General features: G+C 46.7%; 1 protein-coding gene across 1 annotated transcript; it reads left to right on the forward strand.

Annotated features, from left to right (window-relative positions):
* The first annotated feature begins 30921 nt into the window (after nt 1-30921).
* Nucleotides 30922-57110, forward strand: EXOC3L4 (exocyst complex component 3 like 4). The gene is made up of 12 exons (XM_013941002.2): nt 30922-30929; nt 33006-33405; nt 37545-38196; nt 40319-40436; nt 41959-42084; nt 43406-43506; nt 45486-45581; nt 49690-49804; nt 52539-52661; nt 53386-53538; nt 54881-55002; nt 56948-57110. Exons 2-12 carry the CDS (start codon nt 33051-33053, stop codon nt 57108-57110), a joined length of 2124 nt encoding a protein of 707 aa, XP_013796456.2. The 5' UTR covers nt 30922-30929; nt 33006-33050.
* Nucleotides 57111-71617: the final 14507 nt, after the last annotated feature.

A 71617-nucleotide genomic window follows, 5' to 3' on the forward strand; every position in this document is an offset into this window, starting at 1 on the left:
TCTAACATCCTGCCCAGTGTTTCCCTGTTATGGCCGCTCAGAGAGCAGGGGTGAGCTATCCACAGCAATGTGCTGTTCCATTTTCTCCCTGGGTTGTCACAGTTAATAAAGTATAAGCATCTTAAATTAATCTTCCAAAGAGCCATTAGCTAGCCTCTGTCAACACTGAATTTCATCCTAGTCCTATTTGGTCTCTAGCTAACCTAAGCATAGAGCTTTGCCAGCTCTGTCCTTACCCTCCTTTGCAGGTCACAAATAAATGCGATGAATATGAGTCTGTGTGACACTCGCTCTCACTCTCCTGCGATCCTGAGCATCACCCACTCGTTCTCACTGTGTGCGCAGGTCAGCCATGTTCTCAGCCCTGATCTTCTGAGGGCAATTTCTGCTCACCCTCCCCCCCACCCCCACTAGCCTCTTGTACAGCAACATTTTAGTTAGTTCACTGAATAAGTTTTTTGGCCCACTCTATACGTTTGACATATTATGCTGTTCCAAACCAAAACATGCTGAGGTCAGTCAATAGTTCCAGCTAGAAAAAAAAGCCCACTTTTTAAAAAGATTCCAAAGCTTTACATCAGCATTTCTAAAGAAAAAGCTTCAGAATAGCATTTTTGGTTTGAAAGTGACTTTTTTTTTTGGGGGGGGGGGAAGAGAAGAGAGGGAGAAAGTCAAAAGGTTAATAACCAAATTGTCAGACAGAAATTTTCGTTCCACAGTCTTTCTCCATATCATGCAGCCTACGCAGTACATCACCGTATAGGAGGGAGAGTGAAGAATCTGAGCTTCCCATAAAAAAACAAAAAAAATTTAATCAAAAATTGACAAGGCACTTACATGCTCCTGAAGCACCACCTTCCCAGTAGAGGCTTCATTACTAGTTGTGGCTATTAAAGCTTTTCTGGGAATATATCTGTCAGCCCAGGACATGGTTTGCCATCAAAACCAGAACAGCAAAGAACTCTGCAAGAAACCCAAATACAAGTCGCTGTCCCAGCTTGGGTAGAGGAAGGATTTGTACCACAGCCTCCCATACAGAAAATCCCCACCATAACCAGTCTGCTGTCTGGGGGCAGGCTCTTCTGAGGCCCACTCCCAGTGCAGATAGGCATGCCGTGCGATGTCCCCTTCCCTTGACTGCTCTGGGGTGCCCAGACCAGAAGCAGAATTGCCCTACACTGCCTCGACAGCCAACAGAGAAAAACTGAGTCACCCCTCAAGGGACCTCTCTCTTCATTGATTATACAAGGCAACTCCTCTACCTCTGAGATCTCAGCCTGGTGCCTGACTCCCGCTTTTTTTCTTCTAGATGAAAGACTCTATATTTGGCTGCACTGGTGTAAACAAATTACTTCTTCAACCTAGTGTACCAAGAGGTTCCACTCAGTGCCGGGTCCTCTTCATTATTTACCACTCCCCCCAGCATCTGTAAACTGTCAAGGTTTTCTTAGCAAGCTATAGAGAATGTTAAATGGGACAGGGCAAAGCTCCAGCCCTACACAACTTTACTCATAATGTAGTTATCAACATGATTTTTCAGAGAATTTTCAACTCAAAGGCAGCAGCAGCCACTATTTGCGATCTCTGACCAGGGAACTGGAGCTTCAGAGAAAGCATCTCTGGAGAAAGTCTCTTCAGACTGCCCTCATGGTGAGGAAGAAGGGTCCCACCCATTGTCTAAACTGTCATTGGGACAGTTTGGGGATTTTTTGCTTATGCTTCCCAAAGTAATGGAATATCTGGAAGGATCCAAGTGTTCAGCCTCCAATCTAAGCATGAAATCTAAGTTGTCCTGGGACTGGTTTGGGAAACGTGGCATATTTGGCAGGCTATACTCATGGAAAAGGTTGCAGGAAAAGTCTAGCTCAAAGCAGGTTTCACATGGTGGGAACTTGAAGTCCCAGGGGGATATTTGGGGAAGATGGGAAAGAGGAGGAGATGCTGACATTTCATTTTCTAACAGTAGAAGCACTGAGAATTAGAGATGTTTTCAATTCTGGGATGCTCCAGGATTCTGCATTCCCTTGCTTACCTCATGCATTTCACTTTGCTTTGCAGCATCTGAAGAGGGCCTCTCATGGGAGTCTGATGGCTTTCTGCTGCCCCCCCCCCTTTTTTTTTTTTGAGTTAGATGGAAGCAGTAGTCTTCCTCACTCATCAGCCAAAAAACTATAGGCAGTTAGCCCTATGAGGGGACAGTAACATGACAAGGAGATTGGAAGGCCAGCTTCTAAGCATGTACCACAGGCTTCTCATTCAAGGAAGCCTCCTATGGCATTCCACAGGACCTCTAGAAACTGAAGAGGAAGAGGAAGAGGTGAGCTCACATCTCAAAGAAGCTCTGGGTTATCTGAGACTGTCCTTGCAGCTTTGGCTGAGCAGGGAGCAGCTGCACAGCCAGTTACCAAACTCCTTGCTCACCTGGGGCTATTAAAAGCTTGAAAGAGGTAGGAACCTTCCTGGAAGCTGTGGTCTTGCAAGTAAAACAACTTGAGGAGGAAAGTTTTTGGGGCTCCTTTCTGGTATCTTGGCATTTACATTGCCTACATGTCAATATGAGAAGGATTTAATTTCTCCTGCTTGGTATGGAGGAAGAAAGCCTGGCTGCTGTTTGTGGTTAGGAGACTCCAGCGAAGTTTCCCAACTGATCAGCAGGCTTTGGGAAAAGGGTTTCTAGACAGGATAGAGAAGCAAAATAGGCTCTTAAGAGAGGGAGCATTCTTGGTTCCCTGTCACTGGCTCCAGCCTGGTGTGTGTGGAGGAAGTTCCCCTGCAGACTGTTTGGTGGCCCTGGCATGGGCATCACCCACACACTGGCTGGGAGCTAATTGCACAGGGCTCATTCAATTGTCTCAGCCTGGACCTCGCCCACAGGCTGGCCGGGAGCCTGGTCCCCAGAGCCTGCTCTGTTTCCTTTGTGAGGACCTTGCCCACAGTCAAGCGAGGAACCCAGTTCCCAAGGCCTGGGTGCAGCTGATTTCGTCTCAGCACAGGCCTCTCCCACATGCTGTCAGGCAACTGTAGGGCAGGCACACTCTGCCTGCCACCTCCCAGAGGCAGCACTACAGCTGTCTGTCCTTCCAGCCACCCTCAGAAAGCCTAACCGCACTCTGCTTCCGAGAAAAGCCTCCACACCCACGAATAACATGATAAACAGTTAACGGACGCAGAAACATTGACTACAAAGGACACCAGAAGTCTTTACTGTGGGCTGGTGGCAATGCTAGAGAGTTTGCCCTGAGCTGTCAAAGACGGGATCTTGTTTGCTGCCACGTGCTCAGGAACTTGGGAACATCCCCGCTCCAATGGCTGCTTAAAAAAAAAGCCGCTTCGGAGACAGCCTTGACATCACTCCTCCTCGAGAGCCGTAGCAAAGCTGGTAGGTAGAGCATGCAGCAGAGTGCCTTGATTGCCTCTGTGAGAGTACATGTTGAAGAAATATGCAAAGGGAAAAAAGTTGGACTCATGCCCTGTTCTGATTCTTTGTGTGTGAGGCTGGGACTGTTTTGTTTTCTACTTTTTCTTATATAAAAAAAAATTAAAAAAAAAATCAAACATCAAGTTGTGTTTTGGCAGAGGTCTCCTCAGAAGAACTAGAGAAGTGGAGTGGGAGGTTTTGCAGCTTCTAGTGAACAGGGGAGAGGAGGAGGTGTTGAACTGCAAAGATTTTCTCTTCCAACTGTTGGTTAGGAATGGGAGTTAGATAAATGTTAGCTAAATACAGACTGCTTAAAACATTTTGTAGGAAAAGCAGTTCTACTCGAAATTCGTCAGTTTTTACTTGCACTGTCATAATACTATTAGTTCTCCAGTGAAGGAAAAACAAACAGGGTAGGCAAGACCTGAATTGCTAATATAAAAACAAGAAACAAAACAATTTTCATATCATCCTCACACAACCAAGATGACGACCAAGTGCCCATTTCTCCTTTGCCTTGCATGTTCTTTACTACTTCTTCCTCCTACCATAAGTGTAAGAGAAAGAAGCACATGGGACTTCCACTTTAAGCACAGTGCATGAACCCTCACTCTCCTCGCACTCCCAGTACACAGGACCCAGGGGGATTTCCAGCCTTGCTAGTGGCAATGGTCTGGGAGATAAAAGCACATAGGTGAGGCAAAATTGTTTTTTCAGCTCTAGACCCTAGATAGAGGACAAGGTTTCCAACTCAACCTGTCAGAAAATATTACCAAGGCAGAGGAAACAGCTTGCCATCATTTATTTCCAATCTTTGGTTGTCCTCTACTGACCCGTCTTAATCAAACTTTGTCTTGGCCAGAAGTCAGGATCTTGAAGAGCAAGCCTGGAGCATTAGACTCATTACAGATAGGTTTCCAGACCGTATCTACGGAGACACCAGCTGGAAAATCAGCTCGAGTCATAGGAGAGATGGAAAGAGTACTGATATGCTCAGCATGAGAGTGCAGATGGCCAGGAGCAGATTGCATCAAACTGGAGAACAAGGAAGCGATGATCATCCCAGGAAGCCCAGCTGGAGCAGGAGGAAGAACTGCCCTGACTCAGAGCCACACTCTGCAAAAAGCCGCAACATGTGCAAGACTCCTGACATGGATTATACTGTTGAAAATCATCCAGCACTATCCCTGAATGACAAAGCACGATGAAGATGATAGAGACAAGTGTTATCATGTCCTCAGAGACTTTGTTATAGCAAGGTTTACAACAGAACACCCTTCAGGGGCAAGGTGGCTGTGCAAGTAAGGCTAGACAAGGATGAAATAAGCAGTATTACTGGGCTGTAAGGAATTGGTCCATGCATTAGAACTAGAGACCACAACTTTGCCAACAAAATCAAGTTATGTTTAAAATAATTCTTACTACTTCCCAAGAAAAGTTTAAAAATACAACATGTACATTCCCAGGTCAACTTTTTTCAACTGTATAGTGTTTGTGTGGGCATAAGGCAGGTCTGGGCAGCATTGCCAGAAAGCCAAATGTTTCCCCTCCCCCCAGTATTTTTTAATTAAAAAAAATAGAACAAACAAACAAGAGAACTTGAACTTCAACCAAACCTCTTATTCACATTGAATCCAGTTCTTGATAATATATGCCAAGCTCACACATATGAATACTGCAAAGTGTATTACGATTTCCTGAGAACAGAAGGGAAAAACAGGGAAAAAGTGTCAGCGTACCATAAGAGAAGTCCTCACGAAAATAAACGGGCTGCTCTGAATGTCCTCACTACCAACAGATAAGAGAAGAAAAATCCTAACAAAAAGTGCATACCAAAGGAACCTGCAAAAGACTGGCTAACGATAAAGACTTATAGGTTGTAACTAACAACAACTTATAGTTGCAACTACAGCGACTCAGTCAAGACTGACATGGAAATATTCTTTCTAGCTATGAAAGACAAAGAATATTAAGCAGACTTTTTATTATGTTAAACAGATATCACTTGAAACAAAACATGCCTTTAATCAGCAGAAAGATTGAATTTGATATTAATCATGAGCAAATATCACCTTAGATGATTTCAAAACAGTTATCGACAAACTAAAGACTCACAGAGCAACAGACCAGGATAAAATTACTACCATTTTTCAAGCAGTTCTGTTAAGAAAGCTTCAAAACACTGCTACATCTCCTCAGATGAGCCTGTGAAAGGAGTCTACCCCTAAGAATTGTGTGTGGGGGGGGGGGGGAGAAAGAAGTTCAAAATTTCCTAAACAATGAGATTTAAACTACTGTAACAACTGGGATGGAAACATGGTGTTGCCTGTTCCAAGGCAATTCTTTTCGCTTAATAGCACTAAACAGAACCTGCAGTGCTGTCAAGAACAGGCTTCCAATACAGCTTGGGTTTTATTCTATTATTCTTGCACTGACCATATTTTCACATCATTCAAAGGAATGAAAGAATAGCAGCTATGATGTGTCCGTATTATATTAGCTTTCAGAAGATCTTTGACAAGGCAGACAGATATTCTCAGACATCATAGCAGTCACACTGGTCCTGTAGTCACTGAAGGTCCATTTAGCTCTATATCCTGGCTTCAATAGCAGACCACAGCAGACATTTAGAGTAAGAACGCAGGAACGGAGCATGTGTACGGTGATTTTTTTCCCCCCAGTATACTTTCCTCACATTCCCCACCCAAAAATTTTGTGGCTCAAGGGTTTATTGAGCCAGGAGATCATCTTTGTGTTTAGTTGCCTTCAATGGATTTTTCATTTTCCATGTCTATCTACTCATTTTGTGAGCCCAGGTAAGCTTTTGTCAGCTTTAACAGCCCCAGGAATGCAATTCACAGCCGAATTGTGTGTTGTGGAAAAAGCTACCCTTTCCGGCATTTTGAACCAGCCATGTGACAATTACACTTGATGATCCTTAGTTCTTGTACCATAAGAAAAAGTGAGTGATCAACTCATACTCAGCTCTTTCATTGTCTCTCATGACTTCCTACACCTCTCTTACATTCCTCTCATTTATCTCTTTCAGGATGAAGGTTTTGTTCTGCTAGAAATCTTTAGTTATCTAAATCTTCTAGAGCCCTCATACAAATATCAAATGCAATCTCCCTTCATGAATTAAGAAGCGTTCAGTGCTACCATTGGATATAAGAAATAAATGTTCCTCCTTCCCAGAGCTGGAATCAATATTCACTTCTTTAAGAGAACCAACCTTTGGCTTGGGAACTACAGTTCCAGGTATGGACAGCATGGCCAGAAATGTGGGCTTGTCTAACAATTATCTCCCAAGTACCCTGAGAAACAGAATGCAACAGCATACAGACAGCCTGCTTTGAAGAAGTTAGCAGTAAATGGATATTAAAATCAGAGGAAATAAAAGTCAGTATATCCTAAGATGATACCATCTCCTAGAAATATGATCCCTGAGAATTTCTGGTGGATTTACTTACCTAGGCAACAGCTTTCATAAGTTTGGTGGCTTCATCCACAATATAATGGATAACACCCTTTTAGAAGATCAGCAAGGAAATTCCAGCACCATCAGCATGAGGCTACAGCTCTTCAGCAATACTGCACTAAGCATAGGTCAGAGTCTTAGAAGAGAGGTAAGTTTAGCCAACAGCAGTTAAAAAGCTTTTATTATGAATGCCTGCACCAGATGTTTGGAATAAAATGGCCAGACATAATGAAAAATGCTGTAGTCTTACTGTGCAAAAGTCCACCCACAGCTGTACAAACAGCACAGGAGAGGAGAACTTACCCAGGGTACACTCTACAGAAGTTGGACTACAGGATCTCTGAACAAACTATGTTTTAGGCAAACCCCAAAGAAATTTAACCCAATGTAATCCCTTCAATATGGAAACAACTAAAGCAGTGATCTTCCAAGGGAGTAGTTCATGAAAATCCAAAGAATTGGTCCATTATGGGGCCAGCTGGCAGGGACAAACTTTGCCTCCTGCACCTAGCAAGTGAGACATGCGTCAGAATGACCTCAAGATGGACTGGAACTTACCAGGAGTATCAGGACCAAACTGATCTCAAATATCATGATCCCTGTGATACGAGCAAGGCCCTTAGACACTGCCTGTTTTTTCTGGCTTGCTATAACCTCCTTATTACAGCTTTCAGGCTTTGCCATACCTCAGGCCTGTATCCTGTCTCACAACACTACCATTAGTGATGCGGTAATAAAAAGTCTTAGCTGTTCAAGCTGCTACTTAAACCCATGTAGTCAAAAAGCCTCATTTTATATTAAAAAAGCAGTATATTAAATGTAATCTTAAAAAGCAACCTTTTTGCTTTTGAATAAGTGCATCAACATTACTTTGATTTGCGTCACATGGTATATAGCATTACTCTCAGGAAAGCAAAAGGATACAAGTTTTAAGACATTTTCTATTTGAGGCTTATATAATTTCATAGGTAACATTGCTAGACAACTTTATGCAATAATTTACAGACTTGTAAGTTTTTTTAATAGCAATCCAAAATTATTGTCTCTTAACATTCTTTGACTTTAGAGGAGCCTTGCCAGTTTACATCAGCCAGGAAATCTGTTTTGGGCTCATTCACAGAACATCTTAAGAATCTCTGGCAAAACACTGGCTTGAGCAAAAGAGGAAGAAGTTACTCAGAGTGAAATGAACTCAAAAGTAAACATATAGACAGCAATAAGAAAAATTCAAGGGTAATCCAGTTTTCATGGGGAGGGGCAGGCATCAAAGTGCCCACAACTTGACATTTCAGCCTCCTTGTGTCTGTTGACACACACAGACAAAATTGTCTGCAAATAGCCCTGGGACTGACAGTTTCTTCGTCAGTGCAACGGGTCCATTGTAGCAGCCTGAATGGGACATAAATCAAAATGGTTCCAGCACCAAAAACAGATTGTTATTTTTTTTTTTTCCTCTGAATGATGTGACCTTGCTCTAAAATAAGTAGATAGCGCACTTGGTCTGGCATTTCTTACTCATAGCAGCACAGTGGCAGAAACCTACTATGGCCACATCTCCACTGTTGGTTTTACAGATCTTCGGGAGAGAGGAAAATAATTGTACAGGGCTCTAGAGCACAACTTACCTGAAGGGAGACCTCAAAGCCCAGTTATAAAAACCTGAGGCTTTCTTACATGGTCTGACATGAAGGAAGCAAGCAGACCTGCGAGGGGAGCAGCAAAGCCACCCTCACAGCAGTCATTGCAGCACACTAGCAAGTCTACAGCAAGCTTCAAGTGAGGAACTACAGCTCAGACCCAGCCAGGTTTGAAGCACTTCTGTGCATCAAGTACAGTAGTTCCAGTATTGTCAGCCCCAGGAGTATAAAAATCATAAGTTCTCAGAGAATCGGCAGATTAAAGAAAAACATAGGCTCCTCCTAGTCTTGCCTAATAACTTCAGGCCCCCTCCAACTTCAGGTTACTGCAGGGAAGATGTCTTCCCTGCTGGAGAAGCTCCTGCCACACCTCTGCCCCAGCAAGGCTATCCACAGACCAGGAGGCCAAGGCACAGCTCAGCCTGGAGTCACTTTCTCAAGTGACTCTTTGCTCCAGCTGCCCTGTCACACATGAGAGCTTTAGCAGCTTCATACACTTGTGCACACCCACACTTAATCTCTGTCCACCTTCCCTCCAGCTTCCCCTGCTCCTCAAGAGGGTCTTTGCCTGACCTCCAAGGTGAGGACCTTTTGGTAAGGGCCTTCCTTTAACCCAGCACTGCCAGCCCATAAAGGGGAGAGTAGATAAACCCATTGCTTACAGCAGATGAGACCCAAGTACACCCACTCCATGCTCCTCCTGCCAGCAGGATGCATGCCTGCTGGGGCTGCAACAGCCCCAGGAGAGATGCAAGAAATCCTCTTCCCCAGGAGCCTGCATGGGTTTCACAGGGGCAGTCCTGGAGTATCCTAAGGGCCTTCCAGCTTCTCCCCCCCAGAAATCAGAGCAAATCATTCACCAGGGGGTGGGGTAGGGCTGGGCTCTCTCCCAAACCACACATTCAAGATGTCACAGGTGCCTCTTTGGCTAGTTTGCTTTAGCAATGCTGCACACAGCTGTGGAGAAAATAGCAGGCTCTGCACTGATCATAATTAATGAGTTTTGTTAGATTGCATGCTTCAGCTGGAAATCATCAGCTGATCAGCAACATTTATTTACCATTAATGTCAATTAAAAAATAACCCTAAGAAGCTCTCAGTGACACAGAGAAAATCCTGGAGGTATTTCACCCGTTCTGTATCACTCCTCACTCTCCAAAAATAATGTGGCTTTAATGAGCCCTCTTCAGCGGGGCCCTTGGTTGCCTGCTCTCAGTTTATATTGTGGCATTTTAAGGGTGTCCCTTGCAATGAGAACAACGATTTCTTGTTGGGAAGAAATGAGGTGTGAAGTCCCTCAGCAGGGTTGTTTCACAGGTTACCTGCACAGCAGAGACCTCTGTCAGCAAATCAAGGCCTTCTGCTCATCATAGCCAGCCTCCATCCCAGAGGCCAGAAACATCACTGCCTTGTGTGACAGCTTTGGACACGTCTGTGTTACACAGCCTGTTCCCTGCTTTGTGAGATGGAATAAATCACTAAACAGAGAGAGTCAAACTTCCTTTGTTTGCCTCCCACATCGCTGCTTTGAATCACCATCTGGATGGTGTGTCGTGCCTCTTAGTGCTGTAATGACACACCGAGCCGGGAACCTAAACCGGGATCACTGAGAAGCATTCACAAGTGGCGGGAGGAGGCACCATTACTCAAATGAGTCATAATTTAAGATTTTTTTTCCCTTGAATTACTATGTGATCCTCGCAAAGTAAATATAAAGAATTTTCTCTGTCTCTCTCTTTTTTTTTAAGCCCACGTTTTTCCCAGAGAGACCAAGCCCCCACAGTCGACCGTCTCCCAGGCACATACTGAGACTGCGCTGGAGGTACCGCAGGTTGCTCCTCTCTTCTGCTAGGCTCTTCCTGTAACGATGCAGCTGGACTGGAGGCTCTCCGCATGCAACCAAAGATAATCCACAAGTAACGCAGTGCCGCAAAGTGCACAGCAGTCGTGAGAGGCTGGAGCATCTCACAGGTGCTGCCGCTGCCGCTGGTAAGGAGTCAAACGCCTGAGGTTTTGAAATAGATGCGGGCTGCAAATGGAGACTGACAGCCTTGCATTTGCAAATCTCATTCAGAAACACTGAAGCAACTCTCACAAAACCCTTCTTGCCTCAGACTTTCATTGAAGACTGGAAAAAGAAACAGAGGTGGGAAGGAGAGTTCACACAGTCACTGCTATTGCCTTTTGCTAGCCTGTTTCTCCAAAACAGATAGAAAAGATAAAGGGAGCTCTATGGGGAAGAGATTTGCACTGAATAGTATTTCTGAGTCGCTGATCAGTGAAGAAAACAGAGGGCCTCAGAGCTTCTTGCTTACTTTAAAGAAAAAACTGCTTTTAGGCAAAGCAGTTACTTAAAGTACAATATCTTTTTATTATGCCATTGAGGACTTGATACTAATGCTTACAAACTTTTCTTTGATGAGATTATCACTCAGCTGTTTTAAACAGCTTTGTCTGATACAAGAATCCTTAAACCAGACACCCCTCTCATTTAAAAGATGACTGCAGGGAGGAGAGGGACCAAACTGTAGAAATGCACCACAAAGTCTCAGGGGTGAGACCCTCCTCCCCAACATGAGGGCTGGGATGAGTTGCCCCTTGGGAGATCCCCAGCCCTGTGACTGCAGGAGCTGGCACGTCTCTGGACTGGGGCCAAGCGCAGCCAAGGTGGGAGGTGAGCAGGGAGCCCCAGAGGTAACTGCCTCTCAAGGCATGTAGAAATGCAATAGTGCAAGGCTACCTGAGCCGGGTTTCATTAGCTGTTAGCTAGGCTATTTATAGGAACAGAGTTTACTAATTTAAAAGTAACTGGGAAATCTCTGCATTTGCTGTGCTCTCTTTGGGACTGCAACACAGATGCACTACTAGCAAGAGGTAGCTGTGTTAAGGTAATAACAGTCTCAGGCTGTGAGTGAGGTTGGGATGTAGGAAGATATCATTTCTTTTATTATACCAGCTGATATGTTGGAAAAACTGGACAAACTCTCACCCAGAAAGAGTCTGTGTATGCTACAGCTTGTCTTTTTCAGCTGTGTTAATTTATCTGACAGGGGATGGAGCGTCCAGAGGTTGTTGAACGCACTTGCCATTTGGTACTGCTTTAGCTGTGTTGAATTAAAACAGTGTCTCTAAAGCAGTATAACCCATTCATCAGGTAACTCTATGTATGATATAAAGGTGTCTTTTGATATAATTTTTTCCTGAACATTGAAGGACACGTTCCCTGTCTTGTACAGTAGAGGAACTGGGGGCACCAAGTGAAACTTGTAGCAGGAAGCTTCAAAAGAAAGCAAAAGTGGTTCTTCAGACATCGGGTGACCAACATGTGGAACATTTTGCTGCATGACGTTTTGGATGCTGAACATCCACACACATTCAAGTGGGACAAGTTAATGGAAAAGAAATCCCCTGAGGGTTTCTACACGCACACTACAAACCACATTTAGCTCAGGAAGCCCCTGAGTTGAAAAAGGTTGAAAGTTAGAGGAGTATCTCACATGTTTGCTTTCTTCTTACTCTCTTCTCTAGGCACCTGTTAATGACTACTCTCAGAGACAGGATGCTGGGCTGGTTGGATCTCTGGTCATATTCTGCATGGCCACATTTATACTCTTTTAAAATAAGCCACGCTGATCTAAACCATCTTTACACCTATATGACAGTGTGTGTTCATTGGGATCAAAATAAACTACGTGGGACCTGTGTAAAGGAAAGGCTGAAGAATACGGATATTAAAAACAAGAAGTGCAAAGACCCAGCTCCCAAGAACAGTCACACCATGGAGAGCAAAGCTTTCTCTGGATGATTCCCTCTGCTCCAATGCGGAGGGCGGCAGCTCTCCCCTCACCAGTCCCTGAATGAGACTCATATGTGGGAACATAAAAATATTAACTAGAAAAGGAACAATTCCCTTTTGGGCTGTGGGCCCGTCGTTCCCCACTCTGCACAGGCAGGCTTGTTTGTTTGCACAGTGAATTTTGTACTTGTTTCTCTTGGAGTACTGAATCCAGGGGAGAGAAGCAGAGGGGCGGACTGATGCACCGAGCCCAACCATACAGCTATTCCTCAGCCATAAACGCTGTCAAAATAAAGTATCAAGCTGCTTTTTTGCATATTTTGAAAATGGGTAACAACAAGCATTTTCCATGATCTGTCTCCTGTCTTGCTCCTGCTTACTAAATACAGCTACACTCTCCCTGTCTGGGCACTTACCCCATATGGAGCACTAGAAGGAGCATCACTCGGTCCATGCCCCCTCAAGGGGCCTATCCTGCCCAGGGATGACAGACCCTGCTTGGCCATCCCCCACCGGCAGGAAACAGGCCAGGAGTGGGGGTTACAGGGGGCTGCTGTGCCAGAGGCAGCCTCACTGGGATAACGGGCTGCCTGGAGCATCCCTACGGGGATCCCAGCATACCCCCAGCAGCCAGGGAGGGGAAAGAGGCATCCGAGCAAGCACTTCACTCCCCATCTGCCTGGGCATGGGAGACACGGAGCGGCCAGCCCAGGGGTGAACAGCATGTCCCTGGTTCCTGCCAAACCGCCCTGAGTCCGGACAAAAACAGCAGGAGGCAGTGGGGGAAGAAACCCCACGGGTAAGCTACGAGTGTGCTCAGGTCTCAGACCACTGATCCTCTTTAGAGACAGCTCATCAAAACTAAAGAATGATGGTATTTAAGTGCTAACCAGTGCCTGGGCAGGGGGACATGGTCAAGTAAGGCTGACCTGCAGGGTGTAGTGGAGGAAGCCAGAAAATGCATATTCTAGTGTCAGAGTTGCACAGGTTTGTCCCTGCATTGTGATGAGTCTCACCAAGACCACTAACTGTGAGTGAAGGCACACGGTGCTCAGCACGTCCTGGGATCAGGCTGCTTCACGCAAAGAGATGAAAACCACTCAGCAATAGGCAGTCAGTCACAAGAAAGCATCTTCCTGGGGGCTGTTGACATTATTATTCTAGATCAAGAAGCAAATCCTACGTGTTAGTTACTTAGTAGATGAAGTTACCATGCCAACTCATATGCTACCTTTTTTTTTATTATTATTATTATTGCAAGAGTAGGCAGCGCTCCCTTGAGATTTCACAAAAGGGGAGGAAAAATGTCAAAGTGCCAAGAATATAACGGAATTTCTAGTCTCAACCCTCTTCCCCATAGATCTGTTTTTCAGCGCACATCCCTCTCCTTCTCATGGCAACAGCGAGCCTAAGCCAAGAGATTCTCTGAATGGTAATTTAGTGGGCAACCCACAATATTGTGGTGCTACGCTTCAGTAATCCACAGCTCTCTGCCCCCGCTTTGCACACTTTTCAGGGAACTAATGCAAGGTACTGGTGCTAAATGTAGTCTTCTCCCAACCTCTCCTTGACTTCTCTGCACTTCTTTCTTTGCTCACTGTTTCTTTCCTGTCTTCCCATCTATCTTCTTTTCCTCTGCTGGAAAGCATTTTATTTTAGCTAGCTACCTTAATTTGTTTCTCCTTTGTCTTTGCTTTTTTTTCTTCTCAAGACATGCTATATTCCTGCCTTCTCCCTTATTTGATTCTGCCCCTTCTGATCTCCCTTACCTTCAAGTGCCCCCTGCTAACACAAGGACCCCACAGTGGAGCAGACATAAGTGCCTGTGGCACGATGCCGGGATGTGGTTGGTTGTCCATATCATTAACAATTTCAGATAAGCACAAGTTCAACATAAACACAAGAAAGCCTTTGTCTGCCAAAACAGGAGTGCTGCTGTGCCCAGCCTTGTTGGCTGCTGTAGGCAGAGCTGAAAGTCTGCCTAAATTTCGTGCACTTTGCTTTTTCCTTTGGGACTAAAAGCTACCCAGCTTCAAGAAGTGGGGGATGTTGCAGCCTCTTCTGGGGGAGATCAGGTCACGCTGGAAGTCTGAAAAGAGAAGGGTTGCTAGGAAGAGGTTCGAGGAACAGAGTCAGGCTCTACACCCTGCCAAAGGAGAGACCCAAAATTTCATGTCCGCTAGGGTGGGTATGGGGGTGTAAACCCCCAGTGGTCGTACCAGTGTGGTGGCATAACTCGACCTACCGCAGGGTTGGCTCACATCTGTGGCCCGACTCCCACATTGCTTATCAGCTGCTTGGTCCTTAGGTAGCCCCAAAATAACACTCACTTACTGCAAGACCAGGGAGCACTGGGGACTTACATGCACAGAAGGGCAGAGGATGGGGCAGGTGCAAGGCGGTTCCCTTAGAAGTGGATGCCTGACTATGTGCAGTTTGCCCCTCCTGAGTAAACACTCAAAACATCTTGGCTTTTTACAGGTTATTAATAGCCAGCTCTCTGCAGCTCAGCCACCCCTGGTCCGGCCTCTGCTCATCCTCCCTGCTCTGCACCCGGACCCTGCGGGGCCAGGAGGTGGCACAGCCCACAGATGTGATGCTCACTGGCCCCGGCAGCACAGATGCCCGCATGCTGCCGAGCCACCTTGCTCCCCCAGCCATTCCCTTCCCAAGATAAAGCAGATGGTGAGGGGCACTGTGCATCCCTTTCCAGGGCCCGTGGGAGCACTGGGCTCCCCAGGAAACACAGAGTGGGCTGCCGTGGTGGTGCAGTGCTGTGTCCGTTGCATGGTCCTGTGCTCCGACATCTGTGAGGGCTGGCCTGCCCTGGGGCAGAGGCTGCAGTGCTACATTAATGCATCGTCCGGGCTGTGGGGACGGAGCGTCCGCTTGTTATTCTCTGGGAACAGGGCAGGGTGTGACCTTCAGCTTCCCACACCTCTTCTGGGAAGCTGTGTACAAGCTTGTCAGTTGAGGATCACAGCTTTTAAGAGTCTATGGAAAAAAAGGTACATTCAGATAAATGCAGTCACTCCTGGCATTGCCTCCTGGCATCAGCCCTTGAGTTTTTGGCACAGCTCTCAGCTGGAACGGTGCAGGAGTGACTTGTGCCCATACACTTGACTGTTCGTTGTGTCAACATTGCCGTTTATTTGGAAGACACACAGCGACGAGAAGGAAAGGAAGCAGGCGCAGATGGTCTCCGGCTGCAGGTGAGTGATGGGGTGAGCTGGCAAGCTGCTAGCGCTTGCCATGGCAGGGGGGTCTGCGGGGGGTCTGCACACTCGCCATCACAGTAGGAGACATGGCCAGAGGGACGCCAGCCACTGCATTCAGTTCTTCATCCGGACTCACATCCCTTGTTGTATGAGGTCATTTGAATCCAGGATATACCTTCATTGCCTATGAGCTAGCGCTACCTCATAATAAGGAAAAGAACAGATACCTGCACACATTTTGAATCCCATTTTCCTGAAGTTCTCCATGTAAACCAAAAAACAGAGGCACAGACCTTTGTACCAAGTAAAGGTTCCTTTAGGACTTGCCTTGCAGCATTTTACGCTGCTTATCTACTCACAGTCCTGGTCAATTAAGTTCAAGGATGTGATGTGGGTCATGACTCAACAGCTGGCTGCAGGCAGCACCAAACAGGATACATTAATTTTTCCTGGTCAACTTCCAAGGCCAAGTCCCGGCTCTTATCATATTAACTATCTTGACTCTTGACCATTGTATTCGAACGTGATCAAGTTTAATGAAGACCAGCCATCCAAAGGCACTCCTCAGTTTTTCACAGATGGTGTAGCAGGTAAAGGTGAACAGTTAAACGCAGTTCTGATATTACTCTGTGTATGCTGATGCTTGGCTTTTGTGCTCAGGTTTCACAGATCTGTTTGACCTTTTCTGTTAAATTTGGACCCTACAACATCCACACATGAAAGCCTGATTTAATGATGCATAATGGGGCTTCCAAATAGTGCCCAGTGGTAGCCAGTTCTGCTCCCAGTGAGGTTGGTGGGCTTGAGATGAATCCTAACTCACTTCACACCATCTGCTCCCCCCAAAACGTAAGAGAAATTTTAGAAGTAGCAAGCTCAAGCAGGAGCAATCCTTAGACTTTGGAGAGGTTACTCACAGGAACAGGGACTATTCCTATGTTTTAATGCTGTTGAAGGGGTGGAGAGAGGGAAGCTGCAGTTCTAGAAATTACACAAGTGCAATTACTGATTTGCCTGTAATGCCCCAAATTGTGGTTTGTGGGGGGGTTTATTTTCATCTCTGCACAGTGTCTTAGCATGGTGGGTAGTACAATGCAAGGCAGTGTGTAGTAAATCTGAAACTGTACGGTACTTGCACTGAATAACTCAGAGCTCATAATCACAGCTTGGCAAGAGGATGAATTGCATTTCAAAATGTGATGTTGAAAAAAATAACAACAAAAAACGAGAGAAGTTTAATAGGGAAATTTGAAAAGGCTTGTTGGTTATATTCTTTCAGTCAATAATATAGTAGAAAGAAGTGTTTAATAGGTCAAAGAAGAGGAAAAAAATGATGTTCCTCTGTGATGTGGTACAAAGATAATCACCATGAGGCCAAACATTTTTCAGCATCAATTTAGCAGATGAAGCCAGAGAGAAAATTAAAATGCAGGAGATAAATGTGCAATAGCCTCAGAAGCAATACAAACCTGGCTTCTTTGTTTATCCTTTGATTTTTATCAGGCTGAGGAAGGCATTTGTATTTGGATTTTAAATGGGATGCACCAATTCAATTGCTATTTTGAAGAAATACAGAGGGAGGATTCATACTCCTTTCTCCCTTAGTGTCATGTTTTCCCATCCTTATTCTCCCTTTCCAATAAAAGAACTCTCAAATGGCTGATTAGAAAACAAAGAATTCAGGAAAATGAAAGGATGGTCTTGGAGTTTTGTTAGTTAAAACAAATTTGCATTTATTTACTGAAGCTATGTTCTGGAGATTTGCTACAAATGGCCTAAAACCAAGTTTTCTGCTTAAGAGAGAGCTGAAACCTGATTCAGGTCAGAATTGCATGGTTTCAGCACCTATGGATTCCTACAAAAACTAAACTGTGTGGAAAAGTAAAACAAGAAACTCTGAGAGGGAATGTAGTCTCTTTCCATGTACATGCCAGGGCTGTGGGGGGTATTCTCAGGAATAGTCAGCCTGCTGATGGAAGTGATCTAAGCCACCTGGAAGCCACTCCTAGGTTTGGGCTAGATTCTCCAAATAGCTTCAGCTGGGGGGAAAAACAGTATTATTTTAGGGCTGGGCTTGGTGAAGTTGCTAGAGGGGTAGTCTCTGTTTTTGGGTGGTGTTTGGGGGAAAGGGGCATTCAGTCTCCCTGTGGAGACATGATGCCCTGGTGGTGCTGAGCTTTCATCCACCAAGAGGTGCCAGGGAGACAGACCAGGGAGCAGCCTGCAGGAGAAAGGGTGACCTCACTCTCTCCTAGCACTGTTTTTTTGTGAATGAAGCCACTTTAGGCAGGCTGAGCAATGCTCCCCGAAGAGTGACCCATAGCAAAGCCAAACTCAGCCATGGCACAAGTGAAGGAGACGATGGCATTGGGAGCTTCATCCATAGCCCAGCTTTCCAACAGATCCTTAGCTCCCTGGGGGTGAATTTGGTTCAGTCATAGGAGAGATTTGAACCAGAGTTTTCTCCATACCAAGGCTATGTTGTGGCTTGTATGGAGTGCATCCTCAAAACTGTGTTGATGGTGTCAGGTCAAATTAAACCACATCTGGCAAAAAAAGAAGAAAGGCTGACAAGGTTTCCCCAGCTCTAGGAGGTGGTACAGACTGATGCAGGTTGCTCGACCTTGGCCACGCAGCAATGTGTTGAGGGCCATGCCATCCCCGCCAGCAGTGCATGGAGGAGCCTGTGCACTGCAGTAGGACATCCTGGCCATGCTGGCTCTGCAGAGGGGGGGCGAAGGGGTCCAGGGCAGGTTGTCAAGCTCTGCTCTGGGCAAGTGCTGGAGTCTGTTCTCAGCTGTCAGGATGTAAGGACCCTGGGTAGGTGGCCTCGTGAGGCTTCTGTGCTGCTCCCCCTACCTGAGTGCTGGATTTCCTCCCCTTCCAGGGGACAAAGAAGAAAGCTGGGCCATAAACCTGTTCCCATGACATTTTTTTTTTTAATTCCTGCAGAACTTTCTGGGAAGGGACAGGCTGAGTTCCAGACCCCGGGAAAAGTAGAAGATTTCTCACCAATGTAAATTAGAGAGGAAAATCAAAATGATTTTCACGCTTTGGTCCTTCTCGCCCTGCCAGCCCTAAAGCATTGCAGAAGGAAGAAAACAGACAGAAACGGGTAGGAGGGCAAAGCATTCACTGCAAGAGCTCATATGAAGGGATATTTGAGAGTCTGTGGTTGTTTGCTGTTCACACACATGCATGTATGTGAATTGCATACCCGTCTATGTGCATGTGCATGCACACATACACACGCACAGAGGTTAAAATCACAGCACACACTGGGATGACACAGTGGCACCTCAAGATATGTGGCACCCCAGCCCCAAATGACAAACAAGCCAGTGCGAGGCTGAGCCAGGCTCTTTTTCCATCCAATGGCTCCTCTGAAGGCCTTTTGCTCAAATACAAACATATGGGCTCTTACACATATGGTAGTGAAGACCGAGCTGGTAATCACTCAGCTCGCAGGGTAGGGAAGGTGAGATGCAGGCTTCCTCATGCTGACACTCCCTCCCCGCTCCCTCCTGGCAATGCCAGCATGGTCCAGGCGAGAGGAGAGGCTGCGTGTTTCTCATTCATCGTGTACCGTTTTAGTTTCGGTAACTAAGCTGTTCAGCAAGGGGTGAGGAGAGGCCAGGTGTGTGACAGAGACAAGTAAGCTCTCAGTAAAAGCTGAAGCCTCTGTTTTCAAAGTTGGAAGAAAGTTTTGTCTCTGTAGGTCCAAAGCTGCCAGAGTTTTGATACTGGATCAGATAAAAGCAATTAAGAAGATCATTTACTTTCTGGGTTTGGCTCCAACGTAGGGAGGCTTTTGCAGGAGCACCTTGGGAGACAGACGATGTTACCCACACACCCAACGGCAGCTCTGGCACCCCGGGGGCACAAACCCGCCGCTGAGGTGAATACAAAGCCAAACAATATCTCCTCCTTTCACCTCAGATAAGTCACAGATTCATGCTAATGCATGTAAAAATTCAGACCCAGAGTGAGCACCAGGCTCCGCCAGGCTGCCAGCCCCACTGCTGCAGCTGGTTGTCTGAGGGCTCTGCACCCTCCTGCAGGTGCAAGGTTGTGATGTTTCCCCAAGAGTTCGTCCAAGGCCACAAAAAGCTGGTTCCCAAGGAGGGGTCTGTATCTCCGGTCCTGGGCTTTATGTTTGCCCTGCGAGCTCGGCTCCTGCCACATCCAGCTAAGCCGCTCCTCAGACCAGGGCTGCTCCAGCAGCCCGCAGGATGGCAGGTGCTGTTAGCATCACTGGCAGCCACTATTTCTTTCTTACGCTTTTTTTATACCCATTTTTCTGCCAGAGACAGAGGGAGGAGGGGCAAAAATCCGCCAGCGCATGTGAATGATGCATTGTGTCCCCATCACCACTTTAAATCAAATTAAACTCTACAAAAAAAAGCTGCATTTTTACAACAGCACCTGTTATGCTACCGCAATTAGGGCTCCATTATAGCCCCACACATAAAGAGGTTTGAAAACATGGCTGTATAAATTCCCTCTGACTAAAAAAAAAAAAATTGGCAGTCAGCTGGTCTGTTTTGAAAGGGTTCATTATAAACACAACCGACAGATGCCTCTCAGGGCAGAGTACTTTGGGGGTGCTAAAATTATATACCTGAGCCACTCAAATATGAAGGTCAAATTCAGCCAGGGGTGAGCAAGAGCCGTTCCCGCTGGCTTCCTCGGGAGCTGCATGCACTTTGGTCACTCTCCGGAGGGATTCTGGCACCGTTTAATACTAGTCTGCACTTTTCCATAGGGATTATACGGAGCGTTGAAGAAAAGAAAGGACAAACTCCTTGGACTGGTCTACAACAGCATAATTAAACTGACTCCTGTCAACCGGAGGAGTTGTATGGCATTTTGCATCAGCAGAAAGGGTTTACAAATGCTCTAATAACCGCTTAGAACAGACAGCCTTCAGCAGTTTTAATAACCAGATAAAGCTTAACCAGTTCACTCCAAACAAAATAATGTCATGATTTCGGTATTATCCCGATGCAGACAAGCCAACAAGGTCCAACCAGCCTCCCTGTAATCGCCGCGCAGACTCTTTGCTGGCCAGGCAGAAATGATGCAGGACTCGCCACGAATTATGGGAAAGACGGAAACAGGTTGATGGATTGCAGCTGAAATACTTTAGGGCAATCCAACCGGAGAGAGCGGCCGGACTTTGACGGCTGCCCTGAACGTGGCTCAGTTGTAACCCCTGCCACTCTCTCGCCTTGGTGAGGCTCCTCTGCCATCGCAGGCCAGCAGCCCTTGCCGCCGCAGATTGCTAAGGGAATAATCTGCACCGACAAGCCCCTGCAGGCATTCATTGACACAACAGATTGTAACAGTTTCAAAAGATTTATGGATTTAGGGTTTATGGAGTCATTGATATGTGAATTAAGCACTGACTGACTGAGACTAACTCTTCAAAAGGAGTCATTATAATCTCTATAGAAATATAATGATTTCAGTGACAACATCTTCAGTGAAACTTCAAAAACACTTATTTAAAAAAAAATTAAGTACAAAAATATATATTTAAATAAAGTGCTAGTTCTCAGTTTTTTCCCAGCCTCCAAAGGTAAGGAAATATCAGCATTCAAGTGGTTCAGTCCTGGGGACAGACGTTCAGGCTTCACCTGCGCCCACCGGTGATGGGAGAAAACTGTGGACTTGTGCTGTTACATCGATAAGAGCCAGCCTGTACCTTTCTCCCTTCTCCATCAAACCAAGCCTGATATTAACTTGGAAAAAAAGTTTGGTCAGGAAAAAGAAGAGGCCTATGAGATTTCTTACAAGCTACTTTAAAGCTCTACTGTTTTTTTTTTTTTTCCCAAGGTCGTTATGCTTATGAGTACCCTGAAGCAACCTGGCAAGTTCCCGGGGGGAGCTCAGGGGACAGGGAGGGCTGGCGCCTATGAGACCTGGGACGGGGAGCCACCTACCCTCCCTTCGCCTCACTCTGAGGCAAGGACTCTGCTGCTCTGGTTTTTCAGATCTGCTTTCTGAAAGGTGCTGAATGCTGCCATTATAGGCATGAAGCAGCGAGGGCCTGAATTTATCCAATCCATTGTTTTCCCTTTTTTTAATAAAAACAAGACTACAGAGCCAGGCTGCAAATCCTGTATGACCCTATATCCTTGGGAATACAAGGAAATATTAATCTGGTATTGGTAGCCAATTTTCAAGCACAATAGGCTGGAAATTTTGGTGCAATAAAGCAAACCTTTACAATCAGAAAGGAAAAGCTCTTGCAGGCGATGACTTCCCCAGCTCTGCAGCAGGGGCAGCACAGAGCACTCCCAGCGCTCAAGCTTTGGCCCTTAATGACACGTTAGCAACACTAGCCATCTAGCTGTGGTGACATACGCAGCAGGCAGGTGCCTTTGCTCCCAACCCGGTTTGCTCTTAGCCACCCGATTTAAATAACAGAGTGGTCTGATTTTGCTGGAATTGCTAAGCACAGACTGCTGGCCTAGGGGGAGCAATGACTCTGCAGCCACCTCAGGGTAAAAAACCTCTAGTGCCGAGTGCAAGGCCCCATCTCTGGGCGATGGCACTGCTTATCTGCCCCAGCACTGGTGGATGTCAGGTTAAATCCCACCGAAGCCACTGAGGTTGCACCACAGTGGAAAGCCACAGCGTTAAGCCGGTATTTTTACAACCCATAGGCCAGCACAATAATTTAGGTAATCTGCAGACACTGTAATGCACAAAGTGCTTCTGCTCTTAGAGCTGTGTTGGCAGCTCCTGTGATGAAGGTGACGAAGGCACTTTGCTCAGTGGGATAGCAGAATCTTTTTGGAATCAATAAATGTACATGTAAATCTTGAGGATGCTCCACGGGCAGGGCCATGGACTCCAACCTCGGCCTTGCTGACCTGCGCTGAAGGTTAATGGCTAACAGCAGCAGAACAGGAATCGCTGGGTTTTGTGCCTCCATGACAAGCAATTACGGTCCTGTTACTCATCCTCTTGCCGCTACTTAAAAACAAACATAAGAAAATGCTCTGCAGACAGCACCACGATGTGTCTCTGATGGACCAGCTGCATGTCACTACGAGCAGAGCTGCTTTGTGGGGGACGTGAGGGGGCAGATGCACCTCTGTCCGAGCGCGGCATCCCATCCCATGTCCGGGCCGCATGGCACCTCTGCCTGGGGGAGGCGTGGGAAAAGCTGGGCAGTGCCTGTTCTCATTCACCTTCTCAGCAGTGTCAGCGCTTGCTGGCTTTTTGAAGAGGAGGAAATAGACTGTTTGTTCTTCATAAAACTAGGCTTGGCAAGTCCTTGCCATGCTGGTAAAACTTGCTTGCCAAGTTGTTTAATGGCCACAGACCCAGGTGAGGTTAAGAGGGGCCATCGGCTGGCAGCCATCCCCCTCTGCAGTTTTCCAGGAATTGAGTAGGGAGGGGAGGGTGGAACCGAGCTCTTTTTTTAATGCGATATATTTGGAAAATGTAGAAACACTCCTCCATTTGGCCACTGTTCGGTAACCGTACAAGAGTGGGAGATGCAATATTTACACTGCTTGGGAGGGTTCAGGCTTTTGCGCAGATAAGCAGTCTTCCACCTACGCAGACAAAAGCCAGAAACCTGTGTGGGCTCCCAACGTCCCGCGGGGACGGGGGGTCACCCCGCCAGCACATTGCTAGTGAGAAACCCCCATCCCAGCCTTGTGCTCCGTGATCCTGGCTGCTCCAGGCCAGGTGCTGGTCTTGGAGCGGTTGGTGGCTGCAGGGTTTGTAGGTGAAAAGGCCAGAACTGGGCAACTGCAGAAACCTCATGCATGTAACGGCAAAGCTAAAAGAAGAAGGTTAGGCTGGGTGATGATTGGGGCTCATCCCAGCCAGAAAGGGTTTTTGTGCTTTTTCTCATCCATTCCCTGGCGTTTCCAGAGACGTCAGCACTCAGCTTTCTCTCATGCTGTGCTCACAGAGGCCTATTTCAGATCATTCCTGGGAGAAGGGAAAGCAGATGTTGGTGTTGGTCCTTGAAAGGTGCCTAAGAAGGGTTACCACAGCACTAGGAGCTCTCATGAAAAATCCTCCTCGCCTACCTTTTTGGGACAAAACGAGTATACATTTGTTTTTTTCCTCAAAAGCAGTTGAGATGTAATGTTTATTAGCCATGGTGGCCTGCTTCCATGGCTGTAGAGAAACTGTACAAGCCCCCTGTCGCACCCCCCATGCCCCCGTGGTGGCTGTCAGCACCCTCCCCTCCCTGGCAGTGCTCTCATGCTTTGCAGAAATGCATCTTTCAAACACCTCTGCTCAAGCCTGGAGCCAGAATCCCCTTTTCAAAATCCAATCTCCAAATCACAAAATTGCCTCTTTCCTGCTAAAAGACTTTTCGGTTGAACAGTCTGCTCTCCCCCATCTCCCCCCCCCCCAAAAAAAAAAAAAAAAAACAGGAAGAAAAACATTGCAGGTGAACCAAAAAATCTCACTTGACTGCAAACCACCCCCTGCAGGAGGCAATATTTACATAGGCACACACAGCCTGAAGCATGCCGCTGTCTCATCCATCACCAGTGAAGCTGTTATGAATATCAGGCTGGCTTCTCCGCGGGAATAAATCACTGCAGCTCCAGGGTCTTCTCTACCCGCGCTGGCTGCAATTTCAGCCCCTGCACTTCATTCAGGGTAGACGAAATGTGCAGCAAGGGGGTGGGTGGCAGCACATCCAGCTAAGCCATGTCTGCAGGCGCTCTGAGCAGCTGGGAGAGCAGGCTGCCCTGAGTCCCAGCACGGGGCAGCGCTCCCCCGTGCCCTCAGCATCGGGTTTTTCTCCCAGCCCTTGGGCCTGAGGGAAGTGTCAGAGCAGTAGAGGGATGCAGGAGCTGTGCAGGGCACCAGGCCCAGCGCTGATCTCCCTGTGTCACCCTCCCTGTCCTTCATCCTCGGCCAATGATCGCTGCGCTTCCAGGGCCATTTCCAAGCGCTCAACGTACATCAACTGCAAGAAAAGAAGTAAGCAGAATACAACCAGATGGCAATAAACGAGTAATAAATGTGGAGAGCGGGAGAGGGAGTAAATAAGCCCCAGGCCAAATTTTCAGAAGGATGAGGACATAAAGAAGTAGTGTGAAAGGTTTACAGAGATTAGTGGACACAGGCCACCACTGGCAGGTATTGGCCAAAAACATCACCGCAATTTTGGACTGCAACTGCCCATCACACTGTGGCCGAGAGAATAAGAAACCCCTAGAAATATTCTCATAGATAGAGATCATCCAACACAGGTCATCCAGCACAGCTAGAGTCATCCACAGGCTGGGTCAGTTCATAAAGGAGGGTAAATTGAACTCCTCCGTTTCATGGATGGGGAACCTGAGGCATGGGGCACAGTAGGTCTGAGGAGTCTGCAAACGTGCTCCAACCAGAAGGTTTGCCCGGCGCGGGGCAGGTGTGGGCTGGCGAGCCGCATGCATGGGGCGCACGGGCTCCTCTAACACCGGCACTGGCCTCCTCTGCTTTCTCGAGCTTTCTGCAACCTTTTATCAGCACTGTTCTTTCCCCCTTTCTCCAGCGAGAGGAGAAGGTCTACAGCTTTGTTTCCAGGTCATCTATCCTGCTGCACAATGAAGTTCAAGAGCACTTGTTAGCACTTGTCAGGATTTTCTTTGTTATTAGCACAGGACTGGCTTAAATTATGTCCTCCATTTTCATTTGGGATTGGAGCTCTGCAATTTCACCTGTGCTTGGCTTTCTACAGGGAAGCATTTCCCCTGATGCCAGTGGGACTGCTGCAAGCCAGCCCTGGCAGTTGCAGCTGAGTCGTGCAATGGATTTTTTTTTTTTTTTTTTTTTTTAAGTTTCAGTTTTGGGAGTCAGCTAAACACATGAGACTATGAGCTTTCTTCCCTGAATAGCTTCACAGTTCCAGAAAGAAAGCTTGGTAATGTGACCTGTGAGAATCTGCAAGCTTTAAAAAACAGAGGAAAAGGAAATGTAGGAAGTGTTCCCCACAATGTTCAACCTCATTTCATAGTGAAAGAAAACTTTCATATGATTGTAAGCTGCACTTTCGTGAGCAAATGTGCCTGAACACTTGTTGCCCCACCCCGCACCCATAACTTTTGTGGCTTTTGGTCATTTTCAGTGTCCCCGAACCCTGGGGTTTGCTGGCGTTGAGCAGGGGCTGGACTGCCTCCAGCTGCTGCTTTGGCTTCCTCCATGGGGCCAAGGGAGCTGGTCCCAGGGACCTCCATGGGGTCACTGCCCCTACAGGCACAGCAGCCAGGAGCTGTCCATCCCAGCTGCTCCTCACAGATGCTTGTCCAAATCCACCTTAAAGTTCTGCAGTGACGCAGGTTCGACAGGCGGAAAACCACTGTCCTCTCCCCATCGCCAATGGAGGACAATTTATTCCCTGTCTTTTTTCAGCAGACCTCTACGGAGCTGAAACCTGTTGTGTGTCTTCTCTTCTGAAAACTTAAACCACCTCAGCTCTTTCAATTTCTCTTCCCAGGGCACATTTTCTAGATGCTTGTAAAGCTAATCTGACTACCTGCATGACCGCAAATTTTTCTGTGAAATAAAACGCTTGCCGTTCCTCTCCAGTCCCGTTTACAATATTTTTTATGAACTTGCAGTTTTGAAAAACTCTGCAAAAGCCATGTGGATAAGCACACTTGCACATGGGATCATTTCACTGTTGCAAGGCTCAAAAATCATCAAGGGTAAAAGGATTTACTTCTATCTTGCTTGCGCAGCACATTAAGGAACACCAACAAGTTAGAGATTCTTGAAGCTTCAGTTAGGCCTTCCTTTCAGCCGGGCAGACCTTTTGGACACATCAACACACTACCACCCAAAGAAACTCAAAATATTACAGACCAGGCAGGAACCTAGTATTTATCTCTGTGAGCAGCCCTGGGCCACGGAAGAGGGGATCCAAAAGGCATGTGAAAACGCACTCTGCGTTGCCAGCTGGCTCTAACAGCACCCCTGGAGGGACTGTGGTTGCAAGTAAGCCATCAGCAAGTGATAATTAGAGATTAGTAGCAACCATTTTTTAGATGACCAGACTTCTTAACCTTCTCTTCCAATAATCTCAATAAAAAAAACTTTGTTTTAAGGAGGATCAGTTACATTTTCATTGAAAACTCACCCCAGCTATACACTTGAGTCCAGATTTGCTGGAATAAGGGGTAATCCACCATGTGAGGAGGAGCTGGCTTTGCACTGCAGGGAGATTTCAGTGCTTTTGATCCCGTGAGCCCTGCCACGGCAGGACAGCTGATAAGGGCTCTGCTTGTGGCCAGCATGGGTTACCCAGCAGGGCTGGTGTGGGTACTGCCCTGCACAGCCCACAGCAAGCTCTTCCAGAGCGGTCCTGCATCGCCACGGCAGGACCAGCAGCAGGTGGATCTCTTGAGTGTTGGATCCCCTTAACACATTGAGCTACAAAGGGTGGCGGGGAAGCAGCTGTGAGCCATTGCTACTGCGGGATTGGAAACCGCTGAGTGAGATGCAGGAGAGACAGCTGGGGACATCTCCAGGTGCACCTCCTCTGCTCACGGATCTGGGACACAAGAGAGCACCCACTGGGACTGACCTCGTCCTGTGCTGGGCTCGCTCGCTGGCTTTGGGGAGAGGACAGCAAAGAGGAGGCGCGGGTGCACTGAGTGCCAGGGGTAGGAGAGCACAAGTCGTGGCCGTGGGAACCCTTTCCACGGCCGTGCTACGGGAAGCAGGAAGAAACGTGCTTGACTCAAGGATGGATTTGCTGCGAGAAGGAAAAAAGAAAACTCACTTTCCTTGTAAACTGAGCAAACTGGATCTGGAATCAGGCTGGGTTGTCATGGAAACCCCCAAGGCCCACTCGATTGTCACTTTTTGCAACAGCACCATACTTTGTAACAGGAAAGCCATAAGTGTTTGAAAGCCTGTGAAGTGGGAGCTCGGGTTGTGTTTACAAAGCCCTTCAGAAAGTGCACAAAGAACCTCTGCTCTGCCCCAGTCCTGGCCAGGCTCCCACCCTCTGCCAACATTTCCAGAAATATCCAGGTATTTAGGGACATGCAGCTTGCATTTCATTCTCTGTTTCCTGCCTAAAGCCTGGATCTCTCCCACCACAGCAGCATCCCCATCATCCTAGCATCTGGACATCAGCAATTCCTCACTGTTAGCAGCTATCAGTGATTGAGCTAATTGTGATAAGCTAGAGTGAAAATACTTTGATACCTCTGCATGATGAAGTAAGAGTCAGAATAAAGGAGCCAAGTTCATACAGCCAAGCAGCTGAGAACAAGTCTGGTTTTCCGTGAAAACCATGCTACATATTACTTATGGGATGTAGCTTGCAAGTACTGGCTGCTAGATTGTGGCAGCTGCTTCCCACAAGATCCCTGGCCTGGCTGCATTGGTGCTTTCACCGGATTTGCTAGCTCTGTCTGACTCATTAGTTCTCAGTTTACTTTTGCCTCCTTTTCTTTGAGCTATCTTGGTGGGAAGGGCCCCGTTAAGCCTGGTCACTCCAACCTGCTGCAAGAGGCTGCTTACCTTGGGCTGGGAGCATCAATATTTGAACCTCCAGACACACTGATGCTTAATCTGTTCTCATGACTGTGCCTGGAGGCCCAAAAGGAAATTAGGCTGGTGCTGCTGGGTGGAAGGTAATTTCACAGCGCTTCTTCCAGATGGCAAGATCTTTTGGGGAACATGTGTTCCTGTTGACTGCAGGGCCGAGCAACAGTATCAAGAGCTGTGTGTTGGCTGAGGTATGAAGGCTGGCACAGCCAGGATGTTGTGCTGCTCTTGCTATATCAATAGGTGGATTAGCAATTGCTGAAGAGGAGACAACCTGAAGCATCACCTGGGGAGAAGAGCTGATGGCCATCGAAGATTTGCTTTTCCTTTCAGTTCACTCATCTACTTCAAAATAAGAGCATAGCTGTGAGCTCAACAGCAGAGGACTGCACCTTTCTCATGACTGGGAGGTGAGGAAGAGTCTCACAGGTCTGCTAAACCTTGCAGGGGTAGCTTGAATGCGCCATGGCTCATTGGGGATGGGGTGGTATCCATGTGGTACCCATTGTACCCATGGCACTAAGGACTATGAGCTCTTCAGTGCAAAGTCCTCTGAACACTCACCAGCTCCGCTGTGGGACTGCTGATAGAAAATGTGTATAAAAAGAAAGGGCTGTTAATGAAGGCTTGTAAGGAAGCAAGACTTCTCAAGCAATTTTTTCTCTGGGTGCTATGGAGAGTAGGAAGGGATAAATATGTTACAGCATAACCAGGCTTCACCTTTTTGTTGACCCTTACAACAATCTGTTTTTTCCTTTGAAGTCCCAGCTCCTGGAGTTAGATTTCGGAGACCCTCAAATTTCACTTTTAAACAACATTAACCCTCACAGCTAGCTTGAGCGTTATGACCTTCTACCAAAGCTGATGGCAAATGGAAAATAACTCCATACCATAGTAAATTTTTAAACTCTTATGACTTTCTGGGGCCAAACTCATGGAGTCAGTATTGCTACAGCCCCTGAAGGTATTTCCAGGAGTGGGTGGTTTGAGAGCTGGTGGCAGGGGAGAGCAATGATGTAAGCCGTGGGGTGCAGAGCTCCCCCAGGGCTTGTTTTTTTTAGCAGGCCCACATGCCCTGCCACTGGTCATGTTTTAAGAGTAGTTGGCGGCTCCCAGGAAGTCTGGGTCAGCCGGCACCAGCACCCTGGCAAGGCAGACCTGCTGCAGCAGACGAGTGGGATGGCCACCGGGCTGGGGTGAGCCTGGCAGTGCACAGCAAAGCCCAGTAAATGGCTGGTGGGGGAGGAAATTAGAGACCTGGCTGGAAAGAGGATTGTTTGGATTTTGTGTCGCATGGGGCTTTCCACACCGTGGCATGCCCTCTGGTTATGCGCACACCAGCATGCCCCTTTGTAAAAGGCTACCTGCCCTCTGTGCACGTTGTCACCTTGCCAAGGTAGCTGAAGCATAACCAATAGCAATTTTCCTTAGCACAGCAGGGGTGTCTCCTATTTAAATATGGCTTTGAAAAGCTTGGTGCTGGGCCCTGCAGCCTGGGGCCATGCAGCTGAGGGAGACTGCTGGGCAGGAACTCCTCTGCACCTCAGTGTGAGCACCCCAGGAGATGCTCTGCCCAGTCCCTGATTCACCATCAGGGGGTCTTCCCACCTATCTACTCTTTGTTCCTCCTTGTTTCTCCTTATCATAATTATTCCCATCCCACATGATTTCTATCTCCTGGACATAAAGCTCTCCTAGCCTAAGGTAAGTTTTTAAGTCAATTGTTCTTCTCTGTGCAGCACAAAGTCCAAACTCCACAGGATTTTATCGAACTGTCGTATTAAACCTTTACTAGACCTTCCCCCCTCCCCTCTCACACAGATAGGTGAGGTGTTGGCAGGCTCATAGAGCAAACACGCTCATTGTCTTTGGCACTATGGTTACGTGGCACCTCCTGATTTACCCCTCTTGCTTTACGCTGGTGCCTCTGCTAACTGGAAGTGTGCCATCTCCCCAGCCTGGTGCTCAGGCACACAGGCACTGCAGGCTCCCAAGGGTTAGATCACTTAAACGGCCCAGTAACCAGCCAAGTGACTGTGTTTAACGCAGTTTAAACCTTCCAGGCACCTGCATATTTTTGTTCCTCTGCTTTGAATTCCCTCTGATGTGCCCAAATGCTCCTGGGATGGAAGAATCCATGGCCATCATCCCTGTAGAAATAAGTGCCACCAGACAAGTACAGAGAGGAGAGGTGAATATGTAACAGCAGGACGCACAGTGCTCCTGGTTCCTTACCCAAGTCTGTCAACCATTACATAGACCAAGCTGTCCGTGACCTCTGGAAATGGGGCAGAACGGTGTTGATGGGAGTTGAAATGTAGCAGTTTCCATGCAGCAGCTCTAAGCTGCTTTTGAACCCTCGTATTCAAACCCTGCTGGGCTTCACACCATGCGGGGCAAAACCAGGTGCCAAATTTCTTCTCCCTGAGGCTGAACTGGGACTGCTGAGCTGCAGCAATGGGGCTCAGTGTCCGACTGAGGAGGAGCGCAGCTTGTCGCTGTGCACTTCTGTCCGTCAAAGCCCCCCATTTCACCTTCAGTGCTGAGGTTACCTTGCCGTCTATATGGTAAATAATTAACCTGAATTCTTGGAACTTGCCTGCTATTTTTCCCCTGCCTCTTCCCTTCCTTTAAATGCCCAGGTCATAACGAAAGTGAAAGAGTGCCTGAGCCTCTGTGGGGAACAAAGAGGGAAAGCTGCTGGAGAAGAGGAGTGGATGGGCCCTTCTTCCATCTCCAACAAACCCTTTTTCAGAAGGCCAGGAAGGATGGAGGGAGGCTCCCTGCCCAGAGAGAGATCCTCTGAGGGTGCTGGCGTGCAGCCAGGGGCTCCTGCGAGCTGAGACAGGTGAGTTTGTGTCGGAGCCACTTGGCTGGGCTTCCCTGCAAACCGGGGCAGCCTTTCTGCCAGCAAGCATGCTCAGGAGGGACTTCTACTCAGCCGACCACCACCTGACGGCTCTCGTAGGACTTCAGAGGGCTCTGTGCCCGGCAGAGGTTTGGGAAACCTGAGCTGGACTATGCAGTGCCCCTGGATTTCTCGCACAATTTCAGTTTCTCAGTTTCTGTGGCTCATGTCTGGTTTATTCTGGCTTCCTGCGGAGAGGATCAGTTTGGTCATCACCTGGGTCTGTATCTCCTCTTCCCTTGTCCTGTGGGTTAATTCCTCCTTCTCTGACTTCCTCCCTCAAATAACTTACATGCTTAATTGCTGCTCTTGTTCCACTCAGGCCACACACCCACTATACAGAATTTGAACTAGTAAATCAGTCCCTTTCCTACTGAAATCCTTGGAAAATGGGGTGCCCTTCTCTCCATTCCCACACTGCTGTATGGGCTGTGGTGAGGTGGGCTCCTGAGGAAGGCAAGCCAAGAGATAAGAATAATTCAGTATTTCCTCTGAGAAGCTGCGACGCAGGATCTGAGCCCCATTGTGCAAGGAGCTCATCAAACTGATGGGAAACCACAGTCTTTGCAGTTTATAACCTAGGGAATAAATGTGCGCAAGAGGGTAAAAATCTGGCCAAACTCTGATCAGGGAAGGCTGAGATGTATTTCCAGAGTCCCAGCATGTCTGTTCACTATAATCATATTTCAATCCCCTGCTCCTGCAAGCTGGACAGACCTGAAACAGGCGGTTCCTGGGTGACCTCAAGGAATAGCTGTTTCTAATGATTCAAACTGATTGCTGAGCTGCCTTGAGCTCACTGTGGGGAAACGGCATTTACCATCGTTAGAGCTCTGCAATGCGCAATGTTCCCCAGACCGGGCTATGTTAGCTGGTGACCTGGTTTCAGCTCTGTGCAAGGGAGGGGAAGGGAGGCAAAACCTTTCCCACTGCCCCCTTCCCAGACACCCAGGCCAGAGTTCAGGGTGGGGAGGGAGCTAGTCTGTTTACAGCAGACAAGGAGCTGAACAAGTGTAGGGGAACCAACTCCCACCTAGGTGCTTACTGAGGCACAGTCATTTTTAGAAATCTGAATGCATGCACCTCTGCAGGGAAGCACTGGGCTCCTAGGTGCACAGGGCCCTGTGGCATCCCCCACTGCTCGTGCAGGGGCTTTCTTGGCCCTTGAGATAGCCATTCACAGCATTACATGATGGAGCAATCTGAAGAAAGGAGCGAGGCAACACTGGGGCCTGTTAACACAATGTTGGGAAGTTGTTTGCAATATCCTTGGTGTGGACAAGGGTCTGTGAAACTCTGCAACAAAGACTCAGGCTGTTGCCAGGGTCTCCTCTCTTTGCCCTTGAAGTGCTCTGAGGTAGGATGAGTGATATGAACCTTTGCTGCATCGTGCAGCCTCCCTCACTGTAACCATGACGATTCAGAGTGCAGAGATTGCTTTGATTTGGGGTGGAAGGGGCTAGAGGCGAACAGGGAGGCTTTGCTCAGCCCCCTGCATCAGTGCAGTGCAATGGCCATGGTGGACCGTCCACCCTGTGAGCCCCGTTCCAGCAGCTGCAGGTCAGGGCTGGCCTCGGGCAGAAGCAGCAGCACAGCCCAAAGTTGCCATGTCTGCATTAGAAAGTGGGAACACCCCAGTGGGTTACCTATCCCAAGTAGGGTTATCCTTATTACATGGCTTGAAATCCGTCTGGAAGGAAGATAGCAAAAACATGTGCTGTTACCAACAGAAATGGTATTGTTTTAATTGATTTCAGCATCCCTGACCTTCAGTGATTCCTTGATGCTGAAGAAACAGCTGGTCACTAGCCTGATTTAAGGAGGTGGACTAGAGCCTTCCAGAGCTAAAAGCAGGCCAGCACCTAGTTTCTGTGGGTAGAGATACCTATAACAGACTTGCTCTGTCCTTGGATTAAGCAGGATGGACAAAGACTTTCAGTCCAAGACCAACTTTGGAGACACAGTAATAGTCTATTAGGTTTCTCTCATCTAATTCTGCTGTTTTGTTCATTTTAGTCATTACCATCAACATTTTTGGAAAACCTGTTGTTGAAAGACAAGATGAATAGAAATAAGGAGTTACATCCAACAAGTGTAACATCAGAACCAGCCTCTCCAACAAACAGTACCGGGAAGGAAAAGATGGATGTTGCTTCAGAATTGAATAGCCCGACTTCGCACAGCCATGACATAGGGATCTTTGAAAGAGGAATTAAAACAATGTTAAGCATCCGGAAGTCAAAACAAAACCTGAACAAAGATAAAGAAAAGGAATCTACTGGCACTTTGAGAGGCATGCGTCTTTCTTTTAGATTCACCAAGAGCTATGAGCAGGACAAAACCACGATCTGTAACGACATGGAGGAGATTGGAGAGAAGATAGAATTAGAGCCCATTAAAGGAAAACCTCTTTCAGGTAAGAAGAGAAAACAACAATGCGATTTTCTTGGCAGGACAAATGCAACCTCCAAGCAGTTTACACTTTGCAAGTTTGGGCCCAACAGAGGTGCTAAAGAAATGAGCATCCCGTTAGAGACACTTGGTCTCAGCCTGAGTGCAGGTCACCTGTCATTGAACAGGCTGTTCTGTGGCCTCCACTGTTAATTTAACTGTATCAGTCAGCCTACCTGCAATCAGCATATCAACAAGTCAGTCCACATATGTATCAGTCACCAATCTGCTGAGCCCAGTTTGGGAACTTTTGGTCTGAGAAGAAGAAACTGTGCAGAAGTGCAATGCGGACTATTCCTATACTATAGCTGGCATTGCACTTCTGGATAGTTTCTGCTCTTCAGCTGTCAGACTGATGGTCTCCAGACTGTACTGTATAGGTTATTGCAAGGCCTTGATAAATTGTCCTGTTAAGTCATGTTTTTAAATAAAAAATAAGGATGATATGCACAAGGACTGGCTGTGAGAAATGCAGTGAATCAACCATATTCACAGAACCAAAATGACTGGGGGCCACTGTTGCTGAATACAGACTATTTTGTAAATAAGTATTGTCAATTAGTCTAGTTGGATTTGGGAGGAAGGGCTCCTCCATGATGGGAAATTATTTGGTTGTTTGGATGTGATCTGGGCCAGCTCAGAACCTTGCTTCCTAATCTGAGACACTGACTTGCAAAGGGACCTCCACAGGTGCTTTTGCTCTCTTACACTTTCTTTCCATCTATTCCTCTCACGACAGTGGTGTTGCAAGTATTGTTTTCTCCCCCTTCCCCCAAGCTGGCTCACTGTCATACATTTTGTCAGCATTAGATAATGGGTCATGGTCAAATCATAATAACTACTATCAGCTTAGCTCTCACCTTTCCCCAGGTGTGAACAGAGTGCAATGCCTTTGAACCTGATTTGAGCAATGTTCTCATCTGCTTTTTCAAGGCAGAGGTATTACATTGCATTCAGGAGACAGACTGAGATGAGTCAATATGGCTTGACCTTTCATCAGCCTAAATTCCTAGAGAAGAAAAGCTCTGGGTCTACTGTGTAGCATGCCATGGGGAATAGATAGAAGGGCTGATGTTATCCCATTGCTATAACACGTTCCTCTGCACCGTAAAGTTATTTACAGCTTCACACTGATACCCTGTGAGGTCAGTAAGCTGGATCTGAGCCCATCTCTTCAGCTTTGCTAGTCCGTTCAAAAGGTCATAGATCAGGAGCAATACAAAATGGTAGGAGAAACTCTTTTTAATCTCCTGCAATACACAAGCTGGTGAATTGCACGAGTAAGACCTGTCCTGTGCCCAATAACTAGTGATTGGCCTAGACTAGAACAACTCTTTCAGAAACACATCCCATCCTGAGATAAATATGGCGAGTGATGGAGACTCCACCATATGCCCCATTAAGCTATATAATGGTTAATTACTTTTCAATTGTTTTTCTTCAATTACCAGCTGGCTGATCTTGTATTGCTAAGTTAAAGATCCATTTAGCACCCAATATCACCTCCTTGAATAATTATCCTAGATGGTGATTAAATGGCATTTTCACTTTGATATGCTGAACAGAATGTATTCCTTTAGTCTCTCTTTGTAAGCACTTGGGCAAAAACAGGTTTTGTATTTATTTATCTAGAAGAGATTAAGTTAATTGGTACAATCTCCCTTCCCTCTGAGTGTAGTGCAGCTGTAGCACCATATAGGCACTCACAAACTCTATGCATTATATGCTACATCAATAGTTGGGTTATTTGGTGTTTTTCAGTCTTCATAAGGATACCCCCACACTGCACAGATTATCTGGTGCATTGGGTATAAAATCTGTGTGCAGATAAGCCCAAAGGCATACATTCTGGGTTATGAACCATTCCTTCATCTCTTCTTTGAGTGCTCTCCAACCTTTCCATATCATTTTATGTGGGCACACCAGAAACTGTGGCCACACATGCCTAAATAATACCCCTTCCCTCCTCTTTAAGATTTGTTTTACACACAGTATCATGGTTGGATCTCCTGATCAGAGTATCTGTTACCGTGCAGGAGATGGTGAGGGCTGCCTGTGGCCTCTCAGAAGCTAACAGTGCTCTTGGATTCCCTCAACCCACAGCAAATACCTCTTACATTACTGGCAAAGGGGCTGTTGATCTTGCTGTGGCAAGGTTTTGGAAAAGAAATGGAAAACTCAGTAGTTCTCAGCCACTTTGGGGGTTTGAGGTGCTTCTCCCCCAGCCTCAGCCAACAGCCAGCCAATACCCTTTAGTTCAACCCCTGCCAGCACTGCAGCCTGAGGAGACACAACACCAGCTCCAGCACAACCCATCACTCTTTGAAGGCTGATGTGGGGGGGGGGGGGGGATTTATCAAGGCAAACCAAACAAAGGAAGTGCCCAGGCCCCACGTGAGACCTGAGTGCCAGGAAAAAGCACACATGTTTGGATCCCCCCTCCCAGTGCACACACCTTCCCAGACCATGCAGGGACAGCAGTGTCCACCGCTTGGAAAACAAATGCTGCCGGTGAGAGGCAGCACCTGGCATTTGTCTGTAGGTTTATACTCAGGCTGGAAATGATCAGCTCACAAGATCCAGAACTGCCCTAGGCCAGTGAACTCCACATACCATGCAAACTTTGATATTTCTCCGTGGGTGTTGCATTCCTGACACCTCAGGGACTTCCTGAAACCGTGGCTGCTCCCACATTGCCTCCTCAATGTCCTCCCACATAGGGGCACCGATTGCTTTTCCATTCCCACCTTCCCCTCTTTCTGCTTCCCAAGACATGGCTTCTTTATGCCATGCTCCCCTTTTTCTTCATGCACGGAGATGCCTGGGCCTTGGGCCCCATCCCAGAGCCCCTTCTCTCTCCCCAGCCAAGGGGAGATTGCAGATGGCAATAACTGCAGAACTGAGAAGCTGTGGCTTCTGATCCTCCAGCCCCTCTTTTTGGTTGAGAGGGGGCTAAGGGCCGTAGCCATTTAAAGACATCCCAAAATGTCTGGAACAGATAAGAGGCATCTTTCAGAAGCTATCTGCTGTGCTAGGCACGGGCTGGAAAAGCCCTTTCCAGCCCATTTGCTGGAAAATCACTAATCTAATCAGTGATTTGGGCCCTGGGCTGGAAAGGGCAGCCAGTCACATATGGGCCAGTCACTGGTTTGTTGCCTCAGCTCAAGGAAGCGCTTGAGCAATTTGGCCCCTGCATCTCAAGGAGTCCTTGTAATACAAATCACTAGTGATAATCTCTGTAGTAATCCAGGAGCCAGTTAGTCATGACTTGACTCAGGGATGTCTCTCAGAAGAACTCAGAATAGATAAGGTAGAGGGCACAAAATCAGGACAGGAGGGGAGCCCTGGGTTTGCCCAAGGTTACGTCTGAAATATGAATGTTCCCAGAATGTATCAGAAGCATCCCCACAGCAGCATCTGCTTTCCCAGAGCCTTGGTCTCTGTAGAGGATGTCCTGGTGGGTAGATTGGGAGCTCAGAAGGCCCGAGGGGGGACATGTGCTGCTGTGCTCCCTCCAGCTGGACCCCTGACCACCCTTCCTGCCTTCTCCAGCAACATGCAGAATTGCTCTTGCAGCCAGAGAAAGCAGGGGCCCGGCTGTTCTGGAGTCACTGTTGCAGGAGCAGTACTGTGCAAGGCACTCTGGTATGCTGAGAAACGAGCATCACAGCTAACAGAAAACCCCGCTGTGAAGGTATATCAGCATCTGCCTCGGCTGCCAGTTCCACCTCAGTCGCAAACTAAAAGAGGGACAGAGCCAGACTCAGTTTTATGCAGCCCGAGACCCCAATGCCCTCTGTGCAGCCCTCATTAGACATTGCTTGAGGTTTTCCTTCAGGGCTATGGGGTTTTTTTATTTAGTATTTCCTATCTCCCAAACCAGTTATTTAAAGACATATGGCTTTGACTTTGCAGTGATTGTATTTCCACTGCTTTCTTCTTCTGTGTCCAAGAGGACTTGGAAATACCAGAGAGGATCAGTCCTGCATGCACTGCTGGGATCTGCCTACTCAGACCAGTCCTGCAAGCCCCCCTGTTGGGGATCTTCTGTTGTTACAGGCCTGTCAAGCATCTAATATCTACTTTGCCCTCTTTTTTCTGCAGTAATGGAAATAAATGAACTTATTCAAAACCGGCAACTTTTGGAAGCATTCGCAAGCATCAAGCACTTGGAAGATGAGGTGATAGCTGAAAGGGATGCTGACAAATACAAAGATAACCCCCAAGAGTTTGCCAGGAAATCCAAGGATGTGGATTTGCTTTATAATTCCATCACGAGTACAATCCAGTCCATCGTGGTAGGAACACTGGAGCATCCCACTGTAGAGGAGACCATGCTGGCATCCTTGGTGACTTTAATTGCCAATGAAGAAGCAGCTCATCCTAATCCAAGCAACACCGCTGGTCCTGGGTCAGACTTGCTTGGCACACCCAGAAAGTGGAGGGAGGAGTGGAGGGAAGCTATCAACGAGAGCGCTAGAAAGAGAGTCATGAGCATACCCATGGCATCAAAGGAAGAAGAGAGTTCTTGGCTTGATCTCCACTTGGGTTTCCTCAGGAAAAACCTGAGTGAAGATTTACTGAAAGTCAAGTTTGCAGTAAAGAAGTGTTATCCAGAGGACTATAGGGTGTGTAACACATACGTGGAGGCTTTTCACAAGGCCATTGCTTCCCACTTGCAAGATCTCTCCCAGAGACCCTTGGAATTCAATGAGCTCTACGCCTTGCTCGACTGGGTTGCTAACACCTACCTGAGGTAAGCTGCTGTTACGCACTTCACTGTCTTTGCCACATCCAGAGAATAACAGGGCCGCAGGATGCTTTGAAAGCACGTAGTTATTTTTGGTTTCCTGTGTGAGCAAAAGAGATGCAATCACTTATACAGCAGAGCCTGATAACTAACCTACTAATGGATGGGGACAAAAGTTTGTGGATAAAACTTGCGTTTCACAGATCTCAGTTACCCCGTTTCTCCCTCCCTCTCTAACTTGCTCTTCTCAAAAACCAGGAAGCTCCCCTTTCAAGTGCTGCATTGCAACTCTAATAATTCCTGCTCCCTCTGTGGAAATGTTTTGCAAGGTACAACAGCTGCTCGGTGACTTTTCCAGGCACAGTAAGTGGCCTGTGGGGGAGCCCTCCCTCCTTCCTGTTTCATTAAAACAGTGATGTATTTGGAAACAAGCCACTTTACCCCCACCCCCTGTGTTCACTGTTCAAGTCAACTTGAGGAGGTGCCAAAGCATCACTATATGAAATTAGCCACATTAAAACAAAGATTCTGGCTCAGATGTGCCCACTAGTTGAATGGCATATAAGTATTTTAGGACCTCTTAAAGCTGCCTGTAATTCAGTGGTGACCAAAATATTCTAGCAGCTGGATGGACAAACACATCAAAAATCAGGGCACTCTGAGTGTAAAGGCAGGAAATTTTCACAATAGAAAAAAACTTGTGATGCTGGACATTGCCTCCTTTTAGAGCCAAAGGAAACACCTAAGAGAGGCACCTGTAGAAGATCCAGATGTTGTGTGTCCTCAATTGTTCCCTGGTCACTTGTATTTAATTGCTAAGGCCTACACCGCAGCCCCAGCCCCAAAGAGCTCACAGAGAAAAATCCAGCAGAAATACACAGTGGGGAGGGAAGGAGAGAGACAACATGCACAGGAGGTGGGTTCATTCATAAGCACATGAGAACAACCATGTCAGGCCAAAATCACGTCCAGCCCTGCAGCTGGTCTCCGGGAATGGCCCAAACCAGATGCCTAAGGAAGGGACAAGCACAAACCAGGCAACACCCCTCAGCAGGATGAGCTTTTTTCTGCTGAGCTACCACTCTGCACCTGCCTGACCTTGTACAGTACAATCCTCATTTACCTTGGATCCAAACCTAACCACGTACTGGGTAGTGGTTTGAAGATGGGAACCCTGTGGGTGGCTGAGTGAAAGAACAGGCTGTTTACAGGATACTGCCTTTGCAGCTCTCTTCCTTGCTAACCAGGTGACTGCTTGCAATTTATGTCCCACATTAATCAAATTCATGAATATTTTCCTTTTTCTCCTCTCCACATTTATCACACTGAAAGATGCAATGCTTCTGTAGTCCGTGGACAGATTGCGGGGTAGCACATGCTATCAATTGTACAGGCTAATAGCAGGTTTCTTGCTATAGAGTGAGAAACACAAGCATTCCCTCCCTTCCCCTGCCTCCCCACTAATCAGCTGTCCTGATTTCATGGTAATCCAGAGGAAAGTGAGTGGTGAAGTCGCGTGTCAGCTGAGCGCGCTTGGGAGTCAGACTCCGTAGCTGAACGTCCACCCACCACTTCCATATGTGGGGGAAACGCTGCGCTGCAATTCCCCGTGTCCCAAGCACGTGCGTGCTTACCAGACGCTGCCCTTTGCACTCTGACCTCCTCCAGGATCTCGCCTTGTTATGGATAACACAGAGGGAAAAATAATAGACTAACAAAAGCTGTGATGTGATACAAGAGCAGAGCAAGGGAGACTGGCTATCTCCAAAGCAGCACACTGTTGGAGGAATTACCCTGAAAGGCATTTCACGAGCTCATAGTCAAATGAATCAGCTTCATGTTGTTTATTTAAAAAAGTAAATTCTCATAGCACTTTTCATGTCCAAACAACTCAGAAGTCTCATGATTTCTAAGGTGGGCTGGAACCTTAGATCATTTTGATTTTGAATAATTAGGATTTTGAATAGCGAGGAAAGATTTTCTTGTTAAAGCTTGAAAACAAGCATCACAGTTTAAGCTTTAAGTATATTTCTCACAGCTTAATAATTATGTAGCTCATGCCACATGAATATTCCATCAGTTTACTCACACTCCAAGGCAAATAATTTGTTCATTTGAATCTTTCCAGTGAACTCCTCCTAGGTCACCCTGATCTCAAACCAGAAGTTAAAACAGAAAACCTCTCCCTGTTGTTAACACCAGCTGATTGGGATAAACTGAAAAACAACTACATTAATTCTGTAAAGGTAAGATTTTTGACCTTGTTATCACATGTCTGTCACACAGGAGACAGGAACTCCAGCCTGTGAGACAGAGGTTTCTGATCTCTGTATTGTGATTTCTAGTCCTGTGAGATGTTGAGCCCTGTCAGCGCCCACTGGTGTGGAGCACTCAGCGTTGTGCAGGATGACTTTTTAATCAAAAGCAGAGAAGTCCTGAACACTGAGTTTTGGACCAAAGCAACCATCTAAATGCTGGGCCTGAACCTGATAGTTACAGGCACAGAGACCCAAAGTAACTGTACCAGGCTCATACAGTATGATTTAGGTCTACCAAAAGTTCAGAGCTGTGCTTCATCAGATTAAACACAAAGAGGATATCTGTAGCAAAATATTGTTAAGTTAGAAATATTAACTGCTAGTTTTCGAGCATGTAAGATTCTTTGGCACATCTGAACCATACGTGTGGTATGGGCAGACAATTTTGTGTACAGCTGGGCATCTCTCCACCAGAGAACGTCCCCGTGGTTCAGGGCCTTCGAGGAAGCCCCATCAGCAGATGTCTTTCTGCCTGTCCTTGGCTGGGACTCTGGGTAAGCCTCTCTGAGGACCATGCCCAGCAGCTGTAGTTGCTTTCTGACACTGCAAAGCCTAGCTACTTTCCTGGGTCCTTGAAGGGCTCAGACTTATTTTTGAAAATCATTTCTGAAACAAGGCACTTTTCAAGGTGAGCCCAAGATATCCAGACCAATAAAATTGGTATTGCTCCATCATGCTAGTAAGGAGCATTTTATTTCACCAGCAACAAGACTGATTTATCATCTGGGACTGAACAGTGCTCCCACTTACACAAGTAGCTGTAGAGCCAGAAAGGACTGGTTGGGTCTTTTATCCTGACCTTGTGCATAATGCCTGCTGGAGTAATTTGCAATCACGCAACGAAACAACTGACTGAGCCAGAGTGTAGCTGTAGACAGGCAGTCCAGATCTGCTGAAGTAAATTACTCTGAGGATTAAATACCTTCCCTGCAAAGGAATAGCACACATTTCCCTGTCAGGGAAGTTATTCTCCCTTGATTTGGGAGCAACGCCTTCTCACACAGTACAGCTCTCCTAATTTTTCCCTTAGATCCCGTGTAGTCCAAAAGCATCTGGAACAAGACCTTTGATTCTGCTTATCTTTTTGCACTGCACACGTGAGTCTTGCCTGTGTGTCAGTTAAGCAAAATGCAGGATGCCGGCTCCATGCCTATAATTTTGGACATGCTGCAGGCCCTCATTTGCCTCCCATGGAGCAGTCAGCACGGGGAAGCCCAGAGGAAAGGAAAAATCCTTGGTTACAACGTGCCGAACTCACATCAGAGAGCATGTGGCCCACAAAGAGCCTGGGGGAGGCCAAGGGTACTTTGCACTGCCACGATCCGGTCATCCAAGGACTCCCCTGCGGACCCACTTCTGCTTTCCCATACACTGTTTTACATGGCGTAGCCTTACTCATGCTTGGTTTTTATCCTGAGCAGCATATTTTCTTCCTACGTTTAACATTTAGGGGAAAATCAAAAGCTATTTTGGAAACATCCTGAAACTGGAGATCACAGAAAAGTGGGAGAAGGAAGTTCAGCCCGAAGTGGAGGAAAACCTATACAACTCATCACTGTCCCTTGATATTCAAACGGTATGTAATTAGCTTGTGTAAAGTGTACGGTTCTCTTTGATTCCAAGGAAACTGAAACGTTATCTTCTGGTATGTAGGTACTGCCTCCTGTGATAATTTATGTTAGTCACGCACTCATAGAATACATTAGCAGAGAAAATGCTGTTTATTACAACTTTTAGCTCTACCGTTTGCCTTCTAGCTGCAAATTAAACCTGCTGTCAATTGTGTCAGCAACATAATAGGCAACTGATTTTAGAGTCTTTAAATCTCTTTGATTAGAAAGAAGAAAGAAAGAAAAAAAGACAGAAAGAAAAGGTTTGTTAGAAAAGCCCCTTCACTGAAAGAGCGCTTTGTCCCAGGGCGGTGGCAGCCTCAGAAAGGCCGTAGGCAGTGACAGCCACTCCAACTTAAAGAGTACAAAAAAACAAAAGCTCCTGCTAGCTTTAGGGACTACAGGGTAATAAATCCAGGAGGGGTTTGGATTCATTTTCCTCACTTTTCAAAGGGTTGAGTCATTTCAATTAAATAATACCAAAAAAAAAGAGGGAAAAAAAGAAAGAAAGAAAATCAGAGAGTTTTGCCTGCTGCCATGACTCATTTTCCATAGATGAATATTATACGATTTTTGATCACTAAGAAGGCAAATCTGAATTGGATTAGCGGATGGGTAGGATGTCACAGGAAGCGCTAGAGCGAGATCGTAACTGGCCCAGCTTTTCAGCGGCAGACGAAGTAGTGTGGACGGGATTGGGAAGGGCCAGGGCGGACAAGCTGCAGAAGAGCAGGGGGGAAGAGGTCCGGACACCAGCAAGATTTCGGGGATCCCTCATGGGATCGCTGCAGAGCTCCTGAGCAGGGGCAGCAAGGCCACGAGTGGTTGTGCAGGACCCCACTGGGATGATGGTTATAGCTGCCCACAGCACAGGCGCCTGGAAGAGAGAGGGTACAGTTCCCCCTCATTCGCCCCAGCTACCCCCTAGGTGTTATTTTGGGGATTGTGCCCTCCTGCAAATCTCCAGAAAGAGAACAACCTCATCAGGGCAGCTCAGGGCTCCAGTCGACAATGCTTATAACTCATGCTCAGACAGCACAAAGCTACTGGTACATTAGACATGAATGATTATGCCACAAATCAGTTTGTGCCTCTTGGCCCATTTTGGATTATTATTTTTAAAACTGCCAGAGAATAATGAAAAACGTCTGGCAACAAGTCTGCTTTTCCTCCTTTGTTAGGCGAGTCATTAATGTTTTTATTAACCAAAGCTGCATGAGATCATTGCAAAGGAGGCTTCTCCCGTGCTTGTGCCATTCACTGGAGTTTTGCCTTGCCCTTTTCTAGATCATTGCAGAGCACATGAAGGCATCCAGAGCAATCAGCAGAAGCCTGGAAATGAAAACGCTTGAGCTCTGCCTGGCAGAACTGCATGAATTCATACCAAGGTCATCACTGCTCTGGTCAACACATTCCTTCCAAATGAGTACCATGTTTGTGAGAAAAACAGGGTAAAGGTCCACACACTGGGCCAAATGCTGGCATCGGGCAGGCATGGGTCTGCTCCTAGGAGAATTAGAGATCACAATAAGCCCAATAATGAGCAAGCTGCAAAACAACTTAGAGTCATAAACAGACCCGGTTGGGAGTCTTGCGAGTTGCAAAGTTTAGTGCCAGAGCTCCAGGAAGGAGCTGCTGGCTGGAGAGGGATTTCTGCCACATCTGCTCAGGACACTCACTGTGCTGGACACTGGTCACTCATCGTGCCAGCCATGAGCAAGCAGCACTTGATGGGGACACAGGCCCAGGCACTGATTTGGTGACAGCATTGACTAAATATCCCCTTCTGAGGCTGCTGGTTTAGGAGGCAAGTCCTGTCTGTAGGGTTATCATCTCATGGATCCCATGACTATAGGCAGAGAAATGGCTGATCAGACCTTCGTCATTACCTCACTGTTACACCCAGGTCCAGAACACAAATCATGTATCGAGGCTGCCTTCTGAATCTTTTTAAAATTTACTCAGTTCCAGAAGGACACAGTACCCTGCCTCTTTGCTGAAATAATATTTTTCTGCTTGGGAGCAGTCCCTGAGTTATGGTTCCAGACCTTAAACCTTGTCACATGCTTTAGGGATGCTCCCAAGAAAGGTTTTTAGCTCATAGATGAAATAGTCCTTTCCTCATCTTGGGACAGCTGCAAGCTACCTCCTCCACAGCTGCTTGGTTGTGTTTCAAGGGGAGTCGTACCCACTCTCTGGAGCAGCACTTTGGAGAAAAGAAAGGACATTCAGCATGAATCAACTCCAAAGTGAGACTAAAAATAATTCTGCATTAACCTTTGAAATTTCACACCTCCGGAAGGCGCTGAGTGGGTAGTTTGCTAATAGACGTTTTACAGAATTGAGTGTGGGGGAGCATGAACGCTGCTTTCTGAGAACGTGAAGTAGTGGAATGACAGGTATTTAAGATATGTGAAAGGCAATGCTTTCCCGTTTGAAAGCTCATCTTTAATATCGCGACTAGCTAAGCTTGTCTCCAGGATCCTGGGTAAACAGGGCCATTCAAACTAGCTTTTTGGCTTTGAAGCCTTCTTGATTTTTTAGAAGAAATGCGGTACTTGCTGATGTTGCTTTCTTTTCTTTTTGTATAACAAAATTGGTGTAAAGTACAAGCCTTCATCAAGGGCAGCAAAAGCATCCAGGTGGAAGGGTCACTGAAACTTAAGCTTTCTCTTAAACAACAAAGGCAAAAGCAAGTGGCTAAGGCCAGCCTGAGCAGATTGCTTTGGATCGATAGAGAAACTGAGCACCAGAGACTCAAAAAACCCCTGCCAGAGCAGGCACCCTCCTGCAGTCTGTATGGACCTGACTGTAAGATGGCTGTCAAAACCATAAAAGCTGCAGTACACAGAAAACAGATACCTAATATATCATGCTAAGAATAAAGGGGGAAAGTGTAGGTGTGTTGCCTCATTCATATTCATCTTCTGTTGTAAAAGGAGCCCTGAGTTAAATCTCTTCATTGTGTGCTTAAGAGGGCATGTATTATGTTGCCCCAAAAGCCAGAGAAATGACTGGCCAAATTTATGAGACTGAGTATCACTAATGCGCTTAATCGCTTAGAGTGAAGAAAGTCACAAATTTCACCCAGGAGCTTTCATGTATAAAGATTACTGGAATCTCTCCAAAACTGTGCTGCTTACACATTCAAGTGAGCACATACTAAACCAATAATTATCTACTATATATTCCCCTCTAATGCACATGCATGTTAAGACAACTGAAAAAAATATCTGCATACACAGAGGACAGATTGGGCCAGCAGTGAATGTCTTTTGACATTCCCATGTACACAGAATATGAATAATTCTGTTCTGGCTTGTTTCTGGTGCTACCGCAGTTAGTCTTACCTGCATTTCTGTTGCAGATTTGGGGAGGAATTTATGGAGTGGAACACTTCCCGAGACAGTCCAATATTTGCGCCCTATTTTGCTGCCTACATCAACAGCTTCCATGACCTGGTGTAAGTCTGCTCTTCCCTCGTTAAGCTGCTGTGTTTCTGGGAGGGATTTGGATGGGTTTCAGTGTATCACAAGGAAAAACCAAACAGTGCCATGCTGGAGTCAACAGAAAAGAACGTCCTTTGGTGTAATTGCAGGGAAAGAAATGAGTTATACCAAGGATGGATTTGGCTTTTTAGGAATGGGTCTGCATTGCTGGTCAAGTGCAGATCAGAGCTCATTTTCTAGTCCACCCTTATCTCTCCCTGGTGGTATTTAGGCAGCACAGACTCAGGGACAAGAGTATACAAATGGGACTGAACGTGGCCCAAGCCCTCATACATGCCAAGTGGCTTGGGTCTGAAATGTGCCCTGCAGCCCCATCTGCCAGCAATACCCCAAGCTCATGTATTCTTAGGTGCAGTGTGGATGCTTTGGGCAATCTGTGGTGCGGACAGGAAGCGTGGGGACTGTTGGATGCTGCATGCACATGCTCTGTCTCTAGCCCATGCTTCACCTCACGGTGGGGATGTCCCCTAAGAGATTCAGAGTTAAAAAAAAAAAAAAAAAAATGGGGGGAATAAGAATGAAGAAACAGAAGCAGGGAAGGATATGGTGCTTGAATGAAAGCTTTCGACTCATTTTCAGCCTGTCTTTTTCAGCTTCAGAGGGAATTCTTTCATCTCTTGTCTTTGAGATGAGCAATATAAAACCAGCAGCACAGTCTCGCTGCTGCTTTTGACACTGGTCTGGAGGAAATTCTGTGAAAGCACTCAACCTGCAAATAAACCCTTGCCATAACTGCTGGCAGTAGCAATTTCTAGGGCTTTACATACGTTAAGAATTAGCTATTTAACGCCGTGCTCTCAAAAGGCTTCTGATACATGGGTATGCCCACCAGCTCTATCTAGCTAGAGTGTCTACTTCCAGGAGAGGGCGCTCTCCTCATATGGAGGAAGGTACCAGGCAGTGAGCGTCCAGGGGTCTGGTCCTTCAGCCTAGTACTGTGGCACAAGGCAACCCTGCAGCTTCCAGCCCCACAGCTGCCGCTGCCCAGGGTCTGCCGGCACAGCTGCCACGGCCCTTCGGTGCCAGTGCCATGAGGAACTGGGGACACTGATATTGTACCTGCCCTAGGAAGACGTTGTGCAGAGACATCAGGACACAGCCCACTGAGACTACCTGGGTAGCTTTGCACCAGCCCTGTCTACAGCTACAAATGGTTTGTGCAAAAACCTGCCCCAGAGGACCTTCAAAAACAGGGCCAACGTTGTATCCCCATTTACCCAATGCCTCAGAAAAGGCTCCAGTCCCACCATCCCAGAGGTGACAAAAGATGGGGGCACATCAAATCCCAGCAGGTCTGTGTGATGTCCCTGGGACCACAACAGGTCAGGAGGTTTCCCACGGGCTGCAGGTGGTAGCTGGGCTGTAAGAGAGGTAAGGACCAAGCCCAGGGGTGCTTCGGCTTCTGGGGCAGTCCCTGCCATGCAGATGTGCTGCTTCGGTGGCCAACCTGGCCAGCAAACATGCTGCTAGTGCATGGGAGCACATGCTGCTCTGGGCCCCAGGAAATGGTTTGTCATTGAGCCTCTGAAAAAGGTGGTCATCTCCACTCAGGAGGTGCTTGCTCCCGGGGGTGAGCCAGCACCTCCCTGGGGGGGGTCTGCAGCCAGTGACCCAGCCCCAGGACTGGCCCACCAGAAGGACCAGCCTTTGGCCTCTCAGTCCCAGCTGGGCTGGAGAGCAGGGGGTGGCACCCTGGCCAGCCCCTCTCTGGCAACCCTCGGCCATCCCTCCTCTTTCTGCCCTGATTGAAAATGTTATCTCCAGCTTACGGCCCTGCATTGCTGCCTGGCACCACCAGTGACAAGGGGATATATGCCGTATATTGGTCAGGCTGGTGCAGAGGGTTTTGTGTTGCGGCTGTTCCTGTTCCCGCAGGGTATTGTTGCTCCAACCCTCAGTAAGCACTACCATCAGAAAGTCTCTAGATGGCACGGTCTCTCCATAAATGCTGTTCTCTCCCCGCTGTCACTGAGCAGCTGACCCCAGCATTTTTCTCTGTCCAAGTCCTGCCTCCTTAGGAAGTTGCTCTCTAATTCCCTGCTGAGGAGTTGTAAGGTGGCAAAGGGAGAAGCCAACACAAGGCATGGAGTTGACAGGTACTCCTGTGCTCAATTAGCTCCATGGGTTTATTCCTGCATCGAATTAAATATAACAACTGTGGTGTTGGGTTACTGGGATGGGACAAGCAAGACCACACACCTAGCTGCCCCACAGCATGATTTTAGGGATGCTGGATGCAAACTTCAGGTGTTCAGCATTAGCATGGCTTTAGTTATGGATTTGAGCACCCAGCTTGGGACAAGAGGTTTGTTTTTGCATGTTTTGAAGTCAATTGATTCAGCTGGGAGTAGAGCAAGGCCTTTCCTCTGCAAAGCAGAAACAGAAAGGAGTATCCAAACCCCCTGCTCAGCCTGTGTCTGCACTAGCCTCTTCCCGACAAAATGCTCTCTCACCATCACCTTTCCATTTTCCCCAGGAGAACTGATAGAGGGCAGGAATTTCCTGACAAAACCCTTTTATCAGAAAGCACTTGTTTGTGAAATTCAAACCTTTATGCAGGAACTTTAGCTCCAGTGAAACTGTAATCAAGAAAGACCCCGGGAACTGTGAGCCCCCACACAACTGGACCAGGAACCAGCAGCTCCCATATGGCCCAGCTGCCGTGTCCTCTGAGATGGGCACCTGGGTTTGGGTTGGTTTCCACACAAAGCTTCACAAGATCAGAAGTCCTCCCAGGTGCCCAGTAGGAGAACAACTGAAATCATGGATACATGCATAGGATGGGGAAACTGTGTGCCTGTTTCAACTAGAAATTAGAATTTCTTTGGGATTTCTTCACTTGTTCTTTGGAGATCGTACTTAATAGACCTTAAGTTTCTCATTCCTTGGTTAATCCAACTACTCCAATTGGTGTTAATCCACCAAGAGTATGGAAAATTTTTATGCTTCACATTTCTCTCTAATTTTGGAGCAGTTTAGTTAATCTGGGCAGTCTCAGCACTGAGCATGTAAACTAGTAACCAAGCAGCAACAGGGAACTGTAGTAACAGTGCTCTGTAGTAACTGTTTATGGAGACACTGATACCTCGCAGTATATGTGGTACCTCCAAGGGAGCGGAGCCTTCTTCCTCAGGGAGATCTCACGCGGAGAGAGGGTGCACACTGAGCTACACTGCCAAGCCCAGGCTGGGATGGCACAAGCAGGGACGTGTTGGGGAGTGAATCAGTCTACCAGCAAGATAACGCAGGGGCTGAGGTCCCCAGGAAAGCCGCACCTGACAGGCTGAAAGCGCAGGTTTGCATGGGCAGAAGCCCCGATAGCAGCTTGCAGCGTGGTCTTTGGGATCTCTGCTGCTTGGATGCTGCTGCCTCAGTGGAGCGTGTTACAGAAGAACAACGACATAAAGTGAGAACAGTCAGGAGCCTGTAAATGCCCTGACAGTCTATACATATTGCCGAGGATTTCATTAATTACTCAGAACTTGTATTTTTTTCCTCATTGGACAGTGTGAAACCTTCCAGAACTACACACTTTTCCTAGGCACCTCCATGAATTTCCACCCCTAGAATTCACCATTCACGTCACTGCCGATAAGATACTGAATAGAGTGAGTCAGCCTGCCTCTTGGGCAGGGGAGTTTAACAGTTTTTTTCCCTTCACTGGCTTTATTTACTTGTCTTTTACACCGTAAGTCCGTTGGTGCAGGGACCTTTCTCAGGCGTTTGGAGAACATTTAGCAGAAGTGTCACTGCAAGTAAAAAAGTAACAGGCCTGAGTTATTACTCCTCATGGTTGAACTGCCCTATCTGATGAGGAAATAGGTGTTTTCTTGAGCACAGTTATTCAGTTCTGAGTCATTTTCAGTGCACAGGATTGTGTAAAAAGAGTCATTATTTGGACCCATGAAATCTTGCAAGAGGAAGTACAGGCGATATGCAAGTTTGTACTAAAAATACCCAAGATACCAATCTGGCTAAATTGCTTACAGCAGGATAATAGTTCACTTTCTAACATTAAATCAGCGGTGTTCTCTCTCTCTCTCTCTCTCTCTCTCTCTCTAGGTCAGGCTTACAAACAGTGTTTAAAGTCAACACTGAGGAACTGCAAAATGTTTTGGCAGCTTTGACAAAGAACTTCAGAAACAATTTTTTAAATAAATTAAGAACGAAAACACAGGTAAGAGGATCTTGGCCAGCTTATTCCCTAAACATAAGCAGTATGTGCAGCACCACTGCAGAAACAGAGGGCTATTGGCCCTTTCTTGTCTCTCCGACTAGACCTCATTTTACAGTGTATGAAATTATGGTATCTTCAAAATGCATCATGCTAACTTCAGTACAGATCCTCCTTAATCCAAAGTCACACTTCCAGTATCCTGGGAGTTTTTCACTATAAACAGTGATATATTAGTCAAGCTGTTTATTTTAGCATAACAGCAACCGAAAGAAAAGTATATTTAGTGGCTTCCGGCATCTTGGCCAAACCAGTGGGGGGAAACTTCACCTCTAGTGAAGCACCAGGGAAATCAATTTCGGTGAGACATTTTTCCTTCCATCAAAAGATTTGGATTTTTTAGGACTTCTGATTTCTGTTATTTATTCATAGATCTGCCACCATGGTCTGTTATTAACTCCTGCCCAGAAGCTATATGACAGCCTCTTCAGATAGAATAGAGTTTATATTCTGGTAGAGAGATTTTTCCAGTATGTTTTCATGGTGAAAAAAGGACTAATTCTTTCATCATGAGGAAGATAAAACTCTGGTATCAGCTGGGCTGGGCAAACTTGTGGTAAGACACCTAAAAGGCAAGGTGTTATGATGCAGTTTGTGCTTCCCAAGTGCTATAGACAAGGCTTCCCACGCTCAGCCTGCTGGGGGTCCACCAGCTCTAGCTAGGACAGCAAGAAAGATGGGGGAAATTAAGGTTTTGGTGCCACCTCTTTTAACTAGTTCTAACTCACTTTCTAAATCACCAAGCATGACTTTCAGAAGCAGAAACAGTCATGCAAGAGCCCTGCTCTGATCAAGGCTAAGCCCCTTGGCCAAAGGGACTTTCCATTGACTGCAGTGTTTTGAATCGGAGCCTAAGGGGCAGGCACAGAAGGAGTCGAGCCAAGGCATTGGGCAAGAGGGCTGCAACACTGTGAGAGCTGAGAGGCAAAGCACTTATAAATGGTCTTTCAGAAGGCTGGCAGCACTGTGCAAAGGCATGGGTGGGAAATAATTGGGAAGATTGCAAGGAGCACAGACAGGATTGACAGCAATCCTGAGAGCTAAGCTGAGAAAAATACAAAGGAGATATGCCAGAGAAGGGATATTTTGAACGTAATCCCTAGGACAATCCCTTTTGGTTCCAGCAGAAGTCTTTACCAAATGATGGTGTGTTTCAACATGGAGGCAGTTTAATTCTAAAGAGTCAGCAAGCAAAAGAAGTCCAGCAGTCAATGCACATACTTGATCAGAGTAGCTTGTACCCAGGGTACATGTGAAAAGGTGCAGTCACTCCCAGGTCATCACTGACCAAAAAGCGCCAAGTTGGGGATGTTCCCAGTTGCCACTTCCACCCCACATCATCAGAGCAATGAGCAGAAGGAAAATCCATGTGAGACCTCGCTCAGATGCTCAGATCTGCAGGGAGAAGGGAGAGACCCCCTGCAAGTCCCATGAGAACAGGAGCTTGTTTTCCTGGTGGAGAAGGCTGGAGGGATGGTAGATTACTGGGATAATTTTTGACATGTCCAATACCATATAACATTTCATGTCCGTAGCTGTTGCAAACCAGTGTGCCACTACAGACCTCATATATGGCTGCAAGCCACAACCTGCTCTACCCATGCCTGGATTTCCCCCAATTAACATTCACATCTATTTCTTCATCCATATGGTATGGATACAAGTTTATTTGCCTAAAAAAATCTAGTTGGTAGATTACAAGAAATGAGCTGTCCCAAGTAAGCCTTTAATCCAACAAAGTTTTAGTGAAAGCCTGCTAACCAGAATGCTCAGCACTGGCCTTGTTAGCTAGCCTGCTGTTATCATACCTCGCTGAAAAGTAGCTGTGTGTAACTCCCAGTGAGGAGTAAGACAGATTTGTTAAGGTATTTAGGTTTAAGATCTCTTTGATATTTAGAACAAGACTGTTAAGATATTTAGATTTAAGATATTTTATAAATATGCAAGGAGATGGCTAGCATCAGAACACCATCTAGGCTTTTGCATGAAACAGCACTTGGACCTGAGATTACAGCGCGTCTCCTCCTTGGGTGGGTGTCCGGTTAATCCTAAAGTGTCTCCTGCTCCATGGAACAGCCCCAGTAGGAGTGATGCTTCCCATGCCTGCACCAGGGCACTCGTGCAGAAAGCAGAGATGTTGGTCCGAATTCCCTCGCATAAAGAGAGAAATCAAACCCGGCTCCCTGCACTCTTGTTAGGCATCAGAAACAGAGAGCTGCTACTTGAAAGCTCTCATCTCTCAAGCTGTTACGAAGAAAACATTAACCATTATTGCTCTGCGTGCGGATTGGGTGCACATTTAGTGCTCTGACTATGTGTCTTGGCTCAAGCTCCTCAGAGCAAGCAGGCAGACGGGTACTTCTGGCTAGTAGATTAGTTAGAGGCATGGCCAATGATCTTTGTCAAGGAGATCAAAGGCTCCCAGGGAATTTGGGCATCTCCTGACTTAGGCAGGTGTTTTTCAGGGTCACAGTTAGGATTTAGCTGCTTGGTTTTTACCTAGGTCCCACCTTCTAGTCAAATGGCCTATTAGGATCCAGCCATTAATCATTTTGGGGAATCCCTCATGTGACCTTGTGTGTGTGCCTGGACACCAGGGCTTTCTCTGGGTCTCATTAAACAGCATTAACAATAGTCTGAATATTACCAGTGACATCAGTTAATTGGTCTTTTTCAGCCACTCTTTAAGAAAATCCTCACCAAAGATTGGATTTTAGCTACTGAGAAGCCAGATTTGCTAGCGTCCACCGTGTCACAGTTCTCCGAACACCTACAGCACACGAAGGAGCCTGTTGGGCAGGTAGGAGGCTGTTCCAGTGCCCCGTGCGCAGCACAGCAAACCAAGATCCTGCTGCAAGAGAAGTCATAGTTTCACTGCCAGGCTGCAGCCTGGCCTGGAAATGCTCCTCATCAACAACAGCAGCTATTTATAAAAGTGTGGACTGTTGACACCAGTATTATCTTACTTTCACATAAGAATAAATAACATCCTTGTTTTCTGTAGTTTAAATAGGGGAACTGGTTTCATTAAAGAGGAACAAAAAGCTTCTGTGAACATTACTGCTGAGCTTTGTAGTTCCATAAATTGCAGGCTTATATGCTTATATACCTTTATGTGTTCCTTCCACATCTGTACAGTTGTGAAATAAATGGGTATGTAACAATAGCTCTATATTTAAAATCTGCAAGCATCATCAAAACCTACTATTAAAAAGTCCCAAATATCCCCTTTTACTAGTGGGGACCCAAATTGCCAACATCTAATTGTGGGCCATTTCCGGGAAAAGTCTTTTCATGGTTTCCCTGTGCTCATTGCCTTAGTCCTGTGCCTCGAAAGCGGGGACATGGCTCCCATGCTAAGCCGTTTGGCACTGGCCTTGTGCAGCGTGTGCTGGCCAGTGCACAACATTCGTGCATCTCCTTTACACCCACTGCTGTTGCTCAAGACTTGAGGGCTTCCCCTGCCCTCTCTCTCTGCCATAAACTTCCCTGAGATTTGTTACAAGTTTTGCTTTTTTAAACAGGAACTTCTGTGTGACATTCATAAGTACGTGGTGCGGGAATACATCACGCAGGTCATCAAACCAAGACGGAAAATGAAAAGGGAGACGCGGCAACAAGTGAGCAAAAGGATGAACCAGGAAGCCAAAATCCTTAATAATATGCTCATAGATCAGGTACGCGAGTTCCCTTCGTGCACCCTTGGGGTGCACCTTTCCTGGAGGTATCACGTCCCCATGGGCACATCGGCCACTTGGCTTCCAGGGGAACTGCGAGAGCATGGCTCCCGTGGAGTGCAGCCTCATGTAATTGAGAAGTGCTTAAAACAGAGCAAACAAGGGGATTCCTGCAGGGGAAGTGACCGTGTGGACTCAGCAGCTACTCTGCAGTACTGTGCAGAGTGTGTGCATTGTGTATGCATTTAGCTCATGGCTCCCTGATTGCACTGCCTGGTGTTTTAATGCACTTTCAGGCCCACAGGCACTTTATGTGGAATAGCTGAAGTGCTATAGGATCATACCCATCCTGTATACTTGAACATGGGCCTGTTTCCTTAAGCCATTGGATGCAACTTGCCTCTATAAGGTTCCTACCGTAGGTACAGCTCATAGTGATAAACAGTGAGAAAATCAGGCAGGGTACAGTCTTCATACTGTGTGATGGGGAGAAAATTGCTGCTGTTTGAGTGTTTTGTGGCTAGGCAACATCAGTCTGGGATTTTCAGTGGAGCCAAGGTTGAATTCAGTACAGCTCCCATTCGACCTTGAAGAAAGTCAGGCGTCTAGGGCTTTCAGGCACAAAATCCCAGCAGGATGGTTACGTAGCCAAAGTTGGCATATGAGCTGCTTTCGAGTGCTGCAGCCAGCCCAGGGTGGCCCAGGATGAGACACCTTCCTTGCTGGCTTCCTGACTCCCTGCGGGCAGCCTGTCCGGGCTCCCCGTGAGCGCTGCTGCCCAGGTAACCTCCCAGCTGCGAGCGTGGGCACAGTCCTGCACTCCGCTTTTAGGGGCCACTAATGCCTTGGGCTCTTTCCCATCATGTTTCCAGCAACAGTTCCCAGACAACAGCTCACAGCCCCCAGTGCTGCTGCAGCAGCTACCAGTGGGGTCATTTGTGCAATAGTTATGCCGGCTTTTTGGGATGCATAAGAAAACTTCTCTGTAAGTAGGGCCTCAGGTAGGAAATGTTGAAGAAAATTTCCCCACCAACTTGGATGTAGCTGCGGTGGGGTTGGAGGACTGCGGAGCTTTCCCTCTATCATGGGCCTGGGAAGAGCTAACAGGGGTTACTTTTCTCCTGATTGCCCTCTCTTCTTTGGTAACTCTGCCCCTACTTTGCACACTATGCAACAACAACAACAAAAAAGAAACTGTAAACAGCACAACAGCACTGTTTTATAACAGCAAAAATAACCTTCTGCCAAAGCTCTGTGCTGCTTTACCATGAGTGTGGACAAAAAGGCATTTTCCAGGTGTCATGCTTTCCACCAAAGTCACCGTATATGTAACTGTTTGTAGGGGTCTGCTTCCGACTGGCTCCTTCCTGCCATACATCACATCGCAAACATAGTTGGGGAGAAGAAAAAAGACAAAATCAAGGAGTACGTTATGGAACTATGTCAGGATTATCCAGATATCAGGTATGTGAAACTGCCCCAGCAGCTCTGTCCTGGACAACACCAGTTCACTCCTGTGCCTTGGCCAAGCTCATGAGCTTCTCTGACCTGGACATATCAGCGTGTTAGAGGCTATTCCTCAATGCAAGGGGCCAGGAATAGGGGAAATGCTCTTATTTTTCATGCTCAGTGGCTGTATTCCTTCTCTTTTTTTTCCCCCCATCTGATAGATCCTATAATACACACAAGTTAATTCAAAAACCTTTTCATTTTATTGCTCCAAATAAGTCTCGTTTCACTTTAAAGCTCCAGGCTGCTTTTCAGTAAATTACCAGTATTTGCACAGCTTGCCAGTTTGCAGGCCTCCGCTTTGGCGCAAATATTTTGTCTCCTGTTCCCCAGCTCAGACATCAAAGAGCAGTAGACATTGAAACAGTTCATCTGCAGCTTCTGAAAGGGACTCAACACAACCACTAAATTTTGCTGGAATAAATTGCAAATTCATTCTTTTGTACTTTCCATTTGCTGTTCCAAAGCATCTGCAAAACTTAAGATTACTGAAAAAATAAACAAGCTAATTAACTAGTTCTGTGCATGGATGAACGGCTGCATGCCAGAAGTCACCCCCTCTTCTACAGCTCTTCTGATGACCACTGAGAAAGAATATTAGTAGTACAGTTCGCAAGAAAATCCGTTTCATCAGAGTGATCTCAAAAAAGACCAGATGCATCTGCATTGGGTTACAGATTTACTGCTGGATAGCATTTATATAATCTGTAAACTGTAATTGTAAACAGTAAATTTAACAGGTTGCTCAGAATACTGAAATGGACCCTCAGATATTCAGAAAAAAATGACATTAAATCTATTTCCCTTTCCCAAAACTGAGGCTCAGAATGCTTCATATGTATATTTAAATTGAACAGATAAGATATGCTTTGGGTTTATCTGTGTGGGGAAATTCAACACATGGTCCTAAAAAAAAAGAATTATTCCTAAGTAATATTCTAGGTGAGCACATATATTCCACAAAAAGAATGCCTTGATCCCGCTTGCCAGATTAAGCTGGTGAAGGAAGCAATGCCTGTTTTAGGAGGGATGGGGGCTAAATGAGGGCTGGTCAAAATTATCTATTTGGAAATAATTCTCCAGGCAGAAAAGCCATTTGCAGAGTCGGGATTTGTGGTACTTTTCATAATTTTCAAGCCAGGTTTAAAGGTTCATCCTTCTGCTTCATCTATTTCCTGCCTTTCCATTATTGAGCAACATCATTTTTCAACAATTAAGTTTGGAAAGCGAGGCGGAACCTGCCAGACCTGCATTGCTTCCTCTTCATGCCTTTGTTAACGCGTGCCTTGAGCTCTCAGAGATGTTGCTGAAGCTATATATACAGAGATTACTGGAACAGGGTGTGTTTTCACGTTCTTTTTCCTAGCTCTAATCTAATTAGTGCCTGTCAGCTTCCCAAATATTAGCACTTCCACTGTTTAACTCAAAATAATCATTAAATAAAAGGTCTGCAGCCTCTCGGGAAAACCTGCAAAAGACGGCGCGTGTGTTTACAGATGAAGGAGGGAATTCCCGCAGGCACAGACAGCAGAAAGGTGCTGTTTTCCATCTGGGGACAGGCAGGAGTCCAGCTCAGCTTGCTGGGCAGCCCCGGAGGCTGCAGACCTCCTTCCCTGGGGTCGTTCGCACCGTAACTCACTATTCCCCTACAGTGAAGGGATTCCTCCTGGATAAAGCATTGAACAGCAGGTCTGAGGCAGGATTTGCCTCCTTGCTCACCAGTGCCCCCAAAATGCCTCGCTCCTGCAAGCCCTCTGCTTGCTTGTGGGACGGAGGCTGGGAAGGGACGGGGACCCTCCAGGCACTTTGCCATTGCCTTGTCCTGTCACTGGTTGTCACTTATCTCTTGGCTGGCTTTTGCTCTCCGTGAATGAGCATGGTCTTGTTTGGCTTTCCGCAGAAAGGAGCACATCCTAGCGGTTCTCGGACTCCGAGGCCTGGGGCGAGCCAAGAGACAGGCAATCATTCGGCAGAGATACCGCCTGCAGGAGAGCCCCGATGGTGGAGCCAGCAGCACACTCTTCGCTGAAATCGATGCTCCAACAATCATCAGCTGCTTCTAAAAGACAACCAAAACAGAAATCAAAGTCCCACCTCTTCCTTCGCTGCCTCTACATCATGATCCCAAATCCACTTTGTTCTTCTTCAAAAGCTTAACTGGTGTGGAGGATGGGCCTCTGAGCTCGAAAACCAAAGGCAACAGAGGAGCCAAGACACCAACATCCTCCAAATGCCTCCAAGCAGCAGCTCTAGCACTATGTCCTCCCTGGGCTGAATGCACCGCTTATATCAGTAGGAGGCTGCTTTGTTCTTTGGTCCAAGCTTGCGTCTCTTCTCAGCGAACAGGAGAGAATTGAAAGAAGTTCACTCAGGGCTGTATTACGGCCTAGGCTGTGTGTTGCATAGTTGTACAGCAACAGAGCAAGAGCCTCTTTCATAATTACCGTCTTTGAAGAACAGAGGAGCAGAGTTTGGGCTGTGATGTCGTAAAGACCAAGTCTTATTTCCTCCCTTGTGAACCAGCTGGTGGAGCTGGCATGACATAAAGTCAGTGACACTGTGATCTGATGCCACAGACCACTACCTGCCTGAAGAGGATACCAAACTCTTGGAGAGTAACCAAACCCCACAGCTGAGATATGCAGCGTATGGACCACTCCAAGACAGGTCCCCTGGCCCTTGTACCTTCTGGCATTTCAGCAGATTTTCCTCGCTCGTGGGCTGCCTTGCAAAACTTGGGTTTGACCCAAGACCTGCTCATGCCATCACATCCTTTCTGTGGGGACAGGTGTCTCAGGATCAGACATGTCATGCGTGGGGGGGAGGCAGGCTCCAGGTCTCCTCTGCCCTTGGGAAAAGGGTAGGTGGCAGGGGTGATTGTGGCAATTACCAGATCATTTGACTTCTCAGCTATTTCCAAGCAGAAAAGGCCCTTCTCATCACATGAACTGGAGTTGTGGACAATGGTCAAGCAGACCTGCAGAATGGGCCAGGGAGAGCAGACCTTTCTTTCCGCTGTGGGCAGGATTTCAGATTTGGCCCAAAATTTCCAACTGCAGAGCAGAAAGTAGGTGTTTTACTTGATGTTCCCTTAGTCCTTGTTCTTGTACATTTGAATGTACTTTAATGAAGCTGCTGCAATCTGTCTGCAATATGAAACTGTAAATGTTAAGCCTAGCAGGCATAGTGCTTTGGATCCAATCCTCACCTGATGTAAGCCAGCATCACCCCATTGACTGCAGTGGAACAACACTGGTTTAATGCTGTGAAGGGTCCAAAACATTACATCCAGCGCCTGCATGGGAGACTTTACAAAGAGACATCCAACGGCCTATGGCTGTACAGAGCTGATTTTATTTAACCCAATTTATCCTTTAGGTTGCCTCTGCAGGAATTAATCGAAGACTCTCTACAGAGATATGTTTAAGGACTATCAATTAATATAATAAATGTGGATGTGACGCAGTCCTGAACACTAATTTGTCTGCTGCAGACAGTGGGAGTTTAGAGCACCAACAAAGATTCTCTTATGCTTCCCTTACCCCAGTTTTCACCTGAACAAATTTCAGCCCATGTGAGCAGCAGGCACTGATGACAGGCCAAGGGAGGTGCTCTGATAGATAAGAAATGAAGAGTCTACCTTTAATACACAGACATTCATCACAAAACAAAATTTTATAAGGGATATGGTAGACTTGCTATCTCTACAGTCAAGATGAGGTGTTTTTCTAAAGAGGACGCTGAAGATCTGGTATAGATTGTGAGCTTGAGGCAGGAAATCCTGAGAGGAATTTTCTGCCTTACATCCTTCATCAAGTCAGACTAGCTGATCACAAAAATCCTTGCATGTCCTCAGCTCTGGAACTGTCTATATCTGCTGTAGAGAAGGAGAAGTGATGTAACATCTGCATTTCACATTAGGCATGCAGAGCTCTTCCGTGGGTGAATGTCACCTGCCACAGCTCCAGGGAGAAACTTGATTTGATGGGCAGTTAAACAGCTATCTGTTAAACAGCTGACAAACTCTGGCTCAGCCAGCATCTCCTTACAGAGACAGGGGTTTGACTGAGCCCTGGGTGTGTTCCTCCTGCTGCTGGTGGATCACGAGGGAGAGAGCCTGGGATGAAGACAGTCCCCCGCAAAGGACATCCAGGATACTCCTAACCCCAGTACGTCTGTGAGGAAAATCCCGAGCGTTCCATATCTATCTGGGAATGGCACCACCAAAGGGGTCTTGGCCAGGTTGTCTAGACCAAGCTTCAAAAGTTCCAGCTCCAGGCTGCCTCCACGGAGGTGCATGAAGGCTCAGCAACACTTGAAGCTCCCCCTCCTTGCCTGGGGATCTGAAGGCAAGTGGGGAGGCCAAACTTGTATTGCCTTTACTGGCATGGATCACCCCATCCCCTTGTGTGGGAGCTACATCTCCCAGCCTGGCAGAGGGAAGTGCATCAGAGCTGAGAGATTTATAGCTAGCATCAAAAGCATCAACTAGCTGGGGGAGACAAGAAAGGGAGTTCAATTTTGGCATCCTCAGTCTGAGACATCTAAGGATGCATTTTCAAAGACACACAGGATTTGGAGCACCCAGCCCAGTCAGGAGGAGTTTTGGTGTGTCAGAGTCTTTCCTTTGTCCTGTATGCATCTCTGATCCAAGCACCTCATGCAAGGCAGCTTCATCATGGAAATTATTTTCTCAATTGCATTAAAGGTATACTAGGTTGTCAACCTTACAGTTTTACTGTCTCTCTCCCGGAACTGTTGGTTTTTTTCAGGCTCCAGGTCCCTGGCCCTGGCATTAGATAAGGAGTTCAGCTTTCCTTTCCTAATAAAATTACGTGTAACCCTGAAGTTGCAGAGGAAAGCTGGGAACTATGACTTGCATTTTGTGCTCAGGCTCAAGAAAAAACAGGCAAATGAAACCTGTGAGTGGTTGATTTTTATCAGAGCCTTTCTTGGGAGCTAGTCTGAGCTCTGGATGCTGCGCCCTGGCATCCTGGATCACAGCCTGCCTCTGAGCTCAGGGACAAGGCCGTGCAGAGGCACTGCCAGACCGCAGCAGCCTGAGGCTTGGGGAGGAGATCTGAGACACCTCTATGACAGCAGAGTCTATGAACGCCCTGAGGTTTGCTCAGGAGCAGGCCAGCACCCAACTGCAGGGGCAGTCCTAGGCTTGTCTGGTTTCTCAGGGGAGTCTTTGACCTCCATGAAGCCTCTGCTCTCCCCACTACTTGCTCTTGAGCAAACCAGTCTAACGCTCACCCCATCCGGTCAAGACTACTGCTCAGTCCATGTCCTGCTGCTGATGCCCACCTGAGCAGAGCCAGAGCCTCAGGGTGGTGGGAATCGTGTTGCTCCCCGGCAGGAGGGCTCTCAGCCTGGGCTGCGAGGCCAGCTCCTGGGGGACATCTGAGCAAGAAGGCTGCACTCTCCAAACCCATCTGCTGCCACATTCTGTGAAATGTCGAGTTTTTATTAGGACCATATTTCACATTCCAATAAAGTAAAAGTAAGGCCTCCTAGGGCTTTTATTGTGAAATATGTCGCTCTTGTAGGAAAGTGCCAAAGAGCTAAGTTATTCTATTAACTTCCTCTGTTTGTTGTTTCTCTGTGTTTTCCACCATTAGTCCTATGGCTACTGCAGCACACAGTTTTATTCTCCCATCCAGAAGACACAGCTCATGCTTATTCTGGACAAGCCCAAGCTACTGCATAACAGGGTTTGTAAATGTAGGTACATCCTCCAGTGAACAAGGTTTTCTCAAAAGTATCAAAGTAAAAGGAAGAGCAAAATTCTGGCCAGGTTTAGTTTCTCAGAGGTAAGCACTCTGCATTTCGGGGGGAGATCTGGCACAGTTCACAGCACTGTGTGGGTGCTGACGGATATTCTTGTTTCAGAGGTCTTTCCTGTTTCACAATATGGTTTGTTTCTAATTTGGGGTGAAAAGCAGTACTTGCAGTACTCCTTGTCCAAGGAAGTAGAGCCTGCAACCAGGGTGGCTCACAGGCTGTGGGTCTCCATCCACGACAGACCTTTGGGTGCCATTATTTAAGCAATTTAGCTCAGTGATGTCATCTCCTCCTGGAAACCAAGTGCAGCTCTGTTGCTCACCACCAGGAGTTGGAAAAGCACCAGATCGGCTGTCCTCAGGCTTGCCCGCCCTTCTGCAGCCAGTCCTCCTGCAGAGGTGCGGGCTGCGACGGGTGGCCTCAGACCCAGTCCCTCTCCCAGGCAGTGCCTGTGCCTGCACACGGGACCCCCAGCCATCACTCCCTGTTTCCATGCCCCGCCACCAGCAGAGATACCCTGACTGATGTGCAGATATTGATTCAGCAGAATTTATGTTTCAGACACTGAATTTGACTCTTACACTAAATTGCTAAATATTCTGCAAGGAAAGGAAGTAACTGCTGCTTTAAGATGAGGAAAGTAGACTTATTCCAAGCAAGAAAGGAATAAAAACCAAGACAACGCAGTGAAAACACAAGAGGTTGTCCCTGAACTGAAAATCCTAATCAATATCAGTAACAATTTTCCAGACAAGGCCTTTTAACACAGCAGCAGCTATGTTTATCTCCCTGCAGTGTGGTTTTCTTTCAGCAAAGAACTCTAAATTGGTTTAAAATATTGAGGATGTTCTATGAGAAATGGATTGCAATATTACATCCACTTTGGAAGAAGGGAAATGTGTCTAACACCACCCAGCAAACACAGCCAGAAAGAAAGCAGGTGTGAGGATATTATTTGCATTATTGTCCGGTGTAGATTTGCTGCCCCAAAGGCAGTCAGTTTGGATCCCAGTGCATTGGTCTAACTAAAGCACATGCACAAGGTAAACACAGAGCTGCTCTGCTCAGCATCACTGTGCACATCCATCCGTTATCAAAATTTTTACATAATACTGTTGATGATGACAATAAACAGCATGAGGGTTGGCCCACCTCTCCCATAAAAGCTTTGCAAGAGATCAATCAGATTAACACAGCATTTATTAGATTTGAACTATTGACCTTAGCAATTATAAGAAAGCATAGGGAAAACAAAAAAGACCAGTGTAATCTCTCTGTGGCAAAAGTGGTTTAAGATTAACTTTTAGAGAAGAACTACCAGAAAAAATTCCTCTAGTCCCACTGCCGTATAACTGTAACTACTTCTCTGAGGAAACTGAGCAATTACAAACTTTGACTTTCTGTATTATCTCTGTCAAACAGACCACTGTAAATGTCCTCTGATATTCTTCCAATATAGCACTAGAAATTTATATAAATTCAGATAAAGTCATCCAAATGCATTATCCCAAAAAAAGGGCTAACATGTAAAGTAGAGAAACCTCCGGGAAAAAGCTGCTGTACTGTTTTTGCTGTCTTGTTACTATCTACATGTCAATTCTCAAAATATCCGTGTAAGATTTTTCTTAGATGCACATGTTGATACAGAGGTTACATTGCTTGCCAAATGGTGCGGCAAAGGTTAATGACAGGCCCAGGATGAGCACCCCAGTCCCTAGGTGTCTGACTGGGCTCAGTTTATGTTTGGAATAAACATGCCACATTTCAGCATGAAATTGTGTCTGGCAGTGTAAGCGGGTCTTTAGCCTGACTTCTGTAATGAGCTTGGGGTGGGCAAGCTGCCATGAACTTCATTATAGGATGAAGGATTATGCCTCGGTTCCCAGGACTGGGGGGAGACTGACATTAGATGAGAAGAAACTGCCTTTGTGTGAACAGTGTTGCACAATTAGAGAAGCAAATCAAGCTAGAATGTGCAAAAGGGAGTTTTTAATGTTTATAAGACATGCCAGGCAATCCTTCTGCTGCACTCAACCACTGGAAAGGCCTCAGCTGCTGTGCTGCAGTTAGAAGAAACGTGCAGATAATCCAGAGAAAGCCCAGAAAACAAGAATGACCTAGCAAACAATCAACAAAGAATGATAGGATTGCTTAACACTGGTCAGTGCAGGGCAGTGGTCTTCAACTTTTTTCAGTCTATGGATTAAAAAAGTATTTCCAGGAGAGGTACAGAGGGCAGACACAGTGATCTTCAAATCCATTCAAAAGTTGCTGCAAAAGGAAAGGAATAAAATACCCTCCATTTTCTGTCAAGGTAAGAGAAGAAGAAATGAGTTTCTGCTACAGCAGGAGAGATTCAGATTAGATATAGCAAAAACGGTCCTAGTGATAAAGAGGCTAAAGCACTAGGGACAGTGTGGTATCTCTAGAATTAGTGGTTTTTAGCAACAGGCCAGACAACTATCTGCTAGTGATCTGTTGGCATTGTTGGTCCTGCTTGGCGGTAGAGAACAGCCCAGAGGACCTGCTGGATCTCTCCAGCAGTTCTACAGGACCCTGCAAACACTGGAGATGCAGCGAGTTTGTGACACGAGCCACTGGGCTACTAACACTGACAAGAGGTGACACTAATGCTGTGGTTTGCTAGTGTCATACTGATGCTAAGGACCGTGGAGCCACAACCAGCCAGTCCCCAGGCACTGCTTTCCTTTCAGACACCGACAGATAACAAGGAGCTGTGCCCACAGTGACACAGAGCACCCAGGGCAAACCCAGGACTGGAGAGTGTTTCTCCCTTTTTCATGCACATTTCAAATGGGGCAGTACAGGTAATTCCAGAATGGAAATTAAAGAAAATAAAAGTAATGATAAAAGTCTGGCATCTTGAGCAAGGGACAAAATGCTAGATGAGGGAGCTCACAACTTTCCAGAACTTTTTGTGAAACTTGGGAAAAATATTTCTTGAAGGAATTGCAGTAGGAGCAGAATCTCATTGAGTACATAACAGGCAGTAATGAAATTAATCATCAGGAATTCATTAGGAGGGACAAGGCCAAAAAGTTCAATGGCTTTTATCTCAAAAAGGATGTCACTTGCACGCATGGACCATCATCATCTTCTAGCGTCCCTGATTAGAGTGCTAGAATGCATCACACATGCTTTCATCTTGAGAGCCCTTTAAAGGAACAGGCCTTGAGCCGTTAAAAGCACTAGCGAACACCCGTAATGAGCTTTCCCTTGGCGATCTCAAGGCTGAATCCACCCCTTGTGAGTTCTTGCTAAGCAGCTGGTTAGTCATCCTCTGAAACAAAGACCATTCCCTGGAATAACACATGTATTATATTAAATGAAACATGTGGAAAGAAATAACGGCCCCTCAAGGGCCAAGATAGATTTGTCCATGATAAAAAGTTATCACAGCAAGCTCCGGTTAGGACTATTATTCGGAAATACAATTGCTTGCAGCTGCCAGTGGATGCACAAGACACTACACTGGCTCAGGGAGCTTCGTTTGGATGTGATGAACTGGGTCCTTGAGAGGTGGAACAAAGGGCAAAGGGGAGACAGCAAGAAACAGGGAAGGCGGGCATGAAGCACTCTTTGTGCTGCTCGTCCCATCCACCTTCTTCCCAGAGTTAACATAAAGCTCAGTCCTCCACTTGCCTCTATTTCCACCAGGAGATCACAGCCTGGAGGAAGGTGATGGGGGATGCAAGCATCCACACAGCTCTGGTCCGGCATCCCTTCCTATACCAACAGTGCCTCTGGAGCTTCAGACCTGATGTGCAGCATCACATGTGCAACTCTTCTCTGCAATTCCTTTTTTATTTTAAAAGGCCTCTCTCTTCCTTTTCTTTTTTCAAATGAAGTTTGTTCATCTATTCACTACTAAACAGCACAAAGCCAAATTCAGATACAAGAAAAAATAAATCAGTGGGACATTTTACCAGGTTGTGGCCTAGTGTTTATCCCAATTACTCTGTCCAAAGGGAAAAACCACTCTGCAGAAGAAGATCCTGCATTTGCAATTCTGGCCAGTATCTCTGAGGCCCCCTCCCAGGTGGGACGTGTCCTCTGACATGGTGACACTTGGGGCTGTGGCTAAGAATATGTCACAGCAAGAAAGTGCTTACTAGACAGCCCGCAGATATGCGATCCCACACTTGACATCTCTGAGCTACCATGAAGAGAGCTGCCCAGCAGCACACGGCAGGGTGCTGCTTGCCTCCTCCCACGGGACCTGGACACCACATCTCCCCTGCTTTTGGCCCTGACCCTTGGGTCTGGCATTTCTCATTTCTGTTGAAATGCCCTTTACAAGCAACTAAACGCTGAAACATCTCAAGGTTGTGTCTCTTGAGTGCATTAATAAAAAAGGACTTGTTTTGCTTGCAGCAGTGTAAGGATACTTGAATGGGTGTCTGTCTTGCAAACATCTAAAGCAAGAGATGATCTTGATTTAACAAAACTGATGACAGACAAGTAGCAAAACTCACAATAATATTGTTCAATTTCCCAGAATTATTTGCAATCCATTGCAAATGACGACTCTGATTTCTCCACAATCAGTTAATCATGGACTTTAGTATATAGATTTAGATTCCATTGTTTTATTCATAAGACAAAAAATGAATTAACTGCTGTTTTTGCAGCTCAATTTCTGAGAAAATGTTTTCATGTGGTGTACTAAATAGGATCCTCAAAGGAATATTCTTTTCCATAGTTAAAAAAAAGTGTATCTAATATTATATGCAACAGCCCTTTCAGCCTCTCATAAATGAAGCTGCTCATTTGTAATGCAGGCAGAAGAAGTTAGAAGTGCACAGATCAGGGTTACCTTTAAACACTGCATCCAAAATACTGTCTTTAAATAGAAATCAGAATATTGTTTTTGATATCTGTTGCTGATCTTTATTTATTTCAGTGTATATCCTTTGTTCTATGTAGGGAATGTTAGAAATACTGTGGCAACTTCATGCCAGGCAGAAGCACTTTGTGAATGATCTGTGTCTGGCCTTTGTGAAAATGGGACAACTCCCACAAGAGCAAATATGTACAAACTTTGTAACCCATGCCAGCAGGACAGGCGCTTCCGGGACAGATGGAGGCAAAGAAAAATGTTATAATCCTGAAGACTTACTTAACAGGATTCTTTAGATGTTTGTTGGGGGAAAAGGACTAATTTTTTGAAAGATCAGTGGGAATTACAGTCCTCAGATCTGTAAATCTCAACCAGGAACATGCTTTTATTTATTAAAAGATAAAGAACCTTTCTGTACTGCCAGTAAATTCAACAACAAAAACTCTGTTGATTTCAACAGTGCAGAATGAGGGACAAATTTATTCCTGGCTCAGAGGATTTGAAATGCAAGCTATTGAATCCTCACAGCCACTTGGATTTCCCCTGGAAACTTCCCTCTGTATTGCTAGCCAAGCCTGAGTTTGCTTGGACACATGAGAAAATCCCAGCAGGATAGAGCCTGGGAACAGCAATGGGCAAACTCTGAGGAAACAAAAGAAAGTTCAGAACTTAAGAATCACTTGGTGTCTTGCTTTTTAGACCTCGAAAGGAAGTACTGCTTTTGTTATTTCCCATGTATTTTCCCCCAGTATTTTCCACTTCAAGAACTTGTGACCACTGTGATGAAGTCTGCTGGGGAGTTTGTGGCCAGTCTTTGCTTCTGCATAAAAACAGATGCCCCTGTGCAACACGCTCATGTGACAGAGGAGGTAGCTTGACCAGGAGAAAGCAACAGTAAAGAAAGGACATCCTGACTAGTCCTGCCAAATCTAAACACGACACTGTCACCATCATAGAGGCCAAACAGGATTTGGTACAGACCAACGACCTTTTGAATCAGCATTTCATTCTCTGATCTAAAATTAGGACTCTCATGCACTGTACACAAGCTGCTCCCCAGCCTGGACACAGCCATCAGCATGGGGAAGAGCACTAAGGAAGGCAGATATATTCCAGCCCTGTTTTTTACGCATTAATGGAAACACACACATTTCTTCCCCGCATCAGTGGGTGGCAGGTATTAAAGCAGTTCCACTGACACAGCTAAACCAGCTCTGACTGCTGCAGAGCAGTTCTGGAGCAGCCAGGGTTCAGGTGGCAGCTGGGCTGGCTGCCACTGGCACGTGGGCAGGCTGGAAAGACTTGTTTTGAGACACCCTTTGAAAATCAGTTGACTTACAGGCAGCCCAATACAGCTGTTAGTCTTGTCCTGGGTTTTCTTCAACATCTGATGTTGCAGCGTGGGAGCACCCAGCCCTGCAAGGAGCAGCGCAGTGGAGCTCTGCTGCACTGCCACAGAGGGAAGGAGGGACAGACTGTGCCCCAACCAGCTCAGTGACATTTAGGAGCCCCAAGCTGCGTTGAGGAGAGCACTGATGTCTGGTGTGGCCAAGGATGTGGCTTCCTGTACTGTTTTCTTGCAGCTTAACTGATGTCACAGTTCCCATTCTCCTTCCTGCAGCCCCTGGATGCACTGACCTCTGAGGGGATCGAAGTTAAAAGTGACCCCTTCTTAGTGACCCCTTTTACTGCAGCAGTGCTGTAAGCTGGCATTGCGGGTAAGACAAAAAACATGGAGCTTGTGAGCACACACACACATGCACACATGCTTCTCTAGCTTTACAGAGAGCTGATCATGGCACGTTCTGGTACTGCCCCTCCTCCTCAATGTGGGCATTAGGAAGGTGTAAACAGAGAAGCAATGTTATATAAAAAGGAAGAGTAGGCTGGAAAAAATGAAAAAAGAGCAACGGGATAGAAAGCGCTGGAATACTTAAAAAATGGGGTGATAAAAACCACGGTGCTTTTCTCTCAGAGGATCTCTGAGGCTTCTCCAAAGCAGGTGGGGCCCTCCAGATTACCACAGCCCAGTGCTCTTGCAGAGCTGCTCTAAGCGCATTGTTCACACAAGTGTCCCTCAGGACCCAAACCTGGCACTGTAACCACAAACTGTGCCCTCCTCTTCCTGACAAGAGAGCCGGAAGGTAGGAAGTGCCGGCTCCCATTTATTTTGAAGTGAGTTGTGCTGAGATGACTGGACTTCCAGACTGGAAAAAACACTTCCAGTTCCTTCAATCAGACTACACTGGCGAAGAGGAAAAAGCTACACCCTTTCCTTAACATTCACCACTCCTCTCCAAGTCATCACATTGCACATTTTAACAATGCCAGTCTGCAAACAAGTTGTTATGAAAGAAAAATATCGCTACCTCCATTTTACACACAAGGAGAGGAGGTCACAGAAGTGCTAAGCAATTTGTCCCAGGCTAAAAAGCCTTTCCACAGAAGGGCCAGGAATAGCAAACCAGGAACGTCCAGTTGTCAGGCTGTCATGGCAAGTGGACCCCACTTCCAACAGGTCATATCTCTCTCCTGCACATTGTAAAAGCATCAGAGACAGCTGAGCCCAGACAGAAACCTCAAATATGGACCCCTCCTCCAATCCCTGTGTCAAGGGAGGGTCTTAGAGCAACCTCAAAAACGCACACCTCCCTCATAGATATCAGGGCTGGGGTGCCAGAACAGCCTCAGATATGAAAGCCTCCTCCGCCATAAATATCATGGTGACAGTGTCATCAGCCTCAGCTATGGACCACTCCTCAAGAAAAAATATCAGGGTGAAGATGTCAGACCATGCATGCATATAAGCCCCTCCTTTGACAGAGATTTAGGAAATTCCTGTCAGATTTGAGCTCCTGGTTCAATACCTAGACATGGAGGAATTTTGATACTGGTAAAAGCCAAAATCAGAAAACCTCTGCAGGGAAAGTTCAACTCAGATGCAGCTAGAGATGGCAGAACTATGACCAAGCTTGATCATGTGAGGTTTATGCCATTGACAACAAAGTTCTCAAAAGGTGTTCAAACTTTTGAAGTCATCAAATCACAACTCTACTTCAGGTCAAACCTCAAAACTAACCTCCCTCAAATAGATGTGAGTAAAAACACTGCATATTCACCAGAGCCAGAGCTAGACGAGAAGGATGAAGATATAATGCCACGGTGGCTGTTGCTGCTAAACATACTTGGTGAGGGCCATCTTGTTTGACTTTCACATCTAGATTCAGCAGAGCATGAACTGATCAATCTGCTCAGCACAAGGGCAGGCTTTTGTCTGGGGGAACAGGGCCCATGCTGGAAAAGACAAAGGATTTTGCAGGGAGGGACAGGAACAAGGGAATTTTTTTGGACTTGAGAACATAGGTTTGGGTGAGTCCTTCAGTACTGGAGTAGTTTAATTTTTATTTCATATTGTTTGACATTTAGGTGTTGAGTTTAGGTGTTACTTTCAATGAGTAGGATGTTACATAGCCTGAAATTACCAGCTTGATGGTCCCTTTCACCTCAGACTGAACTATTGTAGATGTGAGGGAAAAGTCTGCTCTCACCTACTGCAAAAAATACCTACAAAGGTTTTTTTAGAGAAGGCCAATAGTAGACTTCAAAGATAGTGGATAGTCTGGCCCTTGGTGCATTTTTGTGATCATTCTGAAAGACAAGGGGTGTTGTACTTAATGTATCTTAATATGAGTCTACTGATAAAAAATTCAGTGCAGATGCATTGACAGTTGTCAAGGGTGACAGGGCACAAATGAAAACAAAGTTGGTCCAGGGAAGCAGCTTGTGAAATAAGAGGAAAAACTAGAGGGTAGGAGAGCCCCCTGCTATCTCACACATGAGCCCAATCCAAAAACTAGATATTTCTCTAAATACTGAAGTGGACTTACTACTTACTTGGTCTGGCAGAGCTCTCTGAACTTACATAGTACACACCAGTGTTTGCTTGCTGTGTTTCCCTTTCCTACAGCTCCCTGGTTAGTGCATGTCCCAGTGGCTAGAAATGACAGTCTCACCAGCCTGAGAGATTTTTTGCATCCCAGCAGGACTCCTCTCACCAGGATAGACTCCCTGCTCCCCCTTTGAAGCAGGGCCATCAGACAGCTAGAAGTCCAGTTAGCTGCAAACTAGGAGAGTCTCAGTTCACTGACACACAAAGAAACTGCTAGAGGAAGCAAAACTTCATTCTGGTGAGTTAAGGTCTTCATCCTGGACAAGTCTTGATTCTTTCATTTTTGCTCACTATTACTTATGTCTTTTACATGAAGCAGTCATCAGTTGCTGCAGGAACTTTTCCCACAGCGGTTTGTACTGCATGACACATTCTGTGCCATGAATTCAAGTCCCCTCACCTTTCAGTTCCCATGCTCTGGTCCTGGCCTCTCACAGCCTCCCTACTCCTATGCTATGTGTCCTGTATTTGGGTATGTTATCACAGTTCTTCTGAGCTTGGTTGCTGATGAAGAAAAAGAGCTCTTCCTTCCATTACTGCAGTCATCTTGAATACTAGAGGCAAAGACTCCCCAGTCAGTCCAAAGTAACATATTTTGGCAACCACATCATCCAAGCAATCCTTTTATGACCTGACAGGTCTGGGTTAAAATGCACAACCAACTGAAGAGCTGGTTCATCTCCTCCAGATCTCCCGCAGGTTACCAGCTGCTTTATTTCAGCTGCTGAATGGATGCTGCTTTTTGAGCCAGCAAGCTTCTTTGCAGCTACTGACCCCACTGTCTCCGCACTCAGAGAGAGCAGCCCAGGCCAGCCCCAGGCCTGGCTGCCATTGCTCGGGCCTTCGGATTTGAATCAATCTTCAGAATTCAAACTTTCAGCCCTTTCACTGACCCCAAACTCTATAAACTTCTGAACAAAGCCAGATGAATATGGCTAGCATGATCGCGTGGCCTGTTTACCCTACAAGTTCATGAGGACCCCAAATTCTCCTCTGTTACCCTGTCCGCACCTGCGCCACTTCTGCCAAAGTACCCCACCCCACATTAAGCAGAACTAAAGGAGGGATCTCCAAATGTGCTGGATGTTTAAAGTAGTGAGGTAGTGGAGCAGTGAAGGAGCTAGCTACGAGCAATTCAGGGCACAGTGGATGTTGTTGGCATCCTCTGTGTCACGGTAGCCCCTGCAAGTCCCATGGGCTGTCTTTGTGGAGAGATAAGAAAGTGAGAGGAAAGCAGAAAGAAACTGCTCCTACCAAAGTCCAATTCATGTATGGTCAGGATGGAGGCCCAGAGTTTGGGGATAGGGGGTGTTTCTTTTACAAACTGTTTCATGGCCTGGTGCAAACCCGCTAGCACTGCTGTGCCCGATATCAACACCTCAGATTTCCTCTGCTCCATCTACCAGCCTCCTCACAGTTATACCCTTCCTGCAGCCCCTGGGAACCCCCTCCTGCGCTCCCCCAAGCTGGCAGCGAGAAGCAGCTTTCCTCCCTCCTCTCTCATCCCTTCAGCCCTGGACCAGAGGTCCCCATCCCTAAGGATGGGTTAGGGAGACGAAGGCTGCCAGGTCCTCTCCATCTGCCTGCCGGAGAGAAATGGCAGCATCCCTCCAGCGCAGAATGTTAGCATTCCTGACACATTCGGTGAGGAGTGGCTGCGTCTTTGCTGGCTCACCCTGTGGGCAGCAGCAGAAGACAAACGCTTTCTATTAAAAAAAAGAATTCTTTCTAGGTGGATCTGCCACCACTGAGAGTCTCCCCAGGCGCCGAGTGCCTGGGGGCTTGGGAGCTTCTCCCCTTGCTTGGGTCACACCCAGATCTCCCTGTCGCAGGGGGAGCCAAACTCCACCCTTAAAAACGCCTCCATCCTGACCAGGCCACCAAAATATTATAAAGAGATGGGTGTCTATTAACTCCTCCGCTCCTCTGTGGTGTAAGCCCATCTCTCCCAGCAGCACAGAGCACCTGTGGGG

Source organism: Apteryx mantelli, chromosome 4 (genome assembly GCF_036417845.1).
Source record: "Apteryx mantelli isolate bAptMan1 chromosome 4, bAptMan1.hap1, whole genome shotgun sequence".
Lineage (NCBI taxonomy): Eukaryota > Metazoa > Chordata > Aves > Apterygiformes > Apterygidae > Apteryx > Apteryx mantelli.

Excerpts from the sequence above, each read along its gene's own strand:
- EXOC3L4 (XM_013941002.2), top strand. The coding sequence starts at position 33,051 with ATGAATAGAAATAAGGAGTTACATCCAACAAGTGTAACATCAGAACCA. Across the intron at positions 49,805-52,538 it reads AATTAAGAACGAAAACACAG|CCACTCTTTAAGAAAATCCT; the intron begins GTAAGAGGATCT and ends GGTCTTTTTCAG. Across the intron at positions 53,539-54,880 it reads ATAATATGCTCATAGATCAG|GGGTCTGCTTCCGACTGGCT; the intron begins GTACGCGAGTTC and ends AACTGTTTGTAG.